A 72,089-nucleotide genomic window follows, 5' to 3' on the forward strand; every position below is an offset into this window, starting at 1 on the left:
TGAGCAAATGCACAGCGGAAGATTTCTTTCAATCCTGAGAATAAACATGCTTTAAAGTGTCAACCAAAAGGTTGGTGAGTTCATTAGTTTATCATCAATAATCATTTTCATCATTTTTAATAGACAACAAGATTTTCATTTCCATTTCTCATAAATATACATCCCATACATAGAGATAAAAATCATTCATATGGTGAACACCTGGTAATCTGTAGTGACCCGAGCTTTTCCATGTTTATATATATATATTAAATAAAATTGTTATTTACATGATTAAGTGTTTCCAACATGTTAAGCAATCAAACTTGTTAAGACTTGATTAATTGAAATAGGTTTCATATAGACAATTGACCACCCAAGTTGACCGGTGATTCACGAACGTTAAAACTTGTAAAAACTATACGATAACATATATATGGTTATATATATAGTTAACATGATTTTATTATAAGTATGTATCTCATTAGGTATTTTAACAATGAGTTATATACATAAAAATGAGACTATTAATTTAAGAAACTCGAAAACGATATATATAATGATTATCGTTATAACAACGTCTTACTAGGTACATATGAATCATATTAAGATATTGATACACTTGGTTAATTATGTTAAATGATAAGTAAATATATTATTAAGTGTATTAACAATGAAATACATATGTAAAAATAAGACTACTAACTTAATGATTTCGAAACGAGACATATATGTAACGATTATCGTTGTAACGACATTTAACTGTATATATATCATACTAAGATATATTATATATCATAATATCATGATAATATAACAATTTAACATCTCATTTGTTATAATAAACAATGGGTTAACAACATTCAACAAGATCGTTAACCTAAAGGTTTCAAAACAACATTTACATGTAACGACTAACGATGACTTAATGACTCAGTTAAAATGTATATACATGTAGTGTTTTAATATGTATTCATACACTTTTGAAAGACTTCAAGACACTTATCAAAATACTTCTACTTAACAAAAATGCTTACAATTACATCCTCGTTCAGTTTCATCAACAATTCTACTCGTATGCACCCGTATTCGTACTCGTACAATACACAGCTTTTAGATGTATGTACTATTGGTATATACACTCCAATGATCAGCTCTTAGCAGCCCATGTGAGTCACCTAACACATGTGAGAACCATCATTTGGCAACTAGCATGAAATATTTCATAAAATTACAAAAATATGAGTAATCATTCATGACTTATTTACATGAAAACAAAATTACATATCCTTTATATCTAATCCATACACCAACGACCAAAAACACCTACAAACACTTTCGTTCTTCAATTTTATTCATCTAATTGATCTCTATCAAGTTCTATCTTCAAGTTCTAAGTGTTCTTCATAAATTCCAAAAGTTCTAGTTTCATAAAATCAAGAATACTTCCAAGATTGCAAGTTTACTTCCAAGTTTTCTAAATCCATTCCAAGTAATCATCCAAGATCAAGAAACCTTTGTTACTTACAGTAGGTTATCTTTCTAATACAAGATAATAATCATATTCAAACTTTAATTCAATTTCTATAACTATAACAATCTTATTTCGAGTGGAAATCTTACTTGAAATTGTTTTCGTGTCATGATTCTGCTTCAAGAACTTTCAAGCCATCCAAGGATCCTTTGAAGCTAGATCTATTTTTCTCATTTCCAGTAGGTTTATCCAAGGAACTTGAGGTAGTAATGATGTTCATAACATCATTCGATTCATACATATAAAGCTATCTTATTCGAAGGTTTAAACTTGTAATCACTAGAACATAGTTTAGTTAATTCTAAACTTGTTCGCAAATAAAAGTTAATCCTTCTAACTTGACTTTTAAAATCAACTAAACACATGTTCTATATCTATATGATATGCTAACTTAATGATTTAAAACCTGGAAACACGAAAAACACCGTAAAACCGGATTTACGCCGTCGTAGTAACACCGCGGGCTGTTTTGGGTTAGTTAATTAAAAACTATGATAAACTTTGATTTAAAATTTGTTATTCTGGGAAAATTATTTTTATTATGAACATGAAACTATATCCAAAAATTATGGGTAAACTGAAAGTGGAAGTATGTTTTCTAAAATGGTCATTTAGACGTCGTTCTTTCGACTGAAATGACTACCTTTACAAAAACGACTTGTAACTTATTTTTCCGACTATAAACCTATACTTTTTCTGTTTAGATTCATAAAATAGAGTTCAATATGAAACCATAGCAATTTGATTCACTCAAAACGGATTTAAAATGAAGAAGTTATGGGTAAAACAAGATTGGATAATTTTTCTCATTTTAGCTACGTGAAAATTGGTAACAAATCTATTCCAACCATAACTTAATCAACTTGTATTGTATATTATGTAATCTTGAGATACCATAGACACATATACAATGTTTCGACCTATCATGTCGACACACCTATATATATTTCGGAACAACCATAGACACTCTATATGTGAATGTTGGAGTTAGCTATACATGGTTGAGGTTGATTCCAAAATATATATAGTTTGAGTTGTGATCAATACTGAGATACGTATACACTGGGTCGTGGATTGATTCAAGATAATATTTATCGATTTATTTCTGTACATCTAACTGTGGACAACTAGTTGTAGGTTACTAACGAGGACAGCTGACTTAATAAACTTAAAACATCAAAATATATTAAAAGTGTTGTAAATATATTTTGAACATACTTTGATATATATGTATATATTGTTATAGGTTCGTGAATCAACCAGTGGCCAAGTCTTACTTCCCGACGAAGTAAAAATCTGTGAAAGTGAGTTATAGTCCCACTTTTAAAATCTAATATTTTTGGGATGAGAATACATGTAGGTTTTATAAATGATTTACAAAATAGATACAAGTACGTGAAACTACATTCTATGGTTGAATTATCGAAATCAAATATGCCCCTTTTCATTAAGTCTGGTAATCTATGAATTAGGGAACAGACACCCTAATTGACGCGAATCCTAAAGATAGATCTATTGGGCCTAACAAACCCCATCCAAAGTGCCAGATGCTTTAGTACTTCGAAATTTATATCATATCCGAAGGGTATCCCGGAATGATGGGGATATTCTTACATATGCATCTTGTTAATGTCGGTTACCAGGTGTTCACCATATGAATGATTTTTATCTCTATGTATGGGATGTGTATTGAAATATGAAATCTTGTGGTCTATTGTTACGATTTGATATATATAGGTTAAACCTATAACTCACCAACATTTTTGTTGACGTTTAAAGCATGTTTATTCTCAGGTGAATACTAAGAGCTTCCGCTGTTGCATACTAAAATAAGGACAAGATTTGGAGTCCATGTTTGTATAATATTATGTAAAAACTGCATTCAAGAAACTGATTTCGATGTAACATATTTGTATTGTAAACCATTATGTAATGGTCGTGTGTAAACAGGATATTTTAGATTATCATTTAATCTACGTAAAGCTTTTTAAACCTTTATTTATGAAATAAAGGTTATGGTTTGTTTTAAAAATGAATGCAGTCTTTGAAAAACGTCTCATATAGAGGTCAAAACCTCGCAACGAAATCAATTAATATGGAATGTTTTAATCAATAAGAACGGGACATTTCAGTTGGTATTCGAGTGTTGGTCTTAGAGAACCAGAAAATTTGCATTAGTGTGTCTTATCGAGTTTGTTAGGATGCATTAGTGAGTCTGGACTTCGATCGTGTTTTCTTTAAAAATGATTGCTTAACATTTTTGTTGGAAACTATATATTATTAACATGTATATATTATGTGATATATTAATCTCTTAACATGTTTGATATTGTGTGATAGATGTCTACCTCTAGCACAAATCCCATTGACTCACCTAATAATAACGAAGAGTCGAATATATATTGGACTGATTCACAAGTTCCCGAAGAAGAACCGGAAGAAGAATCAGAACCGGAAGAAGAATCAGAACCGGAAGAGGAGGAACCGGAGGAGGAAATAGAACCGGTGGGGGAAATAATAAAACGGTTAAGTAAAAGAAAATTCTCAACCAACCGACCAAGGTTAATTATGGTCAATGGTGTTTCCGCCAAGGAAGCAAAATATTGGGAGGATTACCAATTCTCCGATGAATCGGATTCCGACGAGAATTCCGATAATGTTATAGAAATTACCCCAACTGAATTTAAAAAGGCAAAAGAAAATAATAAGGGAAAGGGCATAAAAATAGAGAAATCTAATTCCAACCCCGATGAACTTTATATGTATCGTCAACCCTCGAAGCCCTTAAGTTGTAACAATGACCCGGGAACCTCTAAACCACCAGGTTTTTCTAAACCGTTGTGGAAAACGACAGCTAGTATTAGGGGAACATCATATATCCCTAGAAACTTGGCAAAACGAACCAAAACCGAAGAAGAAGAAACGAACGAGTCGGAATAAGATAGTTGTATTCGTGTGGTGTAATATATGTAATATAGTGTGCTTATGCTTTATGATATATGTAAAAATTGCTTGTATTAATAAGTATTTTTTTATGAATCTAACTCTTGTCTATTTTACAGTTTAAAAACACAAAATGGATAGACAACCCAATATTTTAAGAGACCTACCCGGAGACATGATTGATGAAATCTTGTCTAGAGTCGGTCAGAATTCCTCGGCACAACTATTTAAGGCGAGATCAGTTTGTAAGACATTCGAAGAACGTTCCAAGAATGTCTTAGTTTATAAGAGACTTTCGTTTGAAAGATGGGGGATATCACATTGGGAAACCCATAAGTTACGATGTGTTTACTTTGACGCATATATTGCGGGGAACCCAAATGCTATTTTACGCAACGGGTTAAGAAATTATTTTCACTCAATGTATTCGAATATAGGACTTCATGATTTAGAAAAAGCGGCTAACATGCAACATAAAGAAGCATGCTATACTTACGGGTTAGTAATGTTCGCTTCTCACCAAAGTGAGAAAAAGAACATCGAGCTACAGCTATTAAACAAAACGTTCCCACAAGTGACGGAGTCGGTAATTGGGGTAAGAAATGAGGTTTTTAGGTTATTACGAGACTGTTGGTCATTACGTAACCCTCGTCCCTTTGACGACGTTACAACACGCTGTCTTATCAACGGCCATAACGGTTATGTTCCACAAGACCAAGGATGGGAAGTAGTCCTAGTAAAACCAGAATGCATGACTTGTTTCTGGACGTATGAATTACGTGTCTTTATTGCCTTTACTGAACGACTTGTGTACTAGCTAGAATTATCTTCACAACTATCTTGTATCAAAGTTATTGTGTGCTATATTTCATGCTTTATGTAAAATAAGCGGTATTGTAAGTTTGTAAAATATTGTATAAAAGTTTGAACGCGAAATATTATTATAATCAGTTTTTCATATAGAATTGTAGTAGTTCAATTGTATATTAGCTACTAAGTATGAACTTAACGGGTAGGTACTACCCGAATTTAAACTTATAAAATACTAATATGAAGAAAAAGCTTTTATAAATGAGTTCATATTATGCTACGAAATACTATTAACTACTCTTAATATTCTGTTTGATTAACTTGTTCCATTTGACTATTTTGAAGGAAATGGCACCGACTACTCGACACACCGTGAATATGAATGAAGAGGAATTCCGTACTTTTCTAGCTTCAAACATAGCCGCAGTACAGGCTGCGCTACATACCAACAATAACCTTGGATCTAGCAGTACAGGAAATCGTGTAGGATGCACCTACAAAGAATTCACTGCCTGCAAACCTTTGGAATTTGATGGAACCGAAGGACCGATCGGATTGAAACGGTGGACCGAGAAGGTCGAATCGGTGTTTGCCATAAGTAAGTGTACTGAAGAGGACAAAGTAAAGTACGCTACGCATACCTTCACAGGTTCTGCATTAACATGGTGGAATACCTATCTAGAGCAAGTGGGACAAGACGATGTGTACGCACTACCGTGGTCAGCATTCAAGCACTTGATGAACGAGAAGTACCGTCCCAGAACCGAGGTCAATAAGCTCAAGACAGAACTTAGAGGGTTACGAACCCAAGGATTTGATATTACCATGTACGAAAGACGATTCACAGAATTGTGCCTATTGTGTCCGGGAGCGTTCGAAGATGAGGAAGAGAAGATCGACGCGTTTGTGAAAGGATTACCGGAAAGAATCCAAGAAGATATAAGTTCACACGAGCCCGCCTCCATACAACAGGCATGTAGAATGGCTCACAAACTAGTGAACCAGATTGAGGAAAGAATTAAAGAACAGACAGCTGAAGAGGCCAATGTGAAGCAAGTCAAAAGAAAGTGGGAGGAAAACGGTGATAAGAATCACCAATACAACAACAACAACAACAATTACAATAATAATCGCAACAATTATCCCAACAATCGCAACATCAATCGCAACTACAACAAATGACCCAACAACAACAACAACAACAACAACAACAACAACAACAACAACAATAACAGCAACTACAACAATCATCCCAACAACAATAACAACTGCAACAACAACAACAACAATCAGAAGCAGCTATGCCAAAGGTGTGAAAAGTATCACTCGGGGTTCTGCACCAAATTTTGCAACAAGTGTAAAAGAAATGGTCATAGCGCGGCGAAGTGTGAGGTCTACGGACCAGGGGTTAACAGAACGAAAGGAACAAATGGTGTCGGAACGAGTAATGGCGGAGCAAGTAGTGTCGGAGCAAGTTATGCCAATGTAGTTTGTTATAAATGTGGAAAACCGGGCCACATTATTAGAAATTGCCCGAACCAGGAGAATACGAATGGACAAGGCCGCGGAAGAGTTTTCAATATTAATGCGGCAGAGGCACAGGAAGACCCGGAGCTTGTTACGGGTACGTTTCTTATTGACAATAAATCTGCTTACGTTTTATTTGATTCGGGTGCGGATAGAAGCTATATGAGTAGAGATTTTTGTGCTAAATTAAGTTGTCCATTGACGCCGTTGGATAGTAAATTTTTACTCGAATTAGCAAACGGTAAATTTATTTCAGCAGATAATATATGCCGGAATCGAGAAATTAAACTGGGTAGCGAAATATTTAAGATTGATTTGATACCAGTAGAGTTAGGGAGTTTTGATGTAATAGTTGGCATGGACTGGCTGAAGAAGGTGAAAGCAGAGATCGTATGTTATAAAAATGCAATTCGCATTGTACGAGAAGAAGGAGAACCCTTAATGGTGTACGAAGAAAAGGGCAACATGAAGCCACATCTTATTAGTAATTTGAAGGCACAAAAACTAATAAGAAAAGGTTGCTATGCTGTTCTAGCACACGTTGAGAAAGTACAAACTGAAGAAAAGAGCATCAATGATGTTCTCGTCGCAAAAGAATTTCCCGATGTATTTCCGAAAGAATTACCGGGACTACCTCCACATCGATCTGTTGAATTTCAAATAGATCTTGTACCAGGAGCTGCACCAATAGCTCGTGCTCCTTATAGACTCGCACCCAGCGAGATGAAAGAACTGCAAAGCCAACTGCAAGAACTATTAGAACGTGGTTTCATTCGACCAAGCACATCACCATGGGGAGCTCCTGTTTTGTTTGTCAAGAAGAAGGATGGTACATTTAGGTTGTGTATTGACTACAGAGAGTTGAACAAACTTACCATCAAAAACCGTTATCCACTGCCGAGAATTGACGACTTATTTGATCAACTACAAGGCTCGTCGGTTTATTCGAAGATCGATTTACGTTCTGGATATCATCAAATGCGAGTAAAGGAGGATGATATTCCAAAAACTGCTTTTAGGATGCGTTATGGTTATTACGAGTTTATGGTTATGTCGTTTGAATTGACTAACGCACCAGCTGTGTTCATGGACCTTATGAACCGAGTGTGTGGGCCATATCTTGACAAGTTTGTCATTGTTTTCATCGATGACATACTTATTTACTCAAAGAATGATCAAGAGTACGAAGAACATTTGAGAAAAGTGCTAGAAGTATTGAGGAAAGAAAAACTGTACGCTAAGTTTTCAAAGTGTGCATTTTGGTTGGAAGAAGTTCAATTCCTCGGTCACATAGTGAACAAAGAAGGTATCCAGGTGGACCCGGCAAAGATTGAAACCGTTAAAAAGTGGGAAACCCCAAAAACTCCGAAGCATATACGTCAATTTTTAGGATTGGCTGGTTACTACAGAAGATTCATCCAAGATTTCTCCAAAATAGCAAAACCCTTGACTGCATTAACGCATAAAGGGAAGAAATTTGAATGGAAGGATGAACAAGAGAAGGCGTTTCAATTATTGAAGAAAAATCTAACTACGGCACTTATATTGTCATTGACTGAAGGGAATGATGATTTTGTGATTAATTGTGACGCATCAAAGCAAGGTCTCGGTTGTGTATTAATGCAACGGACGAAGGTGATTGCTTATGCGTCTAGACAATTGAAGATTCACGAGCAAAATTATACGACGCATGATTTGGAATTAGGCGCGGTTGTTTTTGCATTAAAGACTTGGAGGCACTACTTATATGGGGTCAAAAGTATTATATATACCGACCACAAAAGTCTTCAACACATATTTAATCAGAAACAACTGAATATGAGGCAGCGTAGGTGGATTGAATTGTTGAATGATTACGACTTTGAGATTCGTTACCACCCGGGGAAGGAAAATGTGGTAGCCGACGCCTTGAGCAGGAAGGACAGAGAACCCATTCGAGTAAAATCTATGAATATAATGATTCACAATAACCTTACTACTCAAATAAAGGAGGCCCAACAAGGAGTTTTAAAAGAGGGAAATTTAAAGGATGAAATACCCAAAGGATCGGAGAAGCATCTTAATATTCGGGAAGACGGAACCCGGTATAGGGCTGAAAGGATTTGGGTACCAAAATTTGGACATATGAGAGAAATGGTACTTAGAGAAGCTCATAAAACCAGATACTCAATACATCCTGGAACGGGGAAGATGTACAAGGATCTCAAGAAACATTTTTGGTGGCCGGGTATGAAAGCCGATGTTGCTAAATACGTAGGAGAATGTTTGATGTGTTCTAAGGTCAAAGCTGAGCATCAGAAACCATCAGGTCTACTTCAACAACCCGAAATCCCGGAATGGAAATGGGAAAACATTACCATGGATTTCATCACTAAATTGCCAAGGACTGCAAGTGGTTTTGATACTATTTGGGTAATAGTTGATCGTCTCACCAAATCAGCACACTTCCTACCAATAAGAGAAGATGACAAGATGGAGAAGTTAGCACGACTATATTTGAAGGAAGTCGTCTCCAGACATGGAATACCAATCTTTATTATCTCTGATAGGGATGGCAAATTTATTTCAAGATTCTGGCAGACATTACAGCAAGCATTGGGAACTCGTATAGACATGAGTACTGCCTATCATCCACAAACTGATGGGCAGAGCGAAAGGACGATACAAATGCTTGAAGACATGCTACGAGCTTGTGTTATTGATTTCGGAAACAGTTGGGATCGACATCTACCGTTAGCAGAATCTTCCTACAACAACAGCTACCATTCAAGCATTGAGATGGCGTCGTTTGAAGCACTTTATGGTAGAAAGTGTAGGTCTCCGATTTGTTGGAGTGAAGTGGGGGATAGACATATTACGGGTCCGGAGATAATACAAGAAACTACCGAGAAAATCATCCAAATTCAACAAAGATTGAAAACCGCCCAGAGTCGATAAAAGAGCTACGCGGACAGTAAAAGAAAAGATATAGAGTTTGAAATTGGAGAAATGGTCATGCTTAAGGTTTCACCTTGGAAAGGCGTTGTTCGATTTGGTAAACGGGGGACACTAAATCCAAGGTACACTGGACCATTCAAGATTATAGATCGTGTCGGACCAGTAGCTTACCAACTGGAGCTACCTCAACAACTCGCGACTGTACATAACACTTTCCACGTCTCAAATTTGAAGAAATGTTTTGCTAAAGAAGATCTCACTATTCCGTTGGACGAAATTCAAATAAATGAAAAACTTCAATTCATTGAAGAACCCGTCGAAATAATGGATCGTGAGGTTAAGAGACTTAAACAAAACAAGATACCGATTGTTAAGGTTCAATGGAATGCTCGTAGAGGACCCGAGTTCACCTGGGAGCGTGAAGATCAGATGAAGAAGAAATACCCGCATTTATTTCCAGAAGATACGTCAACACCTCCAACTGCTTAAAATTTCGGGACGAAATTTATTTAACGGGTAGGTACTGTAGTGACCCGAGCTTTTCCATGTTTATATATATATTAAATGAAATTGTTATTTACATGATTAAGTGTTTCCAACATGTTAAGCAATCAAACTTGTTAAGACTTGATTAATTGAAATAGGTTTCATATAGACAATTGACCACCCAAGTTGACCGGTGATTCACGAACGTTAAAACTCGTAAAAACTATACGATGACATATATATGGTTATATATATAGTTAACATGATTTTATTATAAGTATGTATCTCATTAGGTATTTTAACAATGAGTTATATACATAAAAATGAGACTATTAATTTAAGAAACTCGAAAACGATATATATAACGATTATCGTTATAACAACGTCTTACTAGGTACATATGAATCATATTAAGATATTGATACACTTGGTTAATTATGTTAAATGATAAGTAAATATATTATTAAGTGTATTAACAATGAAATACATATGTAAAAATAAGACTACTAACTTAATGATTTCGAAACGAGACATATATGTAACTATTATCGTTGTAACGACATTTAACTGTATATATATCATACTAAGATATATTATATATCATAATATCATGATAATATAACAATTTAACATCTCATTTGTTATAATAAACAATGGGTTAACAACATTCAACAAGATCGTTAACCTAAAGGTTTCAAAACAACATTTACATGTAACGACTAACGATGACTTAACGACTCAGTTAAAATGTATATACATGTAGTGTTTTAATATTTATTCATACACTTTTGAAAGACTTCAAGACACTTATCAAAATACTTCTACTTAACAAAAATGCTTACAATTACATCCTCGTTCAGTTTCATCAACAATTCTACTCGTATGCACCCGTATTCGTACTCGTACAATACACAGCTTTTAGATGTATGTACTATTGGTATATACACTCCAATGATCAGCTCTTAGCAGCCCATGTGAGTCACCTAACACATGTGGGAACCATCATTTGGCAACTAGCATGAAATATCTCATAAAATTACAAAAATATGAGTAATCATTCATGACTTATTTACATGAAAACAAAATTACATATCCTTTATATCTAATTCATACACCAACGACCAAAAACACCTACAAACACTTCCATTCTTCAATTTTCTTCATCTAATTGATCTCTCTCAAGTTCTATCTTCAAGTTCTAAGTGTTCTTCATAAATTCCAAAAGTTCTAGTTTCATAAAATCAAGAATACTTCCAAGATTGCAAGTTTACTTCCAAGTTTTCTAAATCCATTCCAAGTAATCATCCAAGACCAAGAAACCTTTGTTACTTACATTATGTTATCTTTCTAATACAAGGTAATAATCATATTCAAACTTTAATTCAATTTCTATAACTATAACAATCTTATTTCGAGTGGAAATCTTACTTGAAATTGTTTTCGTGTCATGATTCTGCTTCAAGAACTTTCAAGCCATCCAAGGATCCTTTGAAGCTAGATCTATTTTTCTCATTTCCAGTAGGTTTATACAAGGAACTTGAGGTAGTAATGATGTTCATAACATCATTCGATTCATACATATAAAGCAATCTTATTCGAAGGTTTAAACTTGTAATCACTAGAACATAGTTTAGTTAATTCTAAACTTGTTCGCAAATAAAAGTTAATCCTTCTAACTTGACTTTTAAAATCAACTAAACACATGTTCTATATCTATATGATATGCTAACTTAATGATTTAAAACCTGGAAACACGAAAAACACCGTAAAACCGGATTTACGCCGTCGTAGTAACACCGCGGGCTGTTTTGGGTTAGTTAATTAAAAACTATGATAAACTTTGATTTAAAAGTTGTTATTCTGGGAAAATTATTTTTATTATGAATATGAAACTATATCCAAAAATTATGGTTAAACTGAAAGTGGAAGTATGTTTTCTAAAATGGTCATCTAGACGTCGTTCTTTCAACTGAAATGACTACCTTTACAAAAACGACTTGTAAATTATTTTTCTGACTATAAACCTATACTTTTTCTGTTTAGATTCATAAAATAGAGTTCAATATGAAACCATAGCAATTTGATTCACTCAAAACGGTATTAAAATAAAGAAGTTATGGGTAAAACAAGATTGGATAATTTTTCTCATTTTAGCTACGTGAAAATTGGTAACAAATCTATTCCAACCATAACTTAATCAACTTGTATTGTATATTATGTAATCTTGAGATACCATAGACAAGTATACAATGTTTTGACCTATCATCTCGACACATCTATATATATTTCGGAACAACCATAGACACTCTATATGTGAATGTTGGAGTTAGCTATACAGGGTTGAGGTTGATTCCAAAATATATATAGTTTGAGTTGTGATCAATACTGAGATACGTATACACTGGGTCGTGGATTGATTCAAGATAATATTTATCGATTTATTTCTGTACATCTAACTGTGGACAACTAGTTGTAGGTTACTAACGAGGACAGCTGACTTAATAAACTTAAAACATCAAAATATATTAAAAGTGTTGTAAATATATTTTGAACATACTTTGATATATATGTATATATTGTTATAGGTTCGTGAATCAACCAGTGGCCAAGTCTTACTTCCCGACGAAGTAAAAATCTGTGAAAGTGAGTTATAGTCCCACTTTTAAAATCTAATATTTTTGGGATGAGAATACATGCAGGTTTTATAAATGATTTACAAAATAGACACAAGTACGTGAAACTACATTCTATGGTTGAATTATCGAAATCGAATATGCCCCTTTTTATTAAGTCTGGTAATCTAAGAATTAGGGAACAGACACCCTAATTGACGCGAATCCTAAAGATAGATCTATTGGGCCTAACAAACCCCATCCAAAGTACCGGATGCTTTAGTACTTCAAAATTTATATCATATCCGAAGGGTGTCCCGGAATGATGGGGATATTCTTATATATGCATCTTGTTAATGTCGGTTACCAGGTGTTCACCATATGAATGATTTTTATCTCTATGTATGGGATGTGTATTGAAATATGAAATCTTGTGGTCTATTGTTACGATTTGATATATATAGGTTAAACCTATAACTCACCAACATTTTTGTTGATGTTTAAAGCATGTTTATTCTCAGGTGAATACTAAGAGCTTCCGCTGTTGCATACTAAAATAAGGACAAGATTTGGAGTCCATGTTTGTATAATATTGTGTAAAAACTGCATTCAAGAAACTGATTTCGATGTAACATATTTGTATTGTAAACCATTATGTAATGGTCGTGTGTAAACAGGATATTTTAGATTATCATTTAATCTACGTAAAGCTTTTTAAACCTTTATTTATGAAATAAAGGTTATGGTTTGTTTTAAAAATGAATGCAGTCTTTGAAAAACGTCTCATATAGAGGTCAAAACCTCGCAACGAAATCAATTAATATGGAACGTTTTAATCAATAAGAACGGGACATTTCATAATCGACCTTAACAAGATGCATATAGAATATCCCCATCATCCCGGGACTCTCTTCGGACATGATAAATTCGAAGTACTAAAGCAGTTCAAATTCTCTAACTGGGGCTTGTTAGTGCCCATAGATCTATCTTTAGGATTCGCGTCAATTAGGGGCCACTTCCCTAATTCTTAGATTACCAGACTAAAAAGGGGCATATTTGATTTCGATAATTCAACCATAGAATGTAGTTTCAATTACTTGTGTCTATTTCGTCAAACATTTATAAAAGCAGCGCATGTATTCCCAGTCCCAAAAATATATATTGCAAAAACATTTAAAAAGGGAGCAAATGAAACTCACAATACTGTATTTTGTAGTAAAAATACATATGACGGCATTGAACAAGTGTAAGGTTGGCCTCGGATTCACGAACCTATATTAAGTATATATATTTATATGTTGGTCAATATCTGTCTAACAATTAGGTCAGGTCATAGTGTATCACATTCCTAATGCTCGAGATTATCATGCAAAAGTCAACAAAAGTCATTTAATCCAAAATGACTTCCAAAAATTGTATAACATAAATATAGTCGTTTTATATATTTAAATATATCTATCATATTTTATTAGAGTAATTAATAAAAGTCATTTGTTAATAAAAATTTATATTTAAAATTTATATATGATAAAAATATACTTTTATATATCTTAAATAATAAAATTTATAAAGTTCACTTAATATTATAAAAATATAGTGGTATATAATATTAATGTAATTATATTACGTGTGGTAAAAATATCTTTGTATCACCTATTTATTTGATAAAATAATATCGATAATAACAATAATAAATAAGAGTTGTATAATTTTGTAATAATAATAATTATTATTATTCTACTAATAATAATAACAATATTTATATTTACTAAAGATGATATTAATTATAATAAAATGATAATTCTAATCATGATAATCTTAATAATAACGATACTTTTTAATATTACTGTAATAATGATAATATTTTATAATAATAATTCTATTCAAAATGATAGTTTTTATTAATAATAATACTAAAATGATAATAATAATGATATTTTATAGTAACAATGATATTTTTATTAAAAATAATTATTTTAGTAAAAATGATAGTTTTAATATTAATAATACTTTTAATAATAATAATAATAATGATAAAAATAATAAAAACGTTATTTTTATCTAAATCAATATTTTACAATACTTTAATTTCATCATGATACTTATACTCATTATTTCCTAATCGATTTGTTTAATAGCTTTTGGTCCTCTTATATATTGCATTCAAAATAATAATAATAATAATAATAATAATAATAATAATAACAATCATAAATATTAGATGATACTAATATTAGTTTTAATGATAATAATATTAATAATAATAAATATTATAATAACATTAATGATAATACTAATAACTATTTTAATGATAATAATAATAAAAATAATAATGATAACAATAATAATAATGATAATGTTAATAATAATCTTAATGATAATAACGATAGTAATATTAATAAAAATGACAATTTTTAATGATAACACTTATAATGATGATGATAATAATAATAGTAATAATAATTATTAGATAATAATAATAACGACGATAATAACGAAGATAGTAATAATATTAATTATTTTAACAATAATACTTAAAATTATAGATAATTCAATTGACCATATCTTTTAATCCGTTCATTGAAACCATACGCTTTCTAAATGAAAAGTTATTAATTTTTCGTCAGCTTTCCAACGACATGCATATCCTATACCTTATCTCAGTAGTATATGTATTAAATTCAGGATTCAACATAAACTATCTAACGACAATAATAAGCGTACAAGCATGCATAATCAAATATACTCGAGCACTAGTCAGGGATACACTAACAATATATAAAAGTTAAGTTATGAGTGCTCACGTATCAATATTGTGATTCAATATTGCAGGAAAGTACGTAGACACAACGGGGATGATAAACACAAGATTTGACTCACGAGCATACCCTCGAACAATACCCATAATCTCCATAGCTATAACCCATAATTTCCTTAGCTCTATCCCCCTCGAAAAAAAAACATATTGAAATCATTTGGACATGACCTCGTCGTAGTATTTTATGTAAAATACTAATATTAATAGTACTACTAATATTAATATCATAATATTAATAATAATCTTTAATAATAATATTAGTAAATAAATAACATAAGTAATACGGTGTAATATCTAGAGATAGATATATGAAAAAATGAATCAGAAACTGAGAACGTTCGACCTTTAAATGGATTTGGCCTCACCAAACACCTCATGCGATCGCATGAGGGTGTGAGGGGGAAACCATGCGATCGCATGAGGCCCTCTTCCAGCTCATGATCGATTAATAATGCTTGCCAACAGTTTTTATTAATATTATATATATATATATATAATTAATTTATGTAATTATATATATATATTATATCATATTTATGAACATAGGTGACTTGAAACATTAGTTCTGAAAACTTGTACGTTAACGCTCAACTTAAGTCTCGGTTCCGGTTTCTCGAACGTCCTTTCGTACGCTGAGAAAACTTGTATTTTACGTTTCATGTAACGTACCTTTATCAAAACATAGCCTTAAGTTATCGATAAACTATCTCACTCAAAATGTAACCTTAACACTCGAGTGTTTTGGTTATTTGCTTCTTTAAATCGACGTCTCATTATTTACTAATATATATATATATATATATATATATATATATATATATATATATATATATATATATATATATATATATATATATATATATATATATATATATATATATATATATATATAATCTTAAATCAAAGCGTTATATAACTAAGTTAATATTATACTTTATCACTTTGTAAAAAATATATATATTTTTATTTAGAAATATAAAATTTATATATATTAGAAATACTTTCTCAAACTATTTATATTTCAAGGTTTATTATAACATAAATTGGTACGAATCATTTATGTACTAACGTTTACTCTAACTCGTCAAATGTTCTAATATTAATCGACTCACTAATCGAATACTAATATCGTTTATTAAATAATTCGAAATATATATAAACATGTTTTTAATTACACGTTGCAAGTTATTTATATATTTATATTTAATTAAATCACGTACCGTTATCATTTGTAATTTGTCAAAAGGTTTCTAGAAAAATTCTGAAATTCAGGATAACGTTAAAACCTTTATCTTTATCATAATGATTCAATAACAAGTTTTCAAAAGTGGTTCTAGATATTTTAACATTATCCGTTTTAAAGAAGACGTGACACTCAAATCGTTTTATATAATTTCTAAAATTTATAACAATAAAGATAATAGTAATAACTTTAATAATCTTAAAGTTTTATAATACGTTTCTACTTGTAGACCATTTATTCTGCATATTGTTAAAAAAAATAGATTTCTCAAATCATAGTGGACCTCATAACAGAGACCCGTAATCATAATCACAATGTATCTGATAATTCAAACATTTTATATTATCTTTAATTCCGTCGATAATTATATTAAATATATTTTGAAACAAATACGTTCATGTAAAGTATTATACATCTAATACTTTGTTAACGTTTTCAAGTTATAATATATACACATATACATATATAATCATATCCGTTCATATAATGGTTCGTGAATCGTCGGAATTTGGTCGAGGTTAAATGAATGTATGAATACAATTTACACTTCTTGAGATTCAACTTAACAAACTTTGAAAGTTTAAATTTGGTCGGAAATTTCCGGGTTGTCACATTGCCTGTGTAGTTCATGCCTGTCCCGTAGTCGTGTCTATTCGGGTGGACTCGATGTTGTTGTCGATGTGTGTCGACTTAGTTGACCTCGAAAAATTGATGTTTACTGGAGTGTTCTCTCAGGGTCTTTTTTCCGCTCGAACGGGGTTTGATCTGATTCGACATTTTTGTGTCGGGTACGAGAGGTTATTTTGGTCTGTGGGAATCGGGTTAGGTGCTGATGGAGTGCCCGACGTTCTATTTAGTTGTGCATCTTTTGAATAGCGGCGATTGCGGTGTTAGATACGAGTTTAGGTTTTATTTATATTGTAGATTTAGGTTTGGTGGTTTGTTCGTTTGTACTGTATCTTACAATTTCAATGTGCTCGCTTTCTTTTAATTTTCGTCCATTGTGTGTAGGACGTTCAGAGCACGACCTTTCAATTTTTGTCATTTGTGTGTACTACCGGATCTTTACGATCTTTTTATATATATTAATTTTTTCGGAAAAAAAAAAACAATAGTCAACACCATAGCCCAAAGTCATAATAATTGGCTTTATACCTTTAATCCCCTTTTGCGGCACTCAGCAACAACTTAATATCTCAGTAATTAAGGAATTGATCGACATCTATCATCTTTTTCTTTGACGCCACGAAATCTATTCATATATATCATCCACCATTACTCATTACTTTCAGATTCAATTCTGTCATCATTTTATTCAAACACCATAATATAGTTAATTTTCAATATTTCTAAAGGTACAACATATTCAAATCTATGTCACACTTGAGAAATCAGGTTAATCGTTTTTTCATTTGTTATACAAAAGTTAGCTCATGGTTGCATTCATGGAAGTTGAAAAGTATGCTAGCATTACTTGCACTAATAGCATTCTTACTCAAACATTACGCGAAATCAAAAACGAACTCACTAATATCATATGGAAAACGGGTAATTCATGCTGCTAAGATTTCAGATGAAGAAATTTTGAAAACGTGCAAGAGTGATGTTTTTGATGAAGAACTTATTCGGAACAAACTTGATGAACTAAGACAACGTCGTTTGAATTGTTCTATTAGAGATATTGTATTTTTCATGCGGGCTGATCTTGTTAGAGATCTTGGAAATATGTGTAATCAAGAACTTCATAAGGGTAGGCTTCTTGTACCGAAACTTATCGAGGAATACATCGATGAGGTGGCAGAACAATTAAGAATGATTTGTGACTATAATTCCGACGAGCTTCTTCTTGACGAAAAGCTTGAATTTTTATATGAAACGCGACATGCTTTTGGAAGAACCGCTTTGCTTTTAAGTGGTGGTGGTTCTCTTGGATTTTTCCACGTAGGCGTTGTGAAGATGTTACTTGAGCATAAGCTTCTACCTCAAATTATATGCGGGTCTAGCGCGGGGTCCATAATTTGTTCAATTATTGCTACTAAATCGTGTCATGAGCTTCAAACCTTTATCAACGATACATGGTACTCTTTGAAGTTCTTTGATCAAATGGGTGGAATCTTTAATGTTTTTAAAAGGGTTATGATAAAGGGGGCAGTTCATGACATTAGACATTTGCAAGCACTTTTAAGGAATTTGACAAGTAATCTTACATTTCAAGAAGCATATGACTTAACGGGCCGAGTTCTTGGAATCACGGTGTGCTCCTCTCGGAAACATGAACCGCCAAGATGCCTTTGTTACTTGACTTCACCACATGTGGTTATTTGGAGCGCGGTCACCGCTTCTTGTGCTTTTCCCGGGCTTTTTGAAGCTCAAGAATTAATGGCAAAAGATAGTAATGGAGAAATTGTACCTTATTACCCTTCTTGGGGACCCGAAGAGGCTAAAAACAGTTACTTTCGTAGGTGGAGGGACGGTAGTTTGGAGATTGATTTACCGAAGATGCAATTAAAAGAGCTTTTCAATGTAAATCAATTTATTGTGTGTCAAGCAAATCCTCATATTGTTCCGATACTTCGGTTGAAAGAATTCATGAGAGCTTGCGGAGGAAAGCTCGCTGCAAAGGTGATTATCACTAAAACTCGACTTTTCATATACACAAGTATTCACATACACCCCAACCTTTTGATTGTTGATCCATCTAGATACTCTTAAGCCGAAGGGTGCCATCTTTTATATATGGTCAATGATATATCCACCACTATATAGCAGTATAACTATACTGTCGTTCAAAAAAATATATATATCACAATATTGATTATCACAATTATGTAATAAGTAGTTATGCTATATGCATAAAACGTTGTACATCATGGTGTATTTATCGAATATTGTGGTGGAAAGCTTTAACAAAGGCCTTGTGCATTGATTTCAAGATATATTCTGATATATATGATAACATTCTCATTGATCAGGTTGCTCATTTAGTTGAAATGGAGGTCAAGCACCGGTGCAATCAGGTGCTAGAAATTGGTGGACCTTTAGGAGGACTTGCAAAGCTATTTGCTCAAGATTGGGAAGGTGATATTACCATTGTCATGCCAGCCAACCTAGCTCAGGTACATTCTCAAATAAGTTTTTATCCATCAATTGTAAGGGGTCCCCAATTGTAATCTTATGTCAAGTACGAACATGCTATAGTCAATCCACATGTAGCTATATGTATTCGGTAAATCACAAAATCTGAGGTGAAACACACACACACACACACACACACACACACACACACACACACACATATATATATATATATATATATATATATATATATATATATATATACATACATATATATATATATATATACATACATATATATATATATATATATATATATATATATATATATATATATATATATATATATATATATATATATACATATATGTATTGGTAGGATCAAGAGGGAAGTAACCATTCGTTTTTTGAAAAAACTTTGTTCACGAACATTATAGATGAGATGAAAATATGAACATTTAGTAGAGACACTTTGTGATAAATGTTTTTATTTTGGCGGGAAAACGCTCGAAGAAGTAATATATAACAATTATCGTGTTTTTCGAGCGTTTTTTGAGGTTTTAGCTATTGGGGTTTAGATGTTAGGGTTTAGATATTAGGGTTTATAGGGTTTAGATATTAGGGTTTAGAAATTTAGGGTTTAGGGTTTAGATTTAGGATTTAGATTGAGTTTTTAACACGAACGGTTTAGAGTTTAGGGTTTAGGGTTTGGTGTTTTGGGTTTATGGAATAAACCCAAAACACCAAACCCTAAACTCTAAACCCTAAACTCTAAATCGGGCTAAATTTTACTTCACAAAACATGAAGAAAAAAAACGTTCATATTCTTCACGAACAATATTATTTTGAATGTTATTTTTGTCGATCGTTTTCCCGCCTAAATAATAACATTCATCACGAAGTGTCTCTTCTAAATGTTCATATTTTCGTGTGATCTTGATGCCGGAAAAAAAAATTTCAAAAAAAACGAAATTTTTTTTTTTGCTTCCCCCCGATTGGTTACTTCCCCATTGATCATGCCCCTATATATATATATATATATATATATATATATATATATATATATATATATATATATAGGGAGAGGATCTAGTGAGAACTTTTTTAGTGTGAGAACTCTAGGAACTCTAAAAACACTCAAAATACACTAAAATTCGAGCAAAAAGGGGCACGGACGAACAAAAAAAGGAAATTCGAGCAAAATTCAAATACACGGACGAACAAAAAATCATAGTAGAGCAAAAAAAATTTTTTTTTAAAAAAAAAAAAAAAAAATTGTAGAACACATTTTTGTTCGAATATCAACTTTTTCGTTCGACTACCCGCATGTTCTACAATTTTTTGTTCGAATACAAAAATGTAGAACACGTTTTTGTTCGAATTTCTTTTTTTTGTTCGGCCGTGTCTTTTTTTTTTGTTCGACTTTCCAATTTTTTGTTCGAATATCACTTTTTTTGTTCGTCCGTGTCAAATTTTTGCTCGAATTTCACCTTTTTTACTCAGATTTCCCTTTTTTGCTCGAATTTCAGTGTATTTTTGAGTTCTCAGGGTTCTCACACCAAAAAAGTTCTCATTTGATCCCTCTACTATATATATATATATATATATATATATATATATATATATATATATATATATATATATATATATATATATATATATATATAGGGGCAAGATCAATGGGGAAGTAACCAATTGGGGGGAAGCAATTTTTTTTTTTTTTTTTCCTTTTTTTGGAAATTTTTTTTTTCAAGCATCAAGATCACACAAAAATATGAACATTTAGAAAAGACACTTCGTGATGAATGCTATTATTTAGGCGGAAAAACGAGCGACAAAAATAACATTCAAGATAATATTGTTCGTGAAGAATGTCAACGTTTTTTTTTCTTCATGTTTTGTGAAGTAAAATTTAGTCCGATTTAGAGTTTAGGGTTTAGAGTTTAGGGTTTGGTGTTTTGGATTTATTCCATAAACCCAAAACACCAAATCCTAAACCCTAAACTCTAAACCGTTCGTGTTAAAAAGTCAATCTAAATCCTAAATCTAAACCCTAAATCTAAACTCTAAATTTATAAACCCTAATATCTTAAACCTCAACATACGCTCGAAAAATACGATAATTGTTATATATTAGTTCTTCGAGCGTTTTTCCGCCAAAATAAAAACATTTATCACAAAGTATCTTTATTAAATGTTCATATTTTCATCCAATCTATAATGTTCGTGAACAAAGTTTTTTCAAAAAATGAAAAAAAAAAGGATTTTGCTTCCCCCGATTGGTTACTTCCCTCTTGATCCTACCAATATATATATATATATATATATATATATATATATATATATATATATATATATATATATATATATATATATATATATATATATATATATTACAATGTTTTAGCACACGTGTTAAGAAAAATATTGGAAAATCATTCAATAATTCTCGAAGTCTAATTTTATTAAGTAAGACTTATCAGGGGATATAACATATGGGCCATATAATATATGGCCCATGACTATTTCCACTTAAGTTAGCCCGAGTGCGTATTAGATGGTCCATGTTCCATGCCCGTTTGCTTTCTTTTCAGCTGCAATTATTCTCATTATAGAATGAGTAAAAAATCAAGCTACAAGTCTCGGTCTATACCAAAGGCACTGGGTTTTTAGTCCATGTCCCACTTGAGTTTGTATAGGGCCTATACAAACAAACAAAAATGGTATATGGGCTAACATAGGCTATATAATATATCCGCTTACAAAATCATCTTAATCATTTGAATATGGAAGATTAGGATATTATCGCTTTAATATTCTTTTGTGTTCTTAATAATTTACTTGGGAAAATGTTAACAAGTATTTAGAAGTTCATCCGAAAGTCATGTTTATCGGTTAACCCAAATCGGCCCCTTTCAAGCCTGTTATGACATGTTATTCAGCCTAGCAACCCACATATCTTGCTGCCTCCATTCATCTATATTATTTTCAAGATTTTCCTGTGATATAATGTTTGATATTTATGAATATTTGATGATATACAGTACTCAAAAATCATACAAAATCCATCTCGTACAGAGCTTCAAATTGCGGCAAATCAAGGGAGAAGCTGTACACAGGAGAAGCTTTCGGTCATTAAAGCCAGTTGTGGAATCGAGCTTGCTCTTGATGAGTGTGTTTCAATTCTCTACCAAACAACCACATGTGCACGTAGACCATATTATGCGACAGAAACAACAGCGGCCCGCTAGGACCTCTAAAAGAATCCCTTAATTCAATGTGCTAAAATTTTCCTGGATACCGTCCCTTTACCAAAAAAAAAAAAAAAAAAAAAAACCTTAGATATCTTCCAAATATGTACATGATGAAATTACAAATTGATCTACTAACATTTTCGGTGAAACATTGATTGGTTTGGTTAAACATAAGACGTTGCCCCTGATGAAGTGATGACTCTAATTAAATATCTAAATAGACAAATGCACAAAGGGGCTGAATTCGCTTATTATTATACATATATTTAATTGTGATAAAGATAGGTTGACACCAGGTTAATAGTAACTCTTTTTTTTTTTTTTTTTTTTTTTTTTTCAAAACATGATTTGCCCAACAGCCCCCCAAACTACTAACCCAATACCATCTGGATCCCCTGATCCGTTCCACCAACCCGACCGAATACCCGCTACAGTACTTTTTTTTTCTTCCCGAAACTAACCCGCAGCGAAAGCGCGGGCCAAAAAACTAGTTATGTTAATTAAATGTGTCGTTGAAAAGAGACGGAACTTGAACTCGGCAACAGAGGGGATAAAGGGATGAATTGGACAAGAATTCTGCAAGAAGCTAATGGTGAATTTGTTGATGGGTTAGGTAACAAAGTTAGCTCCCTTCTAAGTTCTGAATCAAGCTCTTAATAGTTGTACACCCATGTCGAAGATACAAGTGCTACTTGTACTTATGTTGTGTTTTGAACATAAACTCAAATGGTAAATTATATAATTATATATTAAGTGATGATCCGTACATCATCAAAAATTTTCATACACCACTAAACATGCATTATAATGTTGTACTGTACAAACTTTAAAACAATTTTAGTGGTGTATGGATAAATTTTGCTCGTGTACGATCTCCACCTTTATATATTTTGTTAGTCTTGGTAGTGGAAATATATGTAAGTAAATGTGTTGTGAGAGTTTGTGGTGTTAGAGATAAACGTGTGAGCCTTAACAAGACTTGATAATTTCAAGTTATCAAACTTACTTACAACAAACGGATTTAAAGTGAAGGACACGAAGAAACTAGCAAGTACGTAAAAAAACGGGAATATAACAAGGTTATATGTAATCAAAAGTTGATTACTTTAATCATCGACCGACCAAAGAGTATTCTTATTGATGAAATTCGTAGGTACAATTAACAGGTTACATATGGAGGTATTTATAGCCTAAAACGAGTTGGAATCACGATACAACGAGGAATCCTAGTCAAAATCCAATTTCAACTCGTCTAGTCAATCTCCCGATACGGGAGACCCTTCTCCCTATACGGAAAGTGGGTTTGAGCAACTCTCCATAATTCTCCCTATATGAGAGCCACCTCCCTATACGGAAAACGTTCTTCGTATATGGGAGACCTTCAACTGCACCAATTTTCGACTTGTTTAACTCGATTTCGCACTTCAAAAATCTCCCACTTAAAGAGACGTTAAACAACACCCAACTCTAACATGACTTCATCCCACAATAACAGCCCGACCCACTAATTACACACTCCTTTTGATACCGTCGGATTTGCACCCGAATCACGCCTCACTTCACTCGTTAATCCACGAGCAACAGAAGTCTTTCGACACCAAAAAATACCGGTGAGCTATAATTCGAAAATTATGTTACTAGCTTGGGACCAAGAACTACTCTTTAGATACGACACCCATCTCCTTGTTTAGGAGATCACAAGTCGTTTGAGCCCAACCCGACCCAACCGCCCCCTTTGTAGCGACCCGACAAAATCGTCATTGACGGCGCCGTCTACTTAGGTCCCATTACGTGGTCGTAAATCTTTAAAATAACGTTTGACCAAAAATATGTCGCATTCATTTCAAATGTAAAGATTGTTTCAAAGTTTACAAGAATAGTTCAACCACAAGTTACGTTATAACGTTATAAGTACAAATGAAACATATGCGACACAATTTAAAAGTAGCCAAAAGACGCTCCATGTATGCATATATACTCGACACCCAATGCAAGTATCAAAATAATGAGCGAAAGCATGTATCACAAAACGTTCAAGGACCTGAGAAAAACATAGAAATCTGTCAACGAAAACGTTGGTGAAATCATAGGTTTAAGTAAGTAAGTAAGTACAAATGAACCACAAGATTTATATCATTGAAATAATAGTGAACCATTCTGAAATTTGTTATCACGAGCACCCAATTATCAAGGCTTAACTTTCCATCCATAGAACCCCATCACAATAGTGTTAAAACATACAATGTTTCTCGAAAATATATTTCATCCAATAACGGTAGCGAACCGTCCGAATGAGGGTTTGTCAAACCCGTATGGCCATACAACATAAGTTCTCGCTTACACCCGGCAAGTGTAACTAATGTTAATCGAATTGAGGATTTTGTTCTAACTCGTATGTAGAATGTTTGTTTTTGTACTTCTGTTCACTTTGTAAAATGAAACGTTTATGTTTTCTCATCCCAAATGTAAGTTTAAAAGAGTAAAGGTGGGACTATGATCTCACCTTGAGTGCACGAGTAATAAAGTACTTCACAAGTAAACGTGTGCAAGGACAATTGCTAGTCTTGACCTAAACAAGTAGGTTGTATCAATAACGGTAAACACGATGGGTCAAAGTTGTTCAATTAGTCCTATGGCTCGTTACGACTCGATTACATGTAGCATGTGAATCACGTTGCCAAGTTTCATGCATGATTCAAATATAAAAGCATGTTAGGATGATTGCATAAGTATTTGGTTAAGTTTAAACAAAAGTCAACTTTGGTCAAGTCAAAGTCAACGAAATAGTCAACACGTTCGGGTCGGGTCCCGAACTATTTTTCTGAGGTTTTTAATCATATATAAGCATGTTAGAACAAGTTACATGTTAATCGGAGGTGCGTAGCATAGTTAAAATTAAACGGTAAATGACCAAGTGGATCAGTCCCTGTCACGACCCGGAAAATTTCGACTAATTTTAAACCAAACTCTCGATACGATTTAATATCTTTGACAATATAAGCAAAGTCTGTTAATCTGAGTCTCAAAATTTTTGAAATATTCAATTGACCTTCGACCATTCTCGACCATTCACGAACAACTATTTGTAAATATATATATATATATATATATATATATATATATATATATATATATATATATTTAAAAATATTTATGCATACAATAATTTGGAATATTATTTGAAATAATTATATAAAATAATAAACGATATAATAAAGTTTATTATTAAAATGAATCGTTATATATATATATATATATATATATATATATATATATATATATATATATATATATATATATATATATATATATATATATATATATATATATATAGTATATTGAATATAAGTGATTTCAAGCTTGAATAGTAAGCAATTGTAATACTCGTTAGTTGATTCGTTGGTATTTAAATAAGTGACTCAACTAATGTGAATTTGAAAAGTAACGTTGGACCATACTTAAGTGTTATCAATTCTTAAGTTTGCTAATAATTTTAATATCTTAAGTTAAGTTTTAATACTCCGTACGTATTAATTGGAACAGAAAACTAAATAATTAACGAACCTTTTTAATCGGGTTTCAAACAGTTAATGAGTGAAATAATCAAATAGACGTAATTTAAAGGTTTGGAATTTTTAGGAACACTCTTATATTTAAACTATTTAGCAACGGACTACGAATCAATATCTGTCGGTAAAGAAATTACAAAGTTTGACAGCTGGTTTTCATTACTCCATGCTTTATGTTAGCATTATTGTCACTTTATTATTATTATGTAATTATATGATTATTATTATATTTCAACTTATATATAGATGGGATGTGATATACACCATCTTCCAATATCAACAAACCCATCACAAATTTCTCCTCACTAATCGTCAATCACCAGAAGTAGAACCAATTAATCTGTGTTTTTTTTCTTTCTTTCTTTTTGCTGGACTATCGACATATACTATACAAACATACATATCCTCTCCTTTATTTGTGTTAACGGGTCTTATATTACAACCAAGAACCGTCTACCACCAACATGATCCACCTACGGCCATTCTTCGAATCATCATACAACCTCCACCACCACCTCAAACCCACTTCGAATAAACCATCACTTATACTTGATTCTGTTTCATGCTCCAATTCATCAAACATCCTCTACTAAAAACCCACTAACCTGCAACACTTGTTTCATATTGTTGCCATTTTCATCTGTTTCCAATCGAACACCCACCAATCGCCCCATGGTTCCCTATATATATATATATATATATATATATATATATATATATATATATATATATATATATATATATATATATATATATATATATATATTTATTTATATATATATTTTTTGTGTTGTTGTAACTAGTATCAAACGCAACCATCTATGTTTTCTTTCTTTTCCGAACTCCATCGAACCATAACCCCAACCCTCAACCATGATCAAACCCACCATAATCTCACTTGATCACACTATCAACGAAACCCGGTTACTACTCTCGGTTAATACACGTTTCTGCTTATCTTTCGAACCAAAATCCAAATAAAAACCTAGAAACAAAATCAACAAAACCCTCCACGTTGGACTGTTATTCGAACCAGGCTTGTTTCATGTTTTGCAATCAATTCACGAACCAAACCTGCTGCTACTCGCTGCTTTTCTTCTACTTTTGTTTACTTTATTCTTTTTCCTTCTTTTCTGTTTCAAATCGATGAAAACCCTTGTCATCTACTGGTGCTATGTTACTGTTTCAGTGATAAAACGATGAAGACAAAGATTACGCATTTCACATAATCTGTTACTCGATTTCTGTGATAAAGAAGAATGATGGGAACGGGTATAAAGGAGACAGCGTTTTTCTGTTTTGATTTTGATAATGGGGTCAGGATTAATACAGTGTTTCTTGGAATCCTAGGTTCCATGAACAGCTCGTATTTGTGTTAAACTAATAAGGATTTCAAAGTGGGCCTTAAATTCATTTTAGATATATCGGGCCGTATATATATTAAAAATTCTGTTGGGCCAAAGTGATTTGGGCCGTTGCTTGTTGTTTTTGCCCTGCTGTCTGCTCGAGAATAATGGCTGCTATTGCAGCTGTACAATATTGATGATACATAATAATGTCGTATGATGATGATGAGTTAAAGAAGTTAAAATGATGATGATAATAATAAAGATGATGGTATATTATATAAAATAGATTAGATGATGATATAAGTTAGGATGAAAATGATGAGCATGATGGGTGAAAACAATATAATGATATGATCATGATATGCTTCAATGGTTACTACTTGTTCTATGATGTTCGTTATCGTTGCTAGTAGAGAACACAATGACGATCGACAAAACGCACATTCATTTTCCCTTGCTCAACTACTTGAATGGTATAACTAAATCTTAACCCTTTTTAATCTTGAGTTATAAATTATGGATAATTTATATATCAAGAAGGTTTTAATAACATAAAAGATAGTTAAAAGTTAAGATTATGATTATTGTTTTTGACTTGGTTAAAATGTTGAAATAATTATCTTTATATAAAAATTATGAATACAAATATTATTAATAAAAATATTATTATAATTAAACTTAACATTATTATTATTATTATTATTATTATTATTATTATTATTATTATTATTATTATTATTATTATTATTATTATTATTATTATTACTACTACAAATTATTTTAGTACTATTGTAATTATTATTTTTACAAAAAAAAGATAGATATTTATTACATATATCATAAGTACATCTAATTTACTATTTTAATAAAAAAATAATTGTTAATATACTTCTTATATTTATAATTTTTATGTTATATATATATATATATATATATATATATATATATATATATATATATATATATATATATATATAACATACAAATTATAAATATAAGAAGTATATTAACAATATTAATATAAACTTGTTACTTGTTATAACAATGTGTTAATATATATATATAAATGATATAGGTCCGTGAATCCGATGCCAATCCTATACTTGTTCAATGATGTTATATGTATTTTTACTACAAAATACAGTATGGTGAGTATATAGTCCCACTTTTAAACTCTAAATATTTCGGGATGAGAATACATGCATTTTATGATTTACGTTATGGACACAAGTGATTAAAAATATATATTCTACGTTGAGTTGTACCACTGGCATACTTCCCTGTAGCTTGGTAACTACTATTTACATGCGGTATTGTAAACGCGAATCCTGTTGATAGATCTATCGGGCCTGACAACCCCCACCGGGCTGGATGACCAGTATTCAACGGTTGTACAGTACTTCGTTTCGGTGACTACACTTGGTACGGTGTAGTGAGATTCCATAATAAAGGGAATATGCGACGTTGATTAAATGTTAAGTATGGTTACCAAGTGCTCAACCACTTAGAATATTTTTATTAAAACGTTTATGAATATGAAATCTTATGGTCCATATTTATAACGCTGCTAGCATTAAACCTATATCTCACCAACTTTATGTTGACGTTTTAAAGCATGTTTATTCTCAGGTATATAAGAAGTCTTCCGCTGTGCATTTGCTCATATTACTTGGAGTCATTCCTGCATATTTAAGATCAGTACCTCGCAATGGGACCAGATGTTGATGACTTCATCCAGGTGGATAAGGACGGGTTTTGACAGTTGGTATCAGAGCGATGGTCGTAGCGAACCAGGTCTTGCATTAGTGTGTCTAACTAGTAGTTGTTAGGATGCATTAATGAGTCTGGACTTCGACCTAGTAGTTGTTAGGTTATGTTAATGAGTCTAGACTTGAACCTGGTCTGCATATTAAAAGTGTTTGCTTACCACCATTTGTCGAAAAATATCTACTTGTCATTTTCAGTCTCGACGCGTCTTATTGCAATTATTGCATTGACGATGTACAGACAAATTCACATCCCATCACATTAAGTCTTGTCTGACACGTTTCCTTAATTCCCTCCGTAATCTATGAGATCTTATGTACTATATACAGATAGTCTATGTAATTAGGATATCATCCAAAATTCAGCCCTCAATTCATATCAAGAATCATTTCATAACTTTCTGCGATCGTGTAAGATGGCCTCTCCGAATAGACCAAGTTCCTCCAGCTCCGAAGACAGCATGACTGGAGCGCACCACTCGATCAACTACCGTGATTATTGGAGAAAATGGGGGTGGGTTCATGACATACTCACCCTATGGAGGAGGGAAGAAGGTACTCCATATCATGAGCCGAATCTACCGCCTAATGTCGGAGTACTCAACCCGCTCACCGGCGAACCTGTTCGTAACACTATTTATACCCTCTTTGCGAGAATTTTTCGTCTTGAGGCTACCATTAACAGAACTAGAGAAGATATCCAACCTCCATCTCACACTGATAACCAGCCAGGGTTAGTAGAAGAAGTCAACGAACTTCGTGCTCGAGTAGTAGCTTTGGAGAATATGGTGCAAAACTTATCAGCTTCAGCAGCATCACCGGCACCAACAGTACCACCAGTATCAATAGCTGTACCATCAACAACACATGCCTCAACATCTCATTCTGTACTTCGAGCCTAATCATCATTCTACGTATCGTTCTATCTACTTTATCTTCATTCTACATATCGTTCTACATCGATTATCTTCGCTCGACATGGCGATTATGTAATTTCTAAAGTTTTTGAGATTATATAATCTAGTTCTAACGATAAATCAAATGAGTTTAATATCTTATTAACTCATAAAATCCATGATTACATCTGCAGAAAATATATATGTATGTATATTTTCAAAAAGATTGTAATTAATTTTTTTTTTTTTTTGTACAAACTGTTAATGATGAAAATATTTTAACGGGTAGGTAATACCCGAGGAATATTTAGATTTCACATTAATAAGTTACACTGTACATTCTTCAAATCTGACTCAATGATTATCTATTACCCTGTTTACATTCAACGATATATGAATCTGTACACCACAGAATAACCATTTTCATTCAATTTCATATCTGGATTTTGACCTATCAGAATCCAACAAGTGGCATAATGAAGAAAACATTGGACAAAATAAAATTTGTTAGAAACAAACAATTTAACTATGAGAAGAATCTTGTTAAGAATCTACGCTAACTGTTCCTAGCTAACTGGTTACATTTTATTTATCGCAATTTAATTTTCGCAATTTATATTCTCGCAATTTTATTTACCGTTATTTAAATACTGTTATCTATTTTACGTACTTTACATATCGTCGGATAAATCTTGACACACGTACACAATACGTCGGATAAATTCTGAGACAATAAGTTGTACACGGGTCATGATACGTATTTATTAATTCGAATATTTGGTACATCCTAACACAATAAGTATACAATACGTTTTGATAAATCCTAAGACAATACGTACACAATACGTCTTAGTTAATTCTAAGACAATACGTCTACAATACGTCTCTGGGTTGATGCAAAGACAATACTTATACAATACGTCGTGGGATAATTCTAAGATTATATATATATAAATCGATTATTGGACTATCAACATTGGACAATTAAAAATGAATTTAAAATATTGATTATAACATATGAAACTAAACAATTCTTCAAGTCTGTCACTTGATTTTATCTTAAACCTCATTTGTACTTTGACAATTATAATCTGCGTTCAAACCTTTCATGATTCTTGAAAACACCTCAATCGAGAGGATAAATCAACCGCACTTCATCTACGGAAGAAAAGATTGATACACACCTGAAAAATACTCGGAACCTGAGCAAACGTTTAACACGTATCTGTGCTAGCACCTCTGGCGTTGTTATTACCGAAAAATCACTTTACAATCCCTTTTCAAAGTAGCCAATTTTGTCACAGCTCCAGCAGAGCAACTTCGACCTTTAATTCGAATAAGTCTTATTATAACTTTGATATATATGATTGGCTTTCCTCATCGTTACTGGAGAACCTTTTATATTCCACCATATTACCATCAGTGTTTAATCATCTAAAAACACAAATCTCTTGAAAACCCTCGATTTGATAACCGATGATCCAGATCCGTTAACTTTGAAAATGCTGACGAAGTAGCATGTTTTAGATGGTCTTGATGGCCAAGAATTTGATGATAAATAATGGAAAGGTTAGAAACGCTCAATAGAAAAGTTGGTACTGAAAAACGGATTGAGCTAACCATGAAGGAGACCAAGGACAAATACAAGGACCAAACCCTATATTCAAAGAATCCAGGTAATTCTGGATCCGATGAAACCTTCAACGAATATCTTGCTCCGAAGCCATGTTAAAATTTTGCGGAAATTTTTTCTCCATCAACCTTCGAACTTAGAAATTCCAAAATATCATCATAAAATATCTTCGATATTTCTGAGGATATTTTCATAAATATTCTTGTCCGAAATTATCTACCTCTTCGTGTTTTCTGTATTCCATTATATTGGAAACTTCTGTAAAATCTAAGTATGAATTATGAATGAATTGTGGAGAAGTGTTGGGAATTGAAGCATGGGTTAGTATAATATAATGATACTTGGCCAACGTGATTATATTATAATAAGTCATGCTAAATTTCTAATGTAACGTGATGATGATTCACAGACCTTATCCTCATCATGTGTCATGTTACACGACTCTTTCATTCTACTTAATCTCTAAGCATATCACGGAAATATTTCCTTGATATGTCTGTTCTTCCGTAACTCCGACAGTTTGCTAATAAATCTTGCGATTACATTTTCTTTCTGGTTAGAAGATTTCTTTAAATTCCTTGAATTCCGGAATTCAACAGTGACTATGTCAAAAGTTAAGACGAGCTTTATTTTCTAGATTCACTCTTTAAGTGATAGCTTCATTTGTATGCTTCGAGAAATCAAATTGTTTTATCCTCATTACTCAATAATGGTAAAAATTTATTTATCAACTCATATACGTCAGGAAAACATCCTTATTGTTAACCATGACCACCTCGATCAAATTTCAGGACGAAATTTCTTTAACGGGTAGGTACTGTCACGACCCGGAAAATTTCGACTAATTTTAAACTAAACTCTCGATACGATTTAATATCTTTGACAATATAAGCAAAGTCTGTTAATCTGAGTCTCAAAATTTTTGAAATATTCAATTGACCTTCGACCATTCACGAACAACTATTTGTAAATAGATATCTATATATATATATTTAAAAATATTTATACATACAATAATTTGGAATATTATTTGAAATAATATATGATTTAAATTGGAAATAATTATATAAAATAATAATCGATATAATAAAGTTTATTATTAAAATGAATCGTTATATATATATATATATATATATATATATATATATATATATATATATATATATATATATATATATATATATATATATATATATATATATATAGTATATTGAATATAAGTGATTTCAAGCTTGAATAGTAAGCAATTGTAATACTCGTTAGTCGATTCGTTAGTATTTAAATAAGTGACTCAACTAATGTGAATTTGAAAAGTGAATTTGAAAAGTAACGTTGGACCATACTTAAGTGTTATCAATTCTTAAGTTTGCTAATAATTTTAATATCTTAAGTTAAGTTTTAATACTCTGTACGTATTAATTGGAACAGAAAACCAAATAATTAACGAACCTTTTTGATCGGGTTTCAAACAGGTTAATGAGTGAAATAATCAAATAGACGTAATTTAAAGGTTTGGGATTTTTAGGAACACTCTTATATTTAAACTATTTAGCAACGGACTACGAATCAATATCTGTCGGTAAAGAAATTACAAAGTTTGACAGCTGGTTTTCATTACTCCATGCTTTATGTTAGCATTATTGTCACTTTATTATTATTATGTAATTATATGATTATTATGATATTTTAACTTATATATAGATGGGATGGGATATACACCATCTTCCAATATCAACAAACCCATCACAAATTTCTCCTCACTAATCGTCAATCACCAGAAGTAGAACCAATTAATCTGTTTTTTTTCCTTTCTTTTTGCTGGACTATCGACATATACTATACAAACATACATATCCTCTCCTTTATTTGTGTTAACGGGTCTTATATTACAACCAAGAACCGTCTACCACCAACATGATCCACCTACGGCCATTCTTCGAATCATCATACAACCTCCACCACCACCTCAAACCCACTTCGAATAAACCATCACTTATACTTGATTCTGTTTCATGCTCCAATTCATCAAACATCCTCTACTAAAAATCCACTAACCTGCAACACTTGTTTTATATTGTTGCCGTTTTCATCTGTTTCCAATCGCACACCCACCAATCGCCCCATGGTTCCCTACATATATATATATATATATATATATATATATATATATATATATATATATATATATATATATATATATATATATATATATATATATATATATATATATATATATATATATATATATATATATGTATATATGTATATATGTATATATTTGTTTGTGTTGTTGTAACTAGTATCAAACGCAACCATCTGTGTTTTCTTTCTTTTCCGAACTCCATCGAACCATAACACCAACCCTCAACCATGATCAAACCCACCATAATCTCACTTGATCACACTATCAACGAAACCCGGTTACTACTCTCGGTTAATACACGTTTCTGCTTATCTTTCGAACCAAAATCCAAATAAAAACCTAGAAACAAAATCAACAAAACCCTCCATGTTGGACTGTTATTCGAACCAGGCTAGTTTCCTGTTTTGCAATCAATTCACGAACCAAACCTGCTGCTACTGGCTGCTTTTCTTCTACTTCTGTTTACTTTATTCTTTTTCCTTCTTTTCTGTTTCAAATCGATGAAAACCCTTGTCATCTACTGCTACTATGTTACTGCTTCAGTGATAAAACGATGAAGACAAAGATTACGCATTTCACATAATCTGTTACTCGATTTATGTGATAAAGAAGAATGATGGGAACGGGTATAAAGGAGACAGCGTTTTTTTGTTTTGATTTTGATAATGGGGTCAGGATTAATACCGTGTTTCTTGGAATCCTAGGTTCCATGAACAGCTCGTATTTGTGTTAAACTAATAAGGATTTCGAAGTGGGCCTTAAATTCATTTTAGATATATTGGGCCGTATATATATTAAAAATTCGGTTGGGCCAAAGTGATTTGGGCCGTTGCTTGTTGTTTTTGCCCTGCTGTCTGCTCGAGAATAATGGCTGCTATTGCAGCTGTACAATATTGATGATACATAATAATGTCGTATGATGATGATGAGTTAAAGTAGTTAAAATGATGATGATAATAATAAAGAAGATGGTATATGATATAAAATAGATTAGATGATGATATAAGTTCGAATGAAAATGATGAGCATGATGGGTTAAAACAATATAATGATATGATCATGATATGCTTCAATGGTTACTACTTGTTCTATGATGTTCGTTATCGTTGCTAGTAGAGAACACAATGACGATCGACAAAATGCACATTCATTTTCCCTTGCTCAACTACTTGAATGGTATAACTAAAACTTAACCCTTTTTAATCTTGAGTTATAAATTATGGATAATTTATATATCAAGAAGGTTTTAATATCATAAAAGATAGTTAAAAGTTAAGATTATGATTATTGTTTTTGACTTGGTTAAAATGTTGAAATAATTATCTTTATATAAAAAATTATGAATACAAATATTATTATTAAAAATATTATTATAATTAAACTTAACATTTTATTAAAATTATTATTATTATTATTATTATTATTATTATTATTATTATTATTATTATTATTATTATTATTATTATTATTATTATTATTATTACTACTACAAATTATTTTAGTACTATTGTAATTTTTATTTTTACAAACAAAAGATAGATATTTATTACATATATCATAAGTACATCTAATTTACTATTTTAATATAAAAATAATTGTTAATATACTTCTTATATTTATAATTGGTATGTTATATATATATATATATATATATATATATATATATATATATATATATATATATATATATATATATATATAACATACAAATTATAAATATAAGAAGTATATTAACAATATTAATATAAACTTGTTACTTGTTATAACAATGTGTTAATATATATATAAATGATATAGGTCCGTGAATCCGATGCCAACCCTATACTTGTTCAATGATGTTATATGTATTTTTACTAAAAAATACAGTATGGTGAGTATATAGTTCCACTTTTAAACTCTAAATATTTTGGGATGAGAATACATGCATTTTATGATTTACGTTATGGACACAAGTGATTAAAAATATATATTCTACGTTGAGTTGTACCACTGGCATACTTCCCTGTAGCTTGGTAACTACTATTTTCATGCGGTATTGTAAACGCGAATCCTGTTGATAGATCTATCGGGCCTGACAACCCCAACCGGGCTGGACGACCAGTATTCAACAGTTGCAGAGTACTTCGTTTCGGTGATTACACTTGGTACGATGTAGTGAGATTCCATAATAAAGGGAATATACGACGTTGATTAAATGTTAAGTATCGTTACCAAGTGCTCAACCACTTAGAATATTTTTATTAAAACGTTTATGAATATGAAATCTTGTGGTCCATATTTATAACGCTGCTAGCATTAAACCTATATCTCACCAACTTTATGTTGATGTTTTAAAGCATGTTTATTCTCAGGTATATAAGAAGTCTTCCGCTGTGCATTTGCTCATATTACTTGGAGTCATTCCTGCATATTTAAGATCAGTACCTCGTAATGGGACCAGATGTTGATGACTTCGTCCAGGTGGATAAGGACGGGTTTTGACAGTTGGTATCAGAGCGGTGGTCGTAGCGAACCAGGTCTTGCATTAGTGTGTCTAACTAGTAGTTGTTAGGATGCATTAATGAGTCTGGACTTCGACCTAATAGTTGTTAGGTTATGTTAATGAGTCTAGACTTGAACCTGGTCTGCATGTTAAAAGTGTTTGCTTACCACCATTTGTCAAAAAATATCTACTTGTCATTTTCAGTCTCGACGCGTCTTATTGCAATTATTGCATAGACGGTGTACAGACAAATTCACATCCCATCACATTAAGTCTTGTCTGACACGTTTCCTTAATTCCCTCCGTAATCTATGAGATCTTATGTACTATATACAGATAGTCTATGTAATTAGGATATCATCCAAAATTCAGCCCTCAATTCTATCAAGAATCATTTCATAACTTTCTGCGATCGTGTAAGATGGCCTCTCCGAATAGACCAAGTTCCTCCAGCTCTGAAGACAGCGTGACTGGAGCGCACCACCCGATCAACTACCGTGATTATTGGAGAAAATGGGGGTGGGTTCGTGACATACTCACCCTATGGAGGAGGGAAGAAGGTACTCCATATCATGAGCCAAATCTACCGCCTAATGTCGGAGTACTCGACCCGCTCACCGGCGAACCTGTTCGCAACACTGTTTATACCCTCTTTGCGAGAATTTTTCGTCTTGAGGCTACCATTAACGGAACTAGAGAAGATATCCAACCTCCACCTCACACTGATAACCAGCCAGGGTTAGTAGAAGAAGTCAACGAAGTTCGTGCTCGAGTAGTAGCTTTGGAGAATATGGTGCAAAACTTATCAGCTTCAGCAGCATCACTGGCACCAACAGTACCACCAGTATCAACAGCTGTACCATCAACAACACAAGCCTCAACATCTCATTCTGTACTTCGAGCCTAATCATCGTTCTACGTATCGTTCTATCTACTTTATCTTTGTTCTACATATCGTTCTACATCGATTATCTTCGCTCGACATGGCAATTATGTAATTTCTAAAGTTTTAGAGATTATATAATCTAGTTCTAACGATAAATCAAATGAGTTTAATATCTTATTAACTCATAAAATCCTTGATTACATCTGCAGAAAATATATATGTATGTATATTTTCAAAAAGATTGTAATTAAATTTTTTTTTTTTTTTACAAACGGTTAATGATGAAAATATTTTCACGGGTAGGCAATATCCGAGGAATATTTAGATTTCACATTAATAAGTTACACTGTACATTCTTCAAATCTGACTCAATGATTATCTATTACCCTGTTTACATTCAACGATATATGAATCTGTACACCACAGAATAACCATTTTCATTCAATTTCATATCTGGATTTTGACCTATCAGAATCCAACAAGTGGCATAATGAAGAAAACATTGGACAAAATAAAATTTGTTAGAAACAAACAATTTAACTTTGAGAAGAATCTTGTTAAGAATCCACGCTAACTGTTCCTAGCTAACTGGTTACATTTTATTTATCGCAATTTAATTATCGCAATTTATATTCTCGCAATTTTATTTACCGTCATTTAAATACTGTTATCTATTTTACGTACTTTACAAATCGTCGGATAAATCGTGACACATTTACACAATACGTCAGATAAATTCTGAGACAATAAGTTGTACACGGGTCATGATACGTATTTATTAATTCGAATATTTGGTGCATCCTAATACAATAAGTATACAATACGTTTTGATAAATCCTAAGACAATACGTACACAATACGTCTTAGTTAATTCTAAGACAATACGTCTACAATACGTCTCTGGGTTGATGCAAATACAATACTTATGCAATACGTCATGGGATAATTCTAAGATTATATATATATATAAATCGATTATTGGACTATCAACATTGGACAATTAAAAATGAATTTAAAATATTGATTATAAAGTATGAAACTAAACAATTCTTCAAGTCTGCCACTTGATTTCATCTTAAACCTCATTTGTACTTTGACAATTATAATCTGCGTTCAAACCTTTCATGATTCTTGAAAACACCTCAATCGAGAGGATAAATCAACCGCACTTCATCTACGGAAGAAAAGATTGATACACACCTGAAAAACACTCGGAACCTGAGCAAACGTTTAACACGTTTCTGTGCTAGCACCTTTAGCGTTGTTATTACCGAAAAATCACTTTACAATCCCTTTTCAAAGTAGCCAATTTTGTCACAGCTCCAGCAGAGCAACTTCGACCTTTCATTCGAATAAGTCTTATTATAACTTTGATATATATGATTGGCTTTCCTCATCGTTACTGGAGAACCTTTTATATTCCACCATATTACCATCAGTGTTTAATCATCTAAAAACACAAATCTCTTGAAAACCCTCGGTTTGATAACCGATGATCCAGATCCGTTAACTTTGAAAATGCTGACGAAGTAGCATGTTTTAGATGTTCTTGATGGCCAAGAATTTGATGATAAAGAATGGAAAGGTTAGAAACGCTCAATAGAAAAGTTGGTACTGAAAAATAGATTGAGCTAACCATGAAGAGACCAAGGACAAATACAAGGACCAAACCCTATATTCAAAGAATCCAGGTAATTCTGGATCCGATGAAACCTTCAACGGATATCTTGCTCCGAAGCCATGTTAAAATTTTGCGGAAATATTTTCTCCATCAACCTTCGAACTTAGAAATTCCAAAATATCATCATAAAATATCTTCGATATTTCTGAGGATATTTTCATTAATATTCTTGTCTGAAATTATCTACCTCTTCGTGTTTTCTGTATTCCATTATATTGGAAACTTCTGTAAAATCTAAGTATGAATTATGAATGAATTGTGGAGAAGTGTTGGGAATTGAAGCATGGGTTAGTATAATATAATGACACTTGGCCAACGTGATTATATTATAGTAAGTCATGCTAAATTTCTAATGTAATGTGATGATGATTCACAGACCTTATCCTCATTATGTGTCATGTTACACGACTCTTTCATTCTACTTAATCTCTAAGCATATCATGGAAATATTTCCTTGATATGTCTGTTCTTCCATAACTCCGACAGTTTGCTAATAAATCTTGCGATTACATTTTCTTTCTGGTTAGAAGATTTCTTTAAATTCCTTGAATTCCGGAATTCAACAGTGACTATGTCAAAAGTTAAGACGAGCTTTATTTTCTAGATTCACTCTTTAAGTGATAGCTTCATTTGTTTGCTTCGAGAAATCAAATTGTTTTATCCTTTGGTAAAAATTTATTTATCAACTCATATACATCAGGAAAACATTCTTATTGTTAACCATGACCACCTCGATCAAATTTCGAGACGAAATTTCTTTAACGGGTAGGTACTGTCACAACCCGGAAAATTTCGACTAATTTTAAACCAAACTCTCGATACGATTTAATATCTTTGACAATATAAGTAAAGTCTGTTAATCTGAGTCTCAAAATTTTTGAAATATTCAATTGACCTTCGACCATTCTCGACCATTCACGAACAACTATTTGTAAATAGATATATATATATATATATATATATATATATATATATATATATATATATATATATATATATATATATTAAAAATATTTATACATACAATAATTTGGAATATTATTTGAAATAATATATGATTTAAATTGGAAATAATTATATAAAATAATAAACGATATAATAAAGTTTATTATTAAAATGATTCGTTATATAAGTGACTCAACTAATGTGAATTTGAAAAGTAACGTTGGACCATACTTAAGTGTTATCAATTCTTAAGTTTGCTAATAATTTTAATATCTTAAGTTAAGTTTTAATACTCCGTACGTATTAATTGGAACAGAAAACCAAATAATTAACGAATCTTTTTGATCGGGTTTCAAACAGTTAATGAGTGAAATAATCAAATAGACGTAATTTAAAGGTTTGGGATTTTTAGGAACACTCTTATATTTAAACTATTTAGCAACGGACTACGAATCAATATCTGTCGGTAAAGAAATTACAAAGTTTGACTGCTGGTTTTCATTACTCCATGCTTTATGTTAGCATTATTGTCACTTTATTATTATTATGTAATTATATGATTATTATTATATTTCAACTTATATATAGATGGGATGGGATATACACCATCTTCCAATATCAACAAACCCATCACAAATTTCTCCTCACTAATCGTCAATCACCAGAAGTAGAACCAATTAATCTGTTTTTTTTCTTTCTTTTTGCTGGACTATCGACATATACTATACAAACATACATATCCTCTCCTTTATTTGTGTTAACGGGTCTTATATTACAACCAAGAACCGTCTACCACCAACATGATCCACCTACGGCCATTCTTCGAATCATCATACAACCTCCACCACCACCTCAAACCCACTTCGAATAAACCATCACTTATACTTGATTCTGTTTCATGCTCCAATTCATCAAACATCCTCTACTAAAAACCCACTAACCTGCAACACTTGTTTCATATTGTTGACGTTTTCATCTGTTTCCAATCGAACACCCACCAATCGCCCCATGGTTCCATATATATATATATATATATATATATATATATATATATATATATATATATATATATATATATATATATATATATATATATATATATATTTGTTTGTGTTGTTGTAACTAGTATCAAACGCAACCATCTGTGTTTTCTTTCTTTTCCGAACTCCATCGAACCATAACACCAACCCTCAACCATGATCAAACCCACCATAATCTCACTTGATCACACTATCAACGAAACCCGGTTACTACTCTCGGTTAATACACGTTTCTGCTTATCTTTCGAACCAAAATCCATATAAAAACCTAGAAACAAAATCAACAAAACCCTCCATGTTGGACGGCATCCAAATCAGTATACATATCCTGCTTGCTGAAATTACACTAGTGCACGAACCAAAACTCAAACAATCCCAATTTATGATCCGCAAACAATCATAACATGTATCTTATATCATCGGAAAGTTGTTTTGATGAGGAAAACAACTAAACACATTTCATCAATCAATTCAACACTTACAACAACTAAAATCGCAATAAATGCCCATCATTTATTACATTCAAGTTCATTAAATGCGCTTCATGATTCGGTGCTTCAATTTACATATATGATATGCCGTTTCGAAGGTAATTAAACACACATTGCAACTAAACACTTACCAACAATATTTCATAGCATTTGGTGCATCAAAAGTTCATTTTACCTCTATCAAACCCTAACTCAAAATCATAAATTCAATTTACATATATGATATGCCGTTTCGAAGGTAATTAAACATACATTGCAACTAAACACTTACCAACAACATTTAATACCTGTACTTTTAACATCTAACAACATTTAAGCAACCAAATCACAAGATCAAACACACCAAATTTCAAGTTCATGCTAGTTACACTAAAACAACAAGATCGAGCATACAAATCATATATTCATGTTAGACTTGAGCCATAGACACTAATTAACACTTTTATAAGTTAAAAACATCAAGAACAAAGAATCTAGTGATTTTAGAAAGTTACCCAAACTTGATGAAATCGGTATGGAATCGAAGAGGAAGATGCAAGGATTCCAAATATGTAATTTGTTTTGATGTTTGATTGCTAGATTGGAAATGGATGATGAATATTTGAATTGGTATTTGAGAGAAAAAGTTGAAGTATTGAAAGAGAGAAGGAGGTGAATGAATGGATGAGAGTTCATGGTTGACTAGTTGACCTAGTCAAGAGTTTGGTCTATTGGCAAGTTTAGTCCCTCAACTTTAAAAGCGGGTGCGTGAATTACCTAAACGAGATATTTTAAAACGCGTTTTAACGGAAGATGTTATAATCATATAACGGACTTTAAATAAATAAATGGAAAGTAAACGGAAAAAGGCGGGATGTTACATTACCTACTCCTTAAAAGAAATTTCGTCCTGAAATTTAAGTAGGCGTAGTAGTCGTTGTTTCTTTCTCGAGATCTTGCGTTTCCGAATCCACGAATAAATAAGGGTATTTACTTTGCATTTGATCTTGCCTTTCCCAAGTAAACTCGGGTCCCCTTTTGGCATTCCAACGGACCTTAACTGAAATGTCCCGTTCATATTGATTATAAACGTTCCATATTAATTGATTTCGTTGCGAGGTTTTGACCTCTATATGAGACGTTTTTCAAAGACTGCATTCATTTTTAAAATAACCATAACCTTTATTTTATCAATAAAGGTTTCAAAAGCATTACGTAGATTATCAAATAATGATAATCTAAAATATACTGTTTACACACGACCATTACATAATGGTTTACAATAGAAATATATTACATCGACATATGTTACTTAAATGCAGTTTTTACACAATATCATACAAACATGGACTCCAAATCTTGTCCTTATTTTAGTATGCAACAGCGGAAGCTCTTAGTATTCACCTGAGAATAAACATGCTTTAAACGTCAACAAAAATGTTGGTGAGTTATAGGTTTAACCTATATATATATATATATATATATATATATATATATATATATATATATATATATATATATATATATATATATATATCAAATCGTAACAATAGACCACAAGATTTCATATTTCAATACGCATCTCATACATAGAGATAAAAATCATTCATATGGTGAACACCTGGTAACCGACATTAACAAGATGCATATATAAGAATATCCCCATCATTCTGGGACACCCTTCGGATATGATATAAATTTCGAAGTACTAAAGCATCCGGTACTTTGGATGGGGTTTGTTAGGCCCAATAGATCTATCTTTAGGATTCGCGTCAATTAGGGTGTCTGTTCCCTAATTCTTAGATTACCAGAGTTAATAAAAAGGGGCATATTCGATTTCGATAATTCAACCATAGAATGTAGTTTCACGTACTTGTGTCTATTTTGTAAATCATTTATAAAACCTGCATGTATTCTCATCCCAAAAATATAAGATTTTAAAAGTGGGACTATAACTCACTTTCACAGATTTTTACTTCGTCGGGAAGTAAGACTTGGCCACTGGTCGATTCACGAACCTATAACAAATATGTACATATATATCAAAGTATATTCAAAATATATTTACAACACTTTTAATATATTTTGATGTTTTAAGTTTATTAAGTCAGCTGTCCTCGTTAGTAACCTACAACTAGTTGTCCAACGTTAGATGTACAGAAAAAATTTGATATATATTATCTTGAATCAATCCACGACCCAGTGTCTACACGTCTCAGGCTAGATCACAACTCAAAGTATATATATATTTGGAATCAACCTCAACCCTGTATAGCTAACTCCCACATTACTGCATATAGAGTGTCTATGGTTGTTCCAAATAATATATACACATGGGTCGATATGATATGTCAAAACATTTGCATACGTGTCTATGGTATCCCAAGATTACATAATATATTAGAATACATGCATAATACAATATAAGTTAGCTAGGATATGATTAATATAGATTTGTTACCAATTTTCTCGTTGCTACAACAAAAAAAATTATCCAATCATGTTTTACCCATAACTTCTTTATTTTAAATCCGTTTTGAGTGAATCAAATTGCTATGGTTTCATATTGAACTCTATTTTATGAATCTAAACAGAAAAAGTACAGGTTTATAGTCGGAAATATAAGTTACAAGTCGTTTTTGTAAAGGTAGTCATTTCAGTCGAAAGAACGACGTCTAGATGACCATTTTAGAAAACATACTTTCACTTTGAGTTTAATCATGATTTTTGGATATAGTTTCATGTTCATAAGAAAAATCATTTTCCCAGAAGAACAACTTTTAAATCAAAGTTTATCATAGTTTTTAATTAACTAACCCAAAACAGCCCGCGGTGTTACTACGACGGCGTATGTCCGGTTTTACAGTGTTCTTCGTGTTTCCAGGTTTTAAATCATTAAGTTAGCATATCATATAGATATAGAAAATGTGTTTAGTTGATTTTAAAAGTCAAGTTAGAAGGATTAACTTTTGTTTGCGAACAAGTTTAGAATTAACTAAACTATGTTCTAGTGATTACAAGTTTAAACCTTCGAATAAGATAGCTTTATATGTATGAATCGAATGATGTTATGAACATCATTACTACCTAAAGTTTTCTAGATAAAGCTACTGGAAATGAGAAAAATGGATCTAGCTTCAAAGGATCCTTGGATGGCTTGAAAGTTCTTGAAGCAGAATCATGACACGAAAACAAGTTCAAGTAAGATTTCCACTCGAAATAAGATTGTTATAGTTATAGAAATTGAATCAAAGTTTGAATATGAGTATTACCTTGTATTAGAAAGATATCTTACTGTAAATAAGAAAAGATTTCTTGAGGTTGGATGATCACTCTACAAGATTGGAAGTAAGCTAGCAAACTTGGAAGTATTCTTGATTTTATGAAACTAGAACTTGTAGAATTTATGAAGAACACTTAGAACTTGAAGATAGAACTTGAGAGAGATCAATTAGATGAAGAAAATTGAAGAATGAAAGTGTTTTTAGGTGTTTTTGGTCGTTGGCGTATGGATTAGATATAAAGGATATGTAATTTTGTTTTCATGTAAATAAGTCATGAATGATTACTCATATTTTTGTAATTTTATGAGATATTTCATGCTAGTTGCCAAATGATGGTTCCCACATGTATTAGGTGACTCACATGTGTAGTGACCCGAACTTTTCCATGTTTATATATATTAATTGAGATTGATATTTACATGATTAAATGTTTCCAACATGTTAAGCAATCAAACTTGTTAAGACTTGATTAATTGAAATATGTTTCATATAGACAATTGACCACCCAAGTTGACCGGTGATTCACGAACGTTAAAACTTGTAAAAACTATAGGATGACATATATATGGATATATATATAGTTAACATGATACTATGATAAGTAAACATATCATTAAGTATATTAACAATGAACTACATATGTAAAAACAAGACTACTAACTTAATGATTTTTAAACGAGACATATATGTAACGATTATCGTTGTAAAGACATTTAATGTATATATATATATCATATTAAGAGATATTCATACATGATAATATCATGATAATATAATAATTTAAAATCTCATTTGATATTATAAACATTGGGTTAACAACATTTAACAAGATCGTTAACCTAAAGGTTTCAAAACAACACTTACATGTAACGACTAACGATGACTTAACGACTCAGTTAAAATGTATATACATGTAGTGTTTTAATATGTATTTATACACTTTTGAAAGACTTCAATATACTTATCAAAATACTTCTACTTAACAAAAATGCTTACAATTACATACTCGTTCAGTTTCATCAACAATTCTACTCGTATGCACCCGTATTCGTACTCGTACAATACACAGCTTTTAGATGTATGTACTATTGGTATATACACTCCAATGATCAGCTCTTAGCAGCCCATGTGAGTCACCTAACACATGTGGGAACCATCATTTGGCAACTAGCATGAAATATCTCATAAAATTACAAAAATATGAGTAATCATTCATGACTTATTTACATAAAAACAAAATTACATATCCTTTATATCTAATCCATACACCAACGACCAAAAACACCTACAAACACTTTCATTCTTCAATTTTCTTCATCTAATTGATCTTTCTCAAGTTCTATCTTCAAGTTCTAAGTGTTCTTCATATATTCTACAAGTTCTAGTTACATAAAATCAAGAATACTTTCAAGTTTGCTAGCTCACTTCCAATCTTGTAAGGTGATCATCCAACCTCAAGAAATCTTTGTTTCTTACAATAGGTTATCATTCTAATACAAGGTAATAATCATATTCAAACTTTGGTTCAATTTCTATAACTATAACAATCTTATTTCAAGTGATGATCTTACTTGAACTTGTTTTCGTGTCATGATTCTGCTTCAAGAACTTCGAGCCATCCAAGGATCCGTTGAAGCTAGATCCATTTTTCTCTTTTCCAGTAGGTTTATCCAAGGAACTTAAGGTAGTAATGATGTTCATAACATCATTCGATTCATACATATAAAGCTATCTTATTCGAAGGTTTAAACTTGTAATCACTAGAACATAGTTTAGTTAATTCTAAACTTGTTCGCAAACAAAAGTTAATCCTTCTAACTTGACTTTTAAAATCAACTAAACACATGTTCTATATCTATATGATATGCTAACTTAATGATTTAAAACCTGGAAACACGAAAAACACCGTAACACCGCGGGCTGTTTTGGGTTAGTTAATTAAAAACTATGATAAACTTTGATTTAAAAGTTGTTATTCTGAGAAAATGATTTTTATTATGAACATGAAACTATATCCAAAAATTATGGTTAAACTCAAAGTGGAAGTATGTTTTCTAAAATGGTCATCTAGACGTCGTTCTTTCGACTGAAATGACTACCTTTACAAAAACAACTTATAACTTATTTTTCCGACTATAAACCTATACTTTTTCTGTTTAGATTCATAAAATAGAGTTCAATATGAAACCATAGCAATTTGATTCACTCAAAACGGATTTAAAATGAAGAAGTTATGGGTAAAACAAGATTGGATAATTTTTCTCATTTTAGCTACGTGAAAATTGGTAACAAATCTATTCCAACCATAACTTAATCAACTTGTATTGTATATTATGTAATCTTGAGATACCATAGACACGTATACAATGTTTCGACCTATCATGTCGACACATCTATATATATTTCGGAACAACCATAGACACTCTATATGTGAATGTTGGAGTTAGCTATACAGGGTTGAGGTTGATTCCAAAATATATATAGTTTGAGTTGTGATCAATACTGAGATACGTATACACTGGGTCGTGGATTGATTCAAGATAATATTTATCGATTTATTTCTGTACATCTAATTGTGGACAACTAGTTGTAAGTTACTAACGAGGACAGCTGACTTAATAAACTTAAAACATCAAAATATATTAAAAGTGTTGTAAATATATTTTGAACATACTTTGATATATATGTATATATTGTTATAGGTTCGTGAATCAACCAGTGGCCAAGTCTTACTTCCCGACGAAGTAAAAATCTGTGAAAGTGAGTTATAGTCCCACTTTTAAAATCTAATATTTTTGGGATGAGAATACATGCAGGTTTTATAAATGATTTACAAAATAGACACAAGTACGTGAAACTACATTCTATGGTTGAATTATCGAAATCGAATATGCCCCTTTTTATTAAGTCTGGTAATCTAAGAATTAGGGAACAGACACCCTAATTGACGCGAATCCTAAAGATAGATCTATTGGGCCTAACAAACCCCATCCAAAGTACCGGATGCTTTAGTACTTCGAAATTTATATCATATCCGAAGGGTGTCCCGGAATGATGGGGATATTCTTATATATGCATCTTGTTAATGTCGGTTACCAGGTGTTCACCATATGAATGATTTTTATCTCTATGTATGGGATGTGTATCGAAATATGAAATCTTGTGGTCTATTATTATGATTTGATATATATAGGTTAAACCTATAACTCACCAACATTTTTGTTGACGTTTTAAGCATGTTTATTCTCAGGTGATTATTAAGACCTTCCGCTGTCGCATACTTAAATAAGGACGAGATTTGGAGTCCATGCTTGTATGATATTGTGTAAAAACTGCATTCAAGAAACTTATTTTGTTGTAACATATTTGTATTGTAAACCATTATGTAATGGTCGTGTGTAAACAGGATATTTTAGATTATCATTATTTGATAATGTACGTAAAGCTTTTTAAACCTTTATTGATGAAATAAAGGTTATGGTTTGTTTTAAAAATGAATGCAGTCTTTGAAAAACGTCTCATATAGAGGTCAAAACCTCGCAACGAAATCAATTAATATGGAACGTTTTTAATCAATAAGAACGGGACATTTCAGTTGGTATCCGAGCGTTGGTCTTAGAGAACCAGAATTTTGCATTAGTGTGTCTTATCGAGTTTGTTAGGATGCATTAGTGAGTCTGGACTTCGACCGTGTTTACTTGAAAAATGATTGCTTAACAAATTTTGTTGGAAACTATATATTTTTAACATGTGAATATTATGTGATTTATTAATCTCTTAACGCGTTTGATATTATGTGATAGATGTCTACCTCTCGAACAAGTCCCATTGACTCACCTAATAATAATGAAGAGTCAAATGTAAATTGGAATGATTCGTGGACTGATTCACAAGTTCCCGAAGAGGAACCGGAAGAAGAGTCAGAACCGGAAGAAGAACCGGAATCGGAAGAAGAATTGGAACCGGATGAAGAAATAGAACCGGTGGGGGAAATAATAAAACGGTTAAGTAGAAGAAAATCCTCAACCAACCGACCAAGGTTAATTATGGTCAATGGTGTTTCCGCCAAGGAAGCAAAATATTGGGAGGATTACCAATTCTCCGATGAATCGGATTCCGACGAGAATTCCGATGATGTTATAGAAATTACCCCAACTGAATTTAAAAAGGCAAAAGAAAATAATAAGGGAAAGGGCATAAAAATAGAGAAATCTAATTCCAACCCCGATGAACTTTATATGTATCGTCAACCCCCGAAGTCCTTAAGTTGTAACAATGACCCGGGAACCTCTAAACCACCAGGTTTTTCTAAACCAATGTGGAAAACGACGGCTCGTATTAGGGGAACATCATATATCCCTAGAAACTTGGCAAAACGAACCAAAACCGAAGAAGAAGAAACAAGCGAGTCGGAATAAGATATTTGTATTCGTGTGGTGTAATATATGTAATATAGTGTGCTTATGCTTTATGATATATGTAAAAATTGCTTGTATTGATAAGTATTTTTTTTTTATGAATCTAACTCTTGTCTATTTTACAGTATAAAAACACAAAATGGATAGACAACCCAATATTTTAAGAGACCTACCCGGAGACATGATTGATGAAATCTTGTCTAGAGTCGGTCAGAATTCTTCGGCACAACTATTTAAGGCGAGATCAGTTTGTAAGACATTCGAAGAACGTTCCAAGAATGCCTTGGTTTATAAAAGGCTTTCGTTCGAAAGATGGGGGATATCACATTGGGAAATCCATAAGTTACGATGTGTTTACTTTGACGCATATATTGCGGGGAACCCAAATGCTATTTTACGCAATGGGTTAAGAAATTATTTTGACTCAATATATCCGAATATTGGACTTCGTGATTTAGAAAAAGCGGCTAACATGCAACATAAAGAAGCATGTTATGCTTACGGATTAGTAATGTTCGCTTCTCACCAAAGTGAGAACAAGAACATCGGCCTACAACTATTAAACAAAACGTTCCCACAAGTGACGGAGTCGGTAATTGGGGTAAGAAATGAGGTTTTTAGATTGTTACGGGACTGTTGGACATTACGTAACCCTCGTCCCTTTGACGACGTTACAACACGCTATCTTATCAATGGCCATAACGGTTATGTTCCACAAGACCAAGGATGGGAAGTAATCCTAGTAAAACCAGAATGCATGACTTGTTTCTGGACGTATGAATTACGTGTCTTTATTGCCTTTGCTGAACGACTTGTGTACTAGCTAGAATTATCTTCACAACCATCTTGTATTAAATTTATTGTGTGCTATATTTCATGCTATATGTAAAATAAGCGGTATTGTAAGTTTGTAAAATATTGTGTAAAAGTTTGAACGCGAAATATTATTATAATCAGTTTTTCATATAGAATTGTAGTAGTTCAATTGTATATTAGCTACTAAGTATGAACTTAACGGGTAGGTACTACCCGAATTTAAACTTATAAAATGCTAATATGAAGAAAAAGCTTTTATAAATGAGTTCATATTATGCTACGAAATACTATTAACTACTCTTAATATTCTGTATGATTAACTTGTTCCATTTGACTATTTTGAAGGAAATGGCACCGACTACTCGACACACCGTGAATATGAATGAAGAGGAATTCCGTACTTTTCTAGCTTCAAACATAGCCACAGTACAGGCTGCGCTACATACCAACAATAACCTTGGATCTAGCAGTACAGAAAATCGTGTAGGATGCACCTACAAAGAATTCACTGCCTGCAAACCTTTGGAATTTGATGGAACCGAAGGACCGATCGGATTGAAACGGTGGACCGAGAAGGTCGAATCGGTGTTTGCCATAAGTAAGTGTACTGAAGAGGACAAAGTGAAGTACGCTACGCGTACCTTCACAGGTTCTGCGTTAACATGGTGGAATACCTATCTAGAGCAAGTGGGACAAGACGATGCGTACGCACTACCGTGGTCAGCATTCAAGCACTTGATGAATGAGAAGTACCGTCCCAGAACCGAGGTCAATAAACTCAAGACAGAACTTAGAGGGTTACGAACCCAAGGATTTGATATTACCACGTACGAAAGACGATTCACAGAATTGTGCCTATTGTGTCCGGGAGCATTCGAAGATGAGGAAGAGAAGATCGACGCGTTTGTGAAAGGATTACCGGAAAGAATCCAAGAAGATATAAGTTCACACGAGCCCGCCTCTATACAACAGGCATGTAGAATGGCTCACAAACTAGTGAACCAGATTGAAGAAAGAATTAAAGAACAGACTGCTGAAGAGGCCAATGTGAAGCAAGTTAAAAGAAAGTGGGAGGAAAATGGTGATAAGAATCACCAATACAACAACAACAGCAATTACAACAATAATCGCAACAATTATTCCAACAATCGCAACATCAATCGCAACTACAACAAATGGCCCAACAACAACAACAACAACAACAGCAGCAACTACAACAATCATCCCAACAACAATAATAACCCAACAACAACAACAATCAGAAGCAGCTATGCCAAAGGTGTGAAAAGTATCACTCGGGGTTCTGCACCAAATTTTGCAACAAGTGTAAAAGAAATGGTCATAGCGCGGCGAAGTGTGAGGTCTACGGACCAGGGGTTAATAGAACGAAAGGAACAAATGGTGTCGGAACGAGTAATGGCGGAGCAAGTAGTGTCGGAGCAAGTTATGCCAATGTAGTTTGTTATAAATGTGGAAAACCGGGCCACATTATTAGAAATTGCCCGAACCAGGAGAACACGAATGGACAAGGCCGCGGAAGAGTTTTCAATATTAATGCGGCAGAGGCACAGGAAGACCCGGAGCTTGTTACGGGTACGTTTCTTATTGACAATAAATCTGCTTACGTTTTATTTGATTCGGGTGCGGATAGAAGCTATATGAGTAGAGATTTTTGTGCTAAATTAAGTTGTCCATTGACGCCTTTGGATAGTAAATTTTTACTCGAATTAGCAAATGGTAAATTAATTTCAGCAGATAATATATGTCGGAATCGAGAAATTAAACTGGTTAGCGAAACATTTAAGATTGATTTGATACCAGTAGAGTTAGGGAGTTTTGATGTGATAATCGGTATGGACTGGTTGAAAGAAGTGAAAGCAGAGATCGTTTGTTACAAAAATGCAATTCGCATTATACGAGAAAAAGGAAAACCCTTAATGGTGTACGGAGAAAAGGGCAACACGAAGCTACATCTTATTAGTAATTTGAAGGCACAAAAACTAATAATAAAAGGTTGCTATGCTGTTCTAGCACACGTCGAGAAAGTATAAACTGAAGAAAAGAGCATCAATGATGTTCCCATTGCAAAAGAATTTCCCGATGTATTTCCGAAAGAATTACCGGGATTACCCCCACATCGATCCGTTGAATTTCAAATAGATCTTGTACCAGGAGCTGCACCAATAGCTCGTGCTCCTTACAGACTCGCACCCAGCGAGATGAAAGAACTGCAAAGCCAATTACAAGAACTTTTAGAGCGTGGTTTCATTCGACCAAGCACATCACCGTGGGGAGCTCCTGTTTTGTTTGTCAAGAAGAAAGATGGTACATTCAGGTTGTGTATCGACTACCGAGAGTTGAACAAACTTACCATCAAGAACCGCTACCCACTACCGAGAATCGACGACTTATTTGATCAACTACAAGGCTCGTCTGTTTATTCAAAGATTGAATTACGTTCCGGGTATCATCAAATGCGGGTGAAAGAAGTTGATATTCCAAAGACTGCTTTCAGAACACGTTACGGTCATTACGAGTTTATGGTCATGCCGTTTGGTTTAACTAATGCACCAGCCGTGTTCATGGACCTTATGAACCGGGTGTGTGGACCATACCTTGACAAGTTTGTCATTGTTTTCATTGATGACATACTTATTTACTCAAAGAATGACCAAGAACACGGTGAACATTTGAGAAAGGTGTTAGAAGTATTGAGGAAGGAAGAATTGTACGCTAAGTTTTCAAAGTGTGCATTTTGGTTGGAAGAAGTTCAATTCCTCGGTCACATAGTGAACAAAGAAGGTATTAAGGTGGATCCGGCAAAGATAGAAACTGTTGAAAAGTGGGAAACCCCGAAAACTCCGAAACACATACGCCAGTTTTTAGGACTAGCTGGTTACTACAGAAGGTTCATCCAAGACTTTTCCAGAATAGCAAAACCCTTGACTGCATTAACGCATAAAGGGAAGAAATTTGAATGGAATGATGAACAAGAGAAAGCGTTTCAGTTATTGAAGAAAAAGCTAACTACGGTACCTATATTGTCATTGCCTGAAGGGAATGATGATTTTGTGATTTATTGTGACGCATCAAAGCAAGGTCTCGGTTGTGTATTAATGCAACGAACGAAGGTGATTGCTTATGCGTCTAGACAATTGAAGATTCACGAGCAAAATTATACGACGCATGATTTGGAATTAGGCGCGATTGTTTTTGCATTAAAGACTTGGAGGCACTACTTATATGGGGTCAAAAGTATTATATATACCGACCACAAAAGTCTTCAACACATATTTAATCAGAAACAACTGAATATGAGGCAGCGTAGGTGGATTGAATTGTTGAATGATTACGACTTTGAGATTCGATACCACCCGGGAAAGGCAAATGTGGTAGCCGATGCCTTGAGCAGGAAGGACAGAGAACCCATTCGAGTAAAATCTATGAATATAATGATTCATAATAACATTACTACTCAAATAAAGGAGGCGCAACAAGGAGTTTTAAAAGAGGGAAATTTAAAGGATGAAATACCCAAAGGATCGGAGAAGCATCTTAATATTCGGGAAGACGAAACCCGGTATAGGGCTGAAAGGATTTGGGTACCAAAATTTGGAGATATGAGAGAAATGGTACTTAGAGAAGCTCATAAAACCAGATACTCAATACATCCAGGAACGGGGAAGATGTACAAGGATCTCAAGAAACATTTTTGGTGGCCGGGTATGAAAGCCGATGTTGCTAAATACGTAGGAGAATGTTTGACGTGTTCTAAGGTCAAAGCTGAGCATCAGAAACCATCAGGTCTACTTCAACAACCTGAAATCCCGGAATGGAAATGGGAAAACATTACCATGGATTTCATCACTAAATTGCCAAGGACTGCAAGTGGTTTTGATACTATTTGGGTAATAGTTGATCGTCTCACCAAATCAGCACACTTCCTGCCAATAAGAGAAGATGACAAGATGGAGAAGTTAGCACGACTGTATTTGAAGGAAGTCGTCTCCAGACATGGAATACCAATCTCTATTATCTCTGATAGGGATGGCAGATTTATTTCAAGATTCTGGCAGACATTACAGCAAGCATTAGGAACTCGTCTAGACATGAGTACTGCCTATCATCCACAAACTGATGGGCAGAGTGAAAGGACGATACAAATATTTGAAGACATGCTACTAGCATGTGTTATTGATTTCGGAAACAGTTGGGATCGACATCTACCGTTAGCAGAATTTTCCTACAACAACAGCTACCATTCAAGCATTGAGATGGCGCCGTTTGAAGCACTTTATGGTAGAAAGTGCAGGTCTCCGATTTGTTGGAATGAAGTAGGGGATAGACAGATTACGGGTCCGGAGATTATACAAGAAACTACCGAGAAGATCATCCAAATTCAACAACGGTTGAAAACCGCCCAAAGTCGACAAAAGAGCTACGCTGACATTAAAAGAAAAGATATAGAATTTGAAATTGGAGAGATGGTCATGCTTAAAGTTGCACCTTGGAAAGGCGTTGTTCGATTTGGTAAACGAGGGAAATTAAATCCAAGGTATATTGGACCATTCAAGATTATTGATCGTGTCGGACCAGTAGCTTACCGACTTGAGTTACCTCAACAACTCGCGGCTGTACATAACACTTTTCACGTCTCGAATTTGAAGAAATGTTTTGCTAAAGAAGATCTCACTATTCCGTTAGATGAAATCCAAATCAACGAAAAACTTCAATTCATCGAAGAAACCGTCGAAATAATGGATCGTGAGGTTAAAAGACTTAAGCAAAACAAGATACCAATTGTTAAGGTTCGATGGAATGCTCGTAGAGGACCCGAGTTCACCTGGGAGCGTGAAGATCAGATGAAGAAGAAATACCCGCATCTATTTCCAGAAGATTCGTCAACACCTTCAACAGCTTAAAATTTCGGGACGAAATTTATTTAACGGGTAGGTACTGTAGTGACCCAAACTTTTCCATGTTTATATTAATTAATTGAGATTGATATTTACATGATTAAATGTTTCCAACATGTTAAGCAATCAAACTTGTTAAGACTTGATTAATTGAAATATGTTTCATATAGACAATTGACCACCCAAGTTAACCGGTGATTCACGAACTTTAAAACTTGTAAAAACTATAGGATGACATATATATGGATATATATATAGTTAACATGATACTATGATAAGTAAACATATCATTAAGTATATTAACAATGAACTACATATGTAAAAACAAGACTACTAACTTAATGATTTTTAAACGAGACATATATGTAACGATTATCGTTGTAAAGACATTTAATGTATATATATATATCATATTAAGAGATATTCATACATGATAATATCATGATAATATAATAATTTAAAATCTCATTTGATATTATAAACATTGGGTTAACAACATTTAACAAGATCGTTAACCTAAAGGTTTCAAAACAACACTTACATGTAACGACTAACGATGACTTAACGACTCAGTTAAAATGTATATACATGTAGTGTTTTAATATGTATTTATACACTTTTGAAAGACTTCAATACACTTATCAAAATACTTCTACTTAACAAAAATGCTTACAATTACATACTCGTTCAGTTTCATCAACAATTCTACTCGTATGCACCCGTATTCGTACTCGTACAATACACAGCTTTTAGATGTATGTACTATTGGTATATACACTCCAATGATCAGCTCTTAGCAGCCCATGTGAGTCACCTAACACATGTGGGAACCATCATTTGGCAACTAGCATGAAATATCTCATAAAATTACAAAAATATGAGTAATCATTCATGACTTATTTACATAAAAACAAAATTACATATCCTTTATATCTAATCCATACACCAACGACCAAAATCACCTACAAACACTTTCATTCTTCAATTTTCTTCATCTAATTGATCTCTCTCAAGTTCTATCTTCAAGTTCTAAGTGTTCTTCATATATTCTACAAGTTCTAGTTACATAAAATCAAGAATACTTTCAAGTTTGCTAGCTCACTTCCAATCTTGTAAGGTGATCATCCAACCTCAAGAAATCTTTGTTTCTTACAGTAGGTTATCATTCTAATACAAGGTAATAATCATATTCAAACTTTGGTTCAATTTATATAACTATAACAATCTTATTTCAAGTGATGATCTTACTTGAACTTGTTTTCGTGTCATGATTCTGCTTCAAGAACTTCGAGCCATCCAAGGATCCGTTGAAGCTAGATCCATTTTTCTCTTTTCCAGTAGGTTTATCCAAGGAACTTAAGGTAGTAATGATGTTCATAACATCATTCGATTCATACATATAAAGCTATCTTATTCGAAGGTTTAAACTTGTAATCACTAGAACATAGTTTAGTTAATTCTAAACTTGTTCGCAAACAAAAGTTAATCCTTCTAACTTGACTTTTAAAATCAACTAAACACATGTTCTATATCTATATGATATGCTAACTTAATGATTTAAAACCTGGAAACACGAAAAACACCGTAACACCGCGGGCTGTTTTGGGTTAGTTAATTAAAAACTATGATAAACTTTGATTTAAAAGTTGTTATTCTGAGAAAATGATTTTTATTATGAACATGAAACTATATCCAAAAATTATGGTTAAACTCAAAGTGGAAGTATGTTTTCTAAAATGGTCATCTAGACGTCGTTCTTTCGACTGAAATGACTACCTTTACAAAAACAACTTATAACTTATTTTTCCGACTATAAACCTATACTTTTTCTGTTTAGATTCATAAAATAGAGTTCAATATGAAACCATAGCAATTTGATTCACTCAAAACGGATTTAAAATGAAGAAGTTATGGGTAAAACAAGATTGGATAATTTTTCTCATTTTAGCTACGTGAAAATTGGTAACAAATCTATTCCAACCATAACTTAATCAACTTGTATTGTATATTATGTAATCTTGAGATACCATAGACACGTATACAATGTTTCGACCTATCATGTCGACACATCTATATATATTTCGGAACAACCATAGACACTCTATATGTGAATGTTGGAGTTAGCTATACAGGGTTGAGGTTGATTCCAAAATATATATAGTTTGAGTTGTGATCAATACTGAGATACGTATACACTGGGTCGTGGATTGATTCAAGATAATATTTATCGATTTATTTCTGTACATCTAATTGTGGACAACTAGTTGTAAGTTACTAACGAGGACAGCTGACTTAATAAACTTAAAACATCAAAATATATTAAAAGTGTTGTAAATATATTTTGAACATACTTTGATATATATGTATATATTGTTATAGGTTCGTGAATCAACCAGTGGCCAAGTCTTACTTCCCGACGAAGTAAAAATCTGTGAAAGTGAGTTATAGTCCCACTTTTAAAATCTAATATTTTTGGGATGAGAATACATGCAGGTTTTATAAATGATTTACAAAATAGACACAAGTATGTGAAACTACATTCTATGGTTGAATTATCGAAATCGAATATGCCCCTTTTTATTAAGTCTGGTAATCTAAGAATTAGGGAACAGACACCCTAATTGACGCGAATCCTAAAGATAGATCTATTGGGCCTAACAAACCCCATCCAAAGTACCGGATGCTTTAGTACTTCGAAATTTATATCATATCCGAAGGGTGTCCCGGAATGATGGGGATATTCTTATATATGCATCTTGTTAATGTCGGTTACCAGGTGTTCACCATATGAATGATTTTTATCTCTATGTATGGGATGTGTATCGAAATATGAAATCTTGTGGTCTATTATTATGATTTGATATATATAGGTTAAACCTATAACTCACCAACATTTTTGTTGACGTTTTAAGCATGTTTATTCTCAGGTGATTATTAAGACCTTCCGCTGTCGCATACTTAAATAAGGACGAGATTTGGAGTCCATGCTTGTATGATATTGTGTAAAAACTGCATTCAAGAAACTTATTTTGTTGTAACATATTTGTATTGTAAACCATTATGTAATGGTCGTGTGTAAACAGGATATTTTAGATTATCATTATTTGATAATCTACGTAAAGCTTTTTAAACCTTTATTGATGAAATAAAGGTTATGGTTTGTTTTAAAAATGAATGCAGTCTTTGAAAAACGTCTCATATAGAGGTCAAAACCTCGCAACGAAATCAATTAATATGGAACGTTTTTAATCAATAAGAACGGGACATTTCAACATGGGCTGCTAAGAGCTGATCATTGGAGTGTATATACCAATAGTACATACATCTAAAAGCTGTGTATTATACGAGTACGAATACGGGTGCATACGAGTAGAATTGTTGATGAAACTGAACGAGGATGTAATTATAAGCATTTTTGTTAAGTAGAAGTATTTTGATAAGTGTCTTGAAGTCTTTCAAAAGTGTATGAATACATATTAAAACACTACATGTATATACATTTTAACTGAGTCGTTAAGTCATCGTTAGTCGTTACATGTAGGTGTTGTTTTGAAACCTTTAGGTTAACGATCTTGTTAAATGTTGTTAATCCATTGTTTATTAAATCAAATGAGATGTTAAATTATTACAATATCATGATATCATGATGTATTAATATATCTTAATATGATATATATATACATTAAATGTCGTTACAACGATAATCGTTACATATATGTCTCGTTTCAAAATCATTAAGTTAGTAGTCTTGTTTTTACATATGTAGTTCATTGTTAATATACTTAATGATATGTTTACTTATCATAATATCATGTTAACTATATATATATCCATATATATGTTATCATATAGTTTTTACAAGTTTTAACGTTCGTGAATCGCCGGTCAACTTGGGTGGTCAATTGTCTATATGAAACCTATTTCAATTAATCAAGTCTTAACAAGTTTGATTGCTTAACATGTTGGAAACACTTAACCATGTAAATAACAATTTCATTTAATATATATATAAACATGGAAAAGTTCGGGTCACTACAGTACCTACTCGTTAAATAAATTTCGTCCCGAAATTTTATGCAGTTGGAGGTGTTGACGTATCTTCTGAAAATAAATACGGGTATTTCTTCTTCATCTGATCTTCTCGTTCCCAGGTGAACTCGGGTCCTCTACGAGCATTCCATCGAACCTTAACAATTGGTATCTTGTTTTGCTTAAGTCTTTTAACCTCACGATCCATTATTTCGACGGGTTCTTCGATGAATTGAAGTTTTTCGTAGATTTGGATTTCATCTAACGGAATAGTGAGATCTTCTTTAGCAAAACATTTCTTCAAATTCGAGACGTGGAAAGTGTTATGTACAGCCGCGAGTTATTGAGGTAACTCAAGTCGGTAAGCTACTGGTCCGACACGATCAATAATCTTGAATGGTCCAATATTCCTTGGATTTAATTTCCCTCGTTTACCAAATCGAACAACACCTTTCCAAGGTGCAACCTTAAGCATGACCATCTCTCCAATTTCAAATTCTATATCTTTTCTTTTAATGTCGGTGTAGCTCTTTTGTCGACTTTGGGCGGTTTTCAACCGTTGTTGAATTTGGATGATCTTCTCGGTAGTTTCTTGTATTATCTCCGGACCCGTAATATGTCTATCCCCCACTTCACTCCAACAAATTGGAGACATGCACTTTCTACCATAAAGTGCTTCAAATGGCGCCATCTCAATGCTTGAATGATAGCTATTGTTGTAGGAAAATTCTGCTAACGGTAGATGTCGATCCCAACTGTTTCCGAAATCAATAGCACATGCTCGTAGCATGTCTTCAAGCGTTTGTATCATCCTTTCGCTCTGCCCATCAGTTTGTGTATGATAGGCAGTACTCATATCTAGACGAGTTCCTAATGCTTGCTGTAATGTCTGCCAGAATCTTGAAATAAATCTGCCATCCCTATCAGAGATAATAGAGATTGGTATTCCATGTCTGAAGACGACTTCCTTCAAATACAGTCGTGCTAACTTCTCCATCTTGTCATCTTCTCTTATTGGCAGGAAGTGTGCTGATTTGGTGAGACAATCAACTATTACCCAAATAGTATCAAAACCACTTGCAGTCCTTGGCAATTTAGTGATGAAATCCATGGTAATGTTTTCCCATTTCCATTCTAGGATTTCAGGTTGTTGTAGTAGACCTGATGGTTTCTGATGTTCAGCTTTGACCTTAGAACACATCAAACATTCTCCTACATATTTAGCAATATCGGCTTTCATACCTGGCCACCAAAAATGTTTCTTAAGATCCTTGTACAACTTCCCCGTTCCAAATTTTGGTACCCAAATTCTTTCAGCCCTATACCGGGTTCCGTCTTCCCGAATATTAAGATGCTTCTCCGATCCTTTGGGTATTTCATCCTTTAAATTTCCCTCTTTTAAAACTCCTTGTTGTGCCTCCTTTATTTGAGTAGTAAGGTTAGTGTGAATCATTATATTCATAGATTTTACTCGAATGGGTTCTCTGTCCTTTCTGCTCAAGGCGTCGGCTACCACATTTGCTTTCCCCGGGTGGTAACGAATCTCAAAGTCGTAATCATTCAACAATTCAATCCACCTACGCTGCCTCATATTCAGTTGTTTCTGATTAAATATGTGTTGAAGACTTTTGTGGTCGGTATATATAATACTTTTGACCCCATATAAGTAGTGCCTCCAAGTCTTTAATGCAAAAACAACCGCGCCTAATTTCAAATCATGCGTTGTATAAATTTGTTCGTGAATCTTTAATTGTCTAGACGCATAAGCAATCACCTTCATTCGTTGCATTACTACAAAACCGAGACCTTGCTTTGATGCGTCACAATAAATCACAAAATCATCATTCCCTTTCGGCAATGACAATATAGGTGCCGTAGTTAGCTTTTTCTTCAATAATTGAAATGCCTTCTCTTGTTCATCCTTCCATTCAAATTTCTTTCCTTTATGCGTTAATGCAGTCAAGGGTTTTGCTATTTTAGAGAAATCTTGGATGAATCTTCTGCAGTAACCAGCCAATCCTAAAAATTGACGTATATACTTCGGAGTTTTTGGGGTTTCCCACTTTTCAACGGTTTTGATCTTTGCCGGGTCCACCTGGATACCTTCTTTGTTCACTGTGTGACCGAGGAATTGAACTTCTTCCAACCAAAATGCACACTTTGAAAACTTAGCGTACAGTTTTTCTTTCCTCAATACTTCTAGCACTTTTCTCAAATGTTCTTCGTGCTCTTGATCATTCTTTGAGTAAATAAGTATGTCATTGATGAAAACAATGAAAACTTTTCAAGATATGGCCCACACACTCGGTTCATAAGGTCCATGAATACAGCTGGTGCGTTAGTCAATCCAAACGGCATAACCATAAACTCGTAATGACCATAACGCGTCCTAAAAGCAGTTTTTGGAATATCATCCTCCTTTACTCGCATTTGATGATATCCAGAACGTAAATCGATCTTCGAATAAACTGACGAGCCTTGTACTTGATCAAATAAGTCGTCAATTCTCGGCAGTGGATAACGGTTTTTGATGGTAAGTTTGTTCAACTCTCTATAGTCAATACACAACCTAAATGTACCATCCTTCTTCTTGACAAACAAAACAGGAGCTCCCCATGGTGATGTGCTTGGTCGAATGAAACCACGTTCTAATAGTTCTTGCAGTTGGCTTTGCAGTTCTTTCATCTCGTTGGGTGCGAGTCTATAAGGAGCACGAGCTATTGGTGCAGCTCCTGGTACAGGATCTATTTGAAATTCAACAGATCGATGTGGAGGTAGTCCCGGTAATTCTTTCAGAAATACACCAGGAAATTCTTTTGCGACGGGAACATCATTGATGCTCTTTTCTTCAGTTTGTACTTTCTCGACGTGTACTAGAATAGCATAGCAACCTTTTCTTATCAGTTTTTGTGCCTTCAAATTACTAATAAGATGTAGCTTCGTGTTGCCCTTTTCTCCGTACACCATTAAGGGTTCTCCTTCTTCTCGTACAATGCGAATTGCATTTTTATAACATACGATCTCTGCTTTCACCTTCTTCAGCCAGTCCATGCCAACTATTACATCAAAACTCCCTAACTCTACTGGTATCAAATCAATCTTAAATATTTCGCTACCCAGTTTAATTTCTCGATTCCGGCATATATAATCTGCTGAAATTAATTTACATTTTGCTAATTCGAGTAAAAATTTACTATCCAACGGCATCAATGGACAACTTAATTTAGCACAAAAATCTCTACTCATATAGCTTCTATCCGCACCTGAATCAAATAAAACGTAAGCAGATTTATTGTCAATAAGAAACGTACCCGTAACAAGCTCCGGGTCTTCCTGTGCCTCTGCTGAAATGTCCCGTTCTTATTGATTAAAAACGTTCCATATTAATTGATTTCGTTGCGAGGTTTTGACCTCTATATGAGACATTTTTCAAAGACTGCATTCATTTTTAAAACAAACCATAACCTTTATTTCATAAATAAAGGTTTAAAAAGCTTTACGTAGATTATCAAATAATGATAATCTAAAATATCCTGTTTACACACGACCATTACATAATGGTTTACAATACAAATATGTTACATCGAAATCAGTTTCTTGAATGCAGTTTTTACACAATATCATACAAACATGGACTCCAAATCTTGCCCTTATTTTAGTATGCAACAGTGGAAGCTCTTAATATTCACCTGAGAATAAACATGCTTTAAACGTCAACAAAAATGTTGGTGAGTTATAGGTTTAACCTATATATATCAAATCGTAACAATAGACCACAAGATTTCATATTTCAATACACATCCCATACATAGAGATAAAAATCATTCATATGGTGAACACCTGGTAACCGACAATAACAAGATGCATATATAAGAATATCCCCATCATTCCGGGACACCCTTCGGATATGATATAAATTTCGAAGTACTAAAGCATCCGGTACTTTGGATGGGGTTTGTTAGGCCCAATAGATCTATCTTTAGGATTCGCTTCAATTAGGGTGTCTGTTCCCTAATTCTTAGATTACCAGACTTAATAAAAAGGGGCATATTCGATTTCGATAATTCAACCATAGAATGTAGTTTCACGTACTTGTGTCTATTTTGTAAATCATTTATAAAACCTGCATGTATTCTCATCCCAAAAATATTAGATTTTAAAAGTGGGACTATAACTCACTTTCACAGATTTTTACTTCGTCGGGAAGTAAGACTTGGCCACTGTTGATTCACGAACCTATAACAATATATACATATATATTAAAGTATGTTCAAAATATATTTACAACACTTTTAATATATTTTGATGTTTTAAGTTTATTAAGTCAGCTGTCCTCGTTAGTAACCTATAACTAGTTGTCCACAGTTAGATGTACAGAAATAAATCGATAAATATTATCTTGAATCAATCCACGACCCAGTGTATACGTATCTCAGTATTGATCACAACTCAAACTATATATATTTTGGAATCAACCTCAACCCTGTATAGCTAACTCCAACATTCACATATAGAGTGTCTATGGTTGTTCCGAAATATATATAGATGTGTCGACATGATAGGTCGAAACATTGTATACGTGTCTATGGTATCTCAAGATTACATAATATACAATACAAGTTGATTAAGTTATGGTTGGAATAGATTTGTTACCAATTTTCACGTAGCTAAAATGAGAAAAATTATTCAATCTTGTTTTACCCATAACTTCTTCATTTTAAATCCGTTTTGAGTGAATCAAATTGCTATGATTTCATATTGAACTCTATTTTATGAATCTAAACAGAAAAAGTATAGGTTTATAGTCGGAAAAATAAGTTACAAGTCATTTTTGTAAAGGTAGTCATTTCAGTCGAAAGAACGACGTCTAGATGACCATTTTAGAAAACATACTTCCACTTTGAGTTTAACCATAATTTTTGGATATAGTTTCATGTTCATAATAAAAATCATTTTCTCAGAATAACAACTTTTAAATCAAAGTTTATCATAGTTTTTAATTAACTAACCCAAAACAGCCCGCGGTGTTACTACGACGGCGTAAATCCGGTTTTACGGTGTTTTTCGTGTTTCCAAGTTTTAAATCATTAAGTTAGCATATCATATAGATATAGAACATGTGTTTAGTTGATTTTAAAAGTCAAGTTAGAAGGATTAACTTTTGTTTGCGAACAAGTTTAGAATTAACTAAACTATGTTCTAGTGATTACAAGTTTAAACCTTCGAATAAGATAGCTTTATATGTATGAATCGAATGATGTTATGAACATCATTACTACCTTAATTTCCTTGGATAAACCTACTGGAAAAGAGAAAAATGGATCTAGCTTCAATGGATCCTTGGATGGCTCGAAGTTCTTGAAGCAGAATCATGACACGAAAACAAGTTCAAGTAAGATCATCACTTGAAATAAGATTGTTATAGTTATAGAAATTGAACCAAAGTTTGAATATGATTATTAACTTGTATTAGAATGATAACCTACTGTAAGAAACAAAGATTTCTTGAGGTTGGATGATCACCTTACAAGATTGGAAGTGAGCTAGCAAACTTGAAAGTATTCTTGATTTTATGAAACTAGAACTTTTGGAATTTATGAAGAACACTTAGAACTTGAAGATAGAACTTGAGAGAGATCAATTAGATGAAGAAAATTGAAGAATGAAAGTGTTTGTAGGTGTTTTTGGTCGTTGGTGTATGGATTAGATATAAAGGATATGTAATTTTGTTTTCATGTAAATAAGTCATGAATGATTACTCATATTTTTGTAATTTTATGAGATATTTCATGCTAGTTACCAAATGATGGTTCCCACATGTGTTAGGTGACTCACATGGGCTACTAAGAGCTGATCATTGGAGTGTATATACCAATAGTACATACATCTAAAAGTTGTGTATTGTACGAGTACGAATACGGGTGCATACGAGTAGAATTGTTGATGAAACTGAACTAGGATGTAATTGTAAGCATTTTTGTTAAGTAGAAGTATTTTGATAAGTGTATTGAAGTCTTTCAAAAGTGTATAAATACATATTAAAACACTACATGTATATACATTTTAACTGAGTCGTTAAGTCATCGTTAGTCGTTACATGTAAGTGTTGTTTTGAAACCTTTAGGTTAACGATCTTGTTAAATGTTGTTAACCCAATGTTTATAATATCAAATGAGATTTTAAATTATTATATTATCATGATATTATCATGTATGAATATCTCTTAATATGATATATATACATTAAATGTCTTTACAACGATAATCGTTACATATATGTCTCGTTTAAAAATCATTAAGTTAGTAGTCTTGTTTTTACATATGTAGTTCATTGTTAATATACTTTATGATATGTTTTCTTATCATAGTATCATGTTAACTATATATATATATCCATATATATGTCATCATATAGTTTTTACAAGTTTTAACGTTCGTGAATCACCGATCAACTTGGGTGGTCAATTGTCTATATGAAACATATTTCAATTAATCAAGTCTTAACAAGTTTGATTGCTTAACATGTTGGAAACATTTAATCATGTAAATATCAATCTCAATTAATATATATAAACATGGAAAAGTTCGGGTCACTACAGTACCTACCCGTTAAATAAATTTCGTCCCGAAATTTTAAGCTGTTGAAGGTGTTGACGAATCTTCTGGAAATAGATGCGGGTATTTCTTCTTCATCTGATCTTCACGCTCCCAGGTGAACTCGGGTCCTCTACGAGCATTCCATCGAACCTTAACAATTGGTATCTTGTTTTGCTTAAGTCTTTTAACCTCACGATCCATTATTTCGACGGGTTCTTCGATGAATTGAAGTTTTTCGTTGATTTGGATTTCATCTTACGGAATAGTGAGATCTTCTTTAGCAAAACATTTCTTTAAATTCGAGACTTGGAAAGTGTTATGTACAGCCGCGAGTTGTTGAGGTAACTCTAGTCGGTAAGCTACTGGTCCGACACGATCAATAATCTTGAATGGTCCAATATACCTTGGATTTAATTTCCCTCGTTTAACAAATCGAACAACGCCTTTCCAAGGTGCAACTTTAAGTATGACCATCTCTCCAATTTCAAATTCTATATCTTTTCTTTTAATGTCAGCGTAGCTCTTTTGTCGACTTTGGGCGGTTTTCAACCGTTGTTGAATTTGGATGATCTTCTCGGTAGTTTCTTGTATAATCTCCGGACCCGTAATCTGTCTATCCCCCACTTCACTCCAACAAATCGGAGACCTGCACTTTCTACCATAAAGTGCTTCAAACGGCGCCATCTCAATGCTTGAATGGTAGCTGTTGTTGTAGGAAAATTCTGCTAACGGTAGATGTCGATCCCAACTGTTTCCGAAATCAATAACACATGCTCGTAGCATGTCTTCAAGCGTTTGTATCGTCCTTTCACTCTGCCCATCAGTTTGTGGATGATAGGCAGTACTCATGTCTAGACGAGTTCCTAATGCTTGCTGTAATGTCTGCCAGAATCTTGAAATAAATCTGCCAACCCTATCAGAGATAATAGAGATTGGTATTCCATGTCTGGAGACGACTTCCTTCAAATACAGTCGTGCTAACTTCTCCATCTTGTCATCTTCTCTTATTGGTAGGAAGTGTGCTGATTTGGTGAGACGATCAACTATTACCCAAATAGTATCAAAACCACTTGCAGTCCTTGGCAATTTAGTGATGAAATCCATGGTAATGTTTTCCCATTTCCATTCCGGGATTTCGGGTTGTTGAAGTAGACCTGATGGTTTCTGATGCTCAGCTTTGACCTTAGAACACATCAAACATTCTCCTACGTATTTAGCAACATTGGCTTTCATACCCGGCCACCAAAAATGTTTCTTGAGATCCTTGTACATCTTCCCCGTTCCAGGATGTATTGAGTATCTGGTTTTATGAGCTTCTCTAAGTACCATTTCTCTCATATCTCCAAATTTTGGTACCCATATCCTTTCAGCCCTATACCGGGTTCCGTCTTCCCGAATATTAAGATGCTTCTCCGATCCTTTGGGTATTTCATCCTTTAAATTTCCCTCTTTTAAAACTTCTTGTTGCGCCTCCTTTATTTGAGTAGTAATGTTATTATGAATCATTATATTCATAGATTTTACTCGAATGGGTTCTCTGTCCTTCCTGCTCAAGGCATCGGCTACCACATTTGCCTTCCCCGGGTGGTAACGAATCTCAAAGTCGTAATCATTCAATAATTCAATCCACCTACGCTGCCTCATATTCAGTTGTTTCTGATTAAATATGTGTTGAAGACTTTTGTGGTCGGTATATATAATACTTTTGACCCCATATAAGTAGTGCCTCCAAGTCTTTAATGCAAAAACAACTGCGCCTAATTCCAAATCATGCGTCGTATAATTTTGTTCGTGAATCTTCAATTGTCTAGACGCATAAGCAATCACCTTCGTTCGTTGCATTAATACACAACCGAGACCTTGCTTTGATGCATCACAATAAATCACAAAATCATCATTCCCTTCAGGCAATGACAATATAGGTGCCGTAGTTAGCTTTTTCTTCAATAACTGAAACGCTTTCTCTTGTTCATCATTCCATTCAAATTTCTTCCCTTTATGCGTTAATGCAGTCAAGGGTTTTGCTATTCTGGAAAAGTCTTGGATGAACCTTCTGTAGTAACCAGCTAGTCCTAAAAATTGGCGTATGTGTTTCGGAGTTTTCGAGGTTTCCCACTTTTCAACAGTTTCTATCTTTGCCGGATCCACCTTAATACCTTCTTTGTTCACTATGTGACCGAGGAATTGAACTTCTTCCAACCAAAATGCACACTTTGAAAACTTAGCGTACAATTCTTCCTTCCTCAATACTTCTAACACCTTTCTCAAATGTTCACCGTGTTCTTGGTCATTCTTTGAGTAAATAAGTATGTCATCAATGAAAACAATGACAAACTTGTCAAGGTATGGTCCACACACTCGGTTCATAAGGTCCATGAACACAGCTGGTGCATTAGTTAAACCAAACGGCATGACCATAAACTCGTAATGACCGTAACGTGTTCTGAAAGCAGTCTTTGGAATATCATCTTCTTTCACCCGCATTTGATGATACCCGGAACGTAAGTCAATCTTTGAATAAACAGACGAGCCTTGTAGTTGATCAAATAAGTCGTCAATTCTCGGTAGTGGGTAGCGGTTCTTGATGGTAAGTTTGTTCAACTCTCGGTAGTCGATACACAACCTGAATGTACCATCTTTCTTCTTGACAAACAAAACAGGAGCTCCCCACGGTGATGTGCTTGGTCGAATGAAACCATGCTCTAAAAGTTCTTGTAATTGGCTTTGCAGTTCTTTCATCTCGCTGGGTGCGAGTCTGTAAGGAGCACGAGCTATTGGTGCAGCTCCTGGTACAAGATCTATTTGAAATTCAACGGATCGATGTGGGGGTAATCCCGGTAATTCTTTCGGAAATACATCGGGAAATTCTTTTGCAATGGGAACATCATTGATGCTCTTTTCTTCAGTTTGTACTTTCTCGACGTGTGCTAGAACAGCATAGCAACCTTTTCTTATTAGTTTTGGTGCCTTCAAATTACTAATAAGATGTAGCTTCGTGTTGCCCTTTTCTCCGTACACCATTAAGGGTTTTCCTTTTTCTCGTATAATGCGAATTGCATTTTTGTAACAAACGATCTCCGCTTTCACTTCTTTCAACCAGTCCATACCGATTATCACATCAAAACTCCCTAACTCTACTGGTATCAAATCAATCTTAAATGTTTCGCTAACCAGTTTAATTTCTCGATTCCGACATATATTATCTGCTGAAATTAATTTACCATTTGCTAATTCGAGTAAAAATTTACTATCCAAAGGCGTCAATGGACAACTTAATTTAGCACAAAAATCTCTACTCATATAGCTTCTATCTGCACCCGAATCAAATAAAACGTAAGCAGATTTATTGTCAATAAGAAACGTACCCGTAACAAGCTCCGGGTCTTCCTGTGCCTCTACCGCATTAATATTGAAAACTCTTCCACGACCTTGTCCATTCGTGTTCTCCTGGTTTGGGCAATTTCTAATAATGTGGCCTGGTTTTCCACATTTATAACAAACTACATTGGCATAACTTGCTCCGACACTACTTGCTCCGCCATTACTCGTTCCGACACCATTTGTTCCTTTCGTTCTATTAACCCCTGGTCCGTAGACCTCACACTTCGCCGCGCTATGACCATTTCTTTTACACTTGTTGCAAAATTTGGTGCAGAACCCCGAGTGATTCTTTTCACACCTTTGGCATAGCTGCTTCTGATTGTTGTTGTTGTTGTTGGGATGATTGTTGTAGTTGCTGTTGTTGTTGTTGTTGTTGTTTTTGGGCCGTTTGTTGTAGTTGCGATTGATGTTGCGATTGTTGGGATAATTGTTGCGATTATTGTTGTAATTGCTGTTGTTGTTGTATTGGTGATTCTTATCACCGTTTTCCTCCCACTTTCTTTTGACTTGCTTCACATTGGCCTCTTCAGCAGTCTGTTCTTTAATTCTTTCTTCAATCTGGTTCACTAGTTTGTGAGCCATTCTACATGCCTGTTGTATGGAGGCGGGCTCGTGTGAACTTATATCTTCTTGGATTCTTTCCGGTAATCCTTTCACAAACGCGTCGATCTTCTCTTCCTCATCTTCGAATGCTCCCGGACACAATAGGCACAATTCTGTGAATCGTCTTTCGTACGTGGTAATATCAAATCCTTGGGTTTGTAACCCTCTAAGTTCTGTCTTGAGCTTATTGACCTCGGTTCTGGGACGGTACTTCTCGTTCATCAAGTGCTTGAATGCTGACCACGGTAGTGCGTACGCATCATCTTGTCCCACTTGCTCTAGATAGGTATTCCACCATGTTAACGCAGAACCTGTGAAGGTATGCGTAGCGTACTTCACTTTGTCCTCTTCAGTACACTTACTTATGGCAAACACCGATTCAACCTTCTCGGTCCACCGTTTCAATCCGATCGGTCCTTCGGTTCCATCAAATTCCAAAGGTTTGCAGGCAGTGAATTCTTTGTAGGTGCATCCTACACGATTTCCTGTACTGCTAGATCCAAGGTTATTGTTGGTATGTAGCGCAGCCTGTACTGCGGCTATGTTTGAAGCTAGAAAAGTACGGAATTCCTCTTCATTCATATTCACGGTGTGTCGAGTAGTCGGTGCCATTTCCTTCAAAATAGTTAAATGGAACAAGTTAATCATACAGAATATTAAGAGTAGTTAATAGTATTTCGTAGCATAATATGAACTCATTTATAAAAGCTTTTTCTTCATATTAGCGTTTTATAAGTTTAAATTCGGGTAGTACCTACCCGTTAAGTTCATACTTAGTAGCTAATATACAATTCAACTACTACAATTCTATATGAAAAACTGATTATAATAATATTTCGCGTTCAAACTTTTATACAATATTTTACAAACTTACAATACCGCTTATTTTACATAAAGCATGAAATATAGCACACAATAACTTTGATACAAGATAGTTGTGAAGACAATTCTAGCTAGTACACAAGTCGTTCAGCAAAGGCAATAAAGACACGTAATTCATACGTCCAGAAACAAGTCATGCATTCTGGTTTTACTAGGACTACTTCCCATCCTTGGTCTTGTGCAACATAACCGTTATGGCCGTTGATAAGACAGCGTGTTGTAACGTCATCAAAGGGACGAGGGTTACGTAATGTCCAACAGTCCCGTAATAATCTAAAAACCTCATTTCTTACCCCAATTACCGACTCCGTCACTTGTGGAAACGTTTTGTTTAATAGTTGTAGCCCGATGTTCTTGTTCTCACTTTGGTGAGAAGCGAACATTACTAATCCGTAAGCATAACATGCTTCTTTATGTTGCATGTTAGCCGCTTTTTCTAAATCACGAAGTCCAATATTCGGATATATTGAGTCAAAATAATTTCTTAACCCGTTGCGTAAAATAGCATTTGGGTTCCTCGCAATATATGCGTCAAAGTAAACACATCGTAACTTATGGGTTTCCCAATGTGATATCCCCCATCTTTCAAACGAAAGTCTCTTATAAACCAAGACATTCTTGGAACGTTCTTCGAATGTCTTACAAACTGATCTCGCCTTAAATAGTTGTGCCGAAGAATTCTGGCCGACTCTAGACAAGATTTCATCAATCATGTCTCCGGGTAGGTCTCTTAAAATATTGGGTTGTCTATCCATTTTGTGTTTTTAAACTGTAAAATAGACAAGAGTTAGATTCATAAAAAAATACTTATTAATACAAGCAATTTTTACATATATCATAAAGCATAAGAACACTATATTACATATATTACACCACACGAATACAACTATCTTATTCCGACTCGCTCGATTCTTCTTCTTCGGTTTTGGTTCGTTTTGCCAAGTTTCTAGGGATATATGATGTTCCCCTAATACGAGCCGTCGTTGTCCACATTGGTTTAGAAAAACCTGGTGGTTTAGAGGTTCCCGGGTCATTGTTACAACTTAAGGACTTCGGGGGTTGACGATACATATAAAGTTCATCGGG

General features: G+C 33.3%; 1 protein-coding gene across 1 annotated transcript; it reads left to right on the plus strand.

Moving 5' to 3' along the window:
• The first annotated feature begins 18,263 nt into the window (after positions 1-18,263).
• On the plus strand, positions 18,264-23,875 carry LOC139870266 (triacylglycerol lipase SDP1-like). Its single transcript, XM_071858101.1, has 5 exons — positions 18,264-19,511; positions 19,862-20,005; positions 23,009-23,174; positions 23,578-23,651; positions 23,741-23,875. Exons 1-5 carry the CDS (start codon positions 18,264-18,266, stop codon positions 23,873-23,875), a joined length of 1,767 nt encoding a protein of 588 aa, XP_071714202.1.
• Positions 23,876-72,089: the final 48,214 nt, after the last annotated feature.

This window comes from Rutidosis leptorrhynchoides, chromosome 10 (genome assembly GCF_046630445.1).
Source record: "Rutidosis leptorrhynchoides isolate AG116_Rl617_1_P2 chromosome 10, CSIRO_AGI_Rlap_v1, whole genome shotgun sequence".
Lineage (NCBI taxonomy): Eukaryota > Viridiplantae > Streptophyta > Magnoliopsida > Asterales > Asteraceae > Rutidosis > Rutidosis leptorrhynchoides.

Excerpts from the sequence above, each read along its gene's own strand:
- LOC139870266 (XM_071858101.1), top strand. The coding sequence starts at position 18,264 with ATGTCACACTTGAGAAATCAGGTTAATCGTTTTTTCATTTGTTATACA. Across the intron at positions 19,512-19,861 it reads GAGGAAAGCTCGCTGCAAAG|GTTGCTCATTTAGTTGAAAT; the intron begins GTGATTATCACT and ends CTCATTGATCAG. Across the intron at positions 23,652-23,740 it reads CCGACCGAATACCCGCTACA|ACGGAACTTGAACTCGGCAA; the intron begins GTACTTTTTTTT and ends CGTTGAAAAGAG.